This window comes from Canis aureus, chromosome 1 (assembly GCF_053574225.1).
Source record: "Canis aureus isolate CA01 chromosome 1, VMU_Caureus_v.1.0, whole genome shotgun sequence".
NCBI classification, from domain to species: Eukaryota; Metazoa; Chordata; class Mammalia; order Carnivora; family Canidae; genus Canis; species Canis aureus.
Genome location: NC_135611.1, coordinates 1,060,981 through 1,125,404, shown reverse-complemented (window position 1 = coordinate 1,125,404; position 64,424 = coordinate 1,060,981). Strand labels below are relative to the sequence as shown.

The window sequence follows — 64,424 nt, the reverse complement described above, 5'->3', positions numbered from 1 at the left end:
AGTACAGTGGAAAATCCATGGGATGAACCAGAGACACGGAAGAATGTTTCTAAAATCTGTCTTGATTCAAAGTCTAGACAACTCACAGGGCACATTAGTCCACATCCAAATTACAGAAAATGAAGGTTTCTGCTCGGAGGGAGGCCTCACCTCTGTTCCTCTTGCCCTGTTTCCAGGCCGCCTCATTGCGCAGCCTCTGCCCTCAGGGTCACACTGAGACTCCCGGGGCGCTGACCCATAGGCACTGCCGCCTCTGAGAAGGCCCCCACTGGAAGGCCCCCATGTGCAGTCCACGAGGCTTGGGTCTTTGCTCCCCAGGGCGGGTATGTACTGTTGTGGGAGCCAGAGGTCCACGATAAATAATAGGTGGGTCAAAAAATAGTGGGTAATGTCACATTAAAACATGAAAAAAAATCGTGAAAACTAAAATTATTTAAAAATTATGAAAATGTTGCAACTATTTTAGAGTAAAAAGAAGCAAAATGTTCCACACTCAAATCTGTGTACCACAATCCATACGCCAAAAGAACCCTTTTTTTCTTAGAAATTTTTAATAGGATTTTCCTTTCTTATTTGCATGGCAGAGGGGCAGAGGGGGAGAGAATCCCAGGCTGACCCTAACCCAGGGCTCCAGCCACCAACCCAAGGTCAGGACCTGAGTTGACCTGACCAGGCCACCCTAGTGCCCCTCAAGCTGGCAAAATGGATTTTTTAAAATTGTGGTAAAATAGACATAATGTCAAATGTTACTATTTTAATCATTTTTAAGTACTGGGTTCCTGAGCATCATGCCGTGGCCAGTGTCGCCTTCTGGAGCTGGACTCTGCCGCTGGCCTTTCTGGAGTCACGCCCGCGTGGTGGCACCTTCCCCTCAGCACCTGGCCTTCAGGTTGTCCCCGTCCGGGCCCCTCCCATCACGTTCTCGGGAAGGAATCGTCCCCATGTCACCCTGCAAACACACCTTCCAGCCCGTTGGCCCAGAAGTGGAGCTGCTGCCAGACGCTCTTCTGTTTCCCGTGTCCCGGGGAACCACGTCCCCTCCTCCTCAGGCTGCGGTGGCCCAGGCTCCTCATGGCTTCTGCTTCCTGATGACCGCAGACAGCCCCAGGATGCATCTGTGCCCCGCTGACCAGTAAGGTGGCCACTCACACATCTAGGAGAGGCATCTGCTTGAGCCCGATGCCCATTTTTATCGGGTTGTCTGCCATTCCTCAGTGCCCCGCCCCCTGCGCAGCCACCTCAGACAACTCTGTGTGCGACGTGGCAACAGTCTTTGCCTTCGTAGGTTATTGTGGAGACGGAGGAGACAGTGGAAGTCACCAGTGTTGGCTCCTCTTCCACAGATGGCAAGTGGGTGTCCCCGCTCTGGTGCTCTTCCCCTTGGCCTCGGTTGGCGGCCTTGCCTTCATCCCCCAGCTGCGTCCTGCAGGGGATTCAGAGGGTCCACAAGCCCCACAGGATGCACCGCCACCCCTCTGCCAGAGGCCACCCCGTCCTGGGCTCACCCCTCCTGGCCCAGTCCTATCTCGCAGCCTGGCTGCACAGATGTGATGCAATGCATCCTCGAAATGCAGGTTTCTGGGCTTGGGACGCCCCCAGGTTGCTGTGGCTGGAGAACCCGCTGGGGTGTGCTGTCTCACGGCCCAGACCCTGCACAACTGCATCCAGAGACCCCACCCCTGCCCCCCACCCCCGGCTCCACTTCTAGAATCTTCCTCTCTACCCAGTGGCCTCTCTCGTGTGCTGATTGTGTGAACTCTCACCTGTTTCTCACCAGTCCCAGCACAGTGTAGATACGGGTTCTGACCCCTGTCTTTTGTAGGGAGCCGCCCAGGCCTCGGACCGTGAGGGGAGTTTCTGAGGCTTGGTCTCCTGAGGGTTGGCCTGGGTCACAGCCATCAGATCCACCAGGAGGCGCATATGGGACCCCCTGACCTACAGCCACACTCTGGAGAGGGGGCCATCTATTTTCAGGGATGACGGATGACTCTTGTTCCTCCATTGCCTGTGGGGAAGCTCAACCCCAAAGACTCCTAGGCGTGGGCTGGACAGGCTCCCTGAGGCTCCCTGGGAGGAGGAGCTTGAGGGGGGCAAGCCGGCAGCCCCATGGACAGGAGCTCACAGGAAGGGGCCCCATGGACAGGAGCCCAGGCAGTGTGGGGCAGGAGTCCAGCAATCATGCGACCCCGCACCTGTGGCTGGGACCCACTGTTGCCTTCCCGAGTCCAGCCCCTTGGGCATGAGGCCACTGCCCCGCAGAGCAGGCCGGTCCTGCCTTCAGAACCACTGGGCCCGACCCACCCGGCCTTGCAGGTTTTCTAGCAGGTTCTCCCTGGGGCCTCATGGCCTACCCGCCAGCCTCCTCTTCTGAGAGACCAGAAGCTGATGGACAGGATTCCGCAAGCACGTCCTGGGACCCGAGCACAGCCCAAAGGCTTGCAGCCCTGCACACCCATGGGTACCTGTGCCTGTCCTCCTCGGCCCTCCCAGAGAAGCTGCCAGAGCTCAGGAGCAGTCATGTGGCCTCACTCCAAGGAAGCCATGACTTCAGCTTGTTGAAACAGTTCACGCCCTACATGGCCACCCTCACATATGCATCCGCTGCGTTGCCATTGATTCAGGGGGCTGAGCACAGCCCTCACCTGATGTTCCACGCTCTCTGCCCCCGGGGAGGAAGCCCCTTCAGGACTAGCTGCCCCTCCCTCAGCCCGTCCAGTGCCCAGCAACCTGCCTCCACCGATCCACCCACCGTGGACATTTGAGACACGTGGAGTCTGCCGTGCAGCTGCGATCACACAGCATGACCCCAAGGACTCCTCCTTGGGCTGAACACCATCCACCGTGCAGACCGACCACATCTGTTGGTCCGTTCGTTGTCTGTGGCAGACTTTTGTGCTCTTTCCACCTTTTATATTTTAATGTTTTATTTTTAAGTCATCTGTGTGCCGAATGTGGGGCTGGGCTCACACCAGGAGATGCAGTCCCACGTGCGGACAGAGCCTGCCAGGCATACAGCTCCACGTCTAACTGTTGTCAACGACGCTGAGTGAACATCTGAGTCACAGGCATGTGGTCATTTCCCGCAAATGTACCTAGAGGTGGAACTGAAGTTACACAGTAACTCTACGTTTGACATGTGTGGACTGTGAGTCTGCAGGTGGGTGGCAGGGCCATGGAGGAGCGCATCCATCTGCCACAGCCTTGCCGTCACCTGTCATTGTCTGGGATTCTGGCCTTGGGGTCGTGAGGTGAGGTCTCCCTGCAGTTTGATGTGCATTCTCCTGGTGTTGGGCATCTCAACACACACATCCCACAGCCCAGGCATCCAGGTGCTGCCTGCCACTCAGCAAGGCCCCTGGGACATGGGGGTGACCCAGACACACGCAGCCCTGCCACATGAACCCTGGTGTGGAGGGTCTAGTCAGGTAATCAGGGCCCTGGGGTGCCACAAAGCCGGCAGTGCTGAAGGCTCCCAGAGGGATGTGAGTCATGAGAGGCTCCTTCCAGATTTTTGGTAAAACCAAGAGGGGGACGTGAGAGCCAGTGGCGGTGGGCGAGGACTGAGTGTCAGGCTGACCATGGAAATGGCAGAGACTGAGAGAGATGAGGGACTCTGGCTGTCGGGGTGCTGCTGGGGCGGAGTGTGGCCTCCTCGGCCCCCTAGAGAGGCAACCCCACACCCAAAAGCCAAGGGAAGGCGGGAGGGCGGGAGGGCGGGTGCCCCGCCGGGTGTGGTGGTGTGTGGGGTCCAGGTCTCCTGGGTGCAGAGGTCTATGGGAGAGGAGGGGCTCTGGGCAAGGGGGGTGCGGCGCCACCATCGCTGGGCTGCCTGACCCCCGGCTCACAGCCACTGCTATGCACACAGGCCGGGGCACAGGAGAGGTCACACCGTGTGTCACCTGGGCGCTAAGAGCTCACTCCCTGGTCTCTGAGGCCTCGAACCCTCCCCTGCGCAGCCCGCAGCCGCCCCTCCCTCCCCGGTCCTGGAGGAGCTTCCTCACAGCCCTCCCTCCCTCCCGGGTCTCCTCCCTCCCCGGGCCGCCCGCCCCCACGCCACCGCGCCCTGCCCAGGAATTCCCTCCCGGGACCAGGCTGGTGAGCTGCTGCCCGCGTCCGGGCTCCCCAGTGTCCCCGCCGCAGCCGGAGCGTCTCCCCACGGACGGACGCGAGGCAGCCCTGCCGCCCGGATCCCCCGCCCACCCGGACCACCAGGACCGCCCGGACCAGGGGACCCACCTGGACTAGGGGAGCCACTGGACATGGACACGCGGGGACCCAAAGCCCCAGGCGGGGATGCGCTGCGGGACACGGTGAGTGCGGTCCCCTCGGGTGCCGCACCCCCTGAAGGTCTGGGGCGGGACGGGGTGGGCGCGGCTGGGGACACGAGCACGCCCCCACGGTAAGCCCTTCCCACCCACCCCTTCTCTAGCAGGAAGCTACATTCGAAGTCTGTTTCCCTTGTCTCCATGAAGAGTGTTACCTGTGGTACGTTCGTGGGTCTGCATTCTCCTGAGAACGGTTAAAAACCCCAAACCCCCTGAGGAACTGCTCTGGATTCCAGGCATCTCCATAGATCAGTGCAGATTCTAGGACACCCGCCTCTGCCCTGTGGTCTGCGATGGATGCAGTGACCGCTGTGAGCACCGAATCCGGGGCCCCAGGCCTCTGTTCCAAGCCATAAACCAAAAGGCACAGGTGGCTGATCTCACTACCGACCCTGGTATTTCTGTATGTTAGTTCAGGGTGTGCACGGTCCCCCCAGTGTGAGGTCAGTATGGGGTCTGCAGTGTCCCCCCAGGTGTGGGGTCAGTACACCGTCTACGGGGTCCCCCCAGAGTGGGGTCTGTTACGTGGTGGTGTTCTAGGTGCAGGCTCAGCCCACCCAGGACCCAAGTTACCGAGACGATCACCTATGTCCTCCGGGACCTTTGGTACATTTTCCGCTCACATCATCCAGAGTTGTTTTTGTGCAGCTGTGAGGCAGGGTCAGGCCTGCTGGGTGGTGATGTTCAGCTCCCTCATGCCCCATGCTCCTGAAAAGAGTTCCCTTTCCCTCTGAATTGAAAAGCTTTGGCATCTTGTCAAAAATCTAACTATATAAACAAATAATTAAGGACGGTTCTTTTCCATGATTGCCAAGTGCCCTACATCAAGAATAAATATTTTAAAAAGAAAAAAACAAACAAAAGGACCGCAATAGATCTAATTAAATTAAATTTCATCAAAAGACTAAAAAAAAGTAAATATTACATTCAGTTGTCTAATGGTTCATTTTTTTCAGGCAGAAAATCTATTTCAGGAACTTCAAGAACATTTTCAAGCTCTGATTGCAACGTTAAACCTCAGAAATATCCTTTTCTAGCTTATAACACATGCCATGATGCTTTTGAACTCTAAAATTATCATGCAATATCTTCTTGTATGCTAGTGACCTAGAATTTCCTGGTTCTACGTTTAGTACCCCGATGTACTAAGTACTGCTCACAGGGAACTATGTCCTATGTCCTTTGCAGGAGAGGGCACCATGTGTGACAGGGATAAACGTAAGGACACAGGCACAAGGCTGCCCCTGGGACGTTTCTACGAATAATCACCCTAAACAAATACATAGGAGCCCTATTTATCAGCCCTAGATAAATCTGGGTAGTGTGCTGAGGAACACTTATACCCTAGAAGCAACCAGAAACTTGCAAACAAGACATGGAATGTCTTCAACATAGGACACTGCATCTGGCTCTCCCAACCTTTGTTTTGTTTTGCAACTGTAGCAGCTCACTGTTTTCTTAAGATGTGAATTCAGGGTAGCCCAGGTGGCTCAGCAGTTTAGCGCCGCCTTCAGCCCAGGGCCTAATCCTGGAGACCCTGGGCCGAGTCCCACATCGGGCTCCCTGCATGGAGCCTGCTTCTCCCTCTGCCTGTGTCTCTGCCTCTCTCTCTCTCCTTCTCTGTGTCTCTCATGAATAAATAAATAAAATCTTAAAAAAAAAAAAAAAAAGATGTGAATTCAAGCAGAATTAAGGTAGAATGTTTGTTCTACTTTGAACAAATCCAGATAATGGTAACATCTGCCCTAAGACTTGGTGCACTAGAGCTCACTCTACACAGTTAAACTCACTCCTTAGAAATTATAGGCAAAGTATTTGCTTACGGGACCGTTTACTTCAAATTTTGATTCTGTAGATGGGTTTTCATAGGGAAAAAATATTCTTAAAACATGATAAAAATTAAACTGTAGGAAAGTTGGCTTTTTAAAAAAATATGTTTATTTATTCATGAGAGACAGAGAGAGGGGGCAGGCAGAGGGAGAAGCAGGCTCCATGCAGGGAGCCTGTCGTGGGACTTGATCCCGGGTCTCCAGGATCACGCTCTGGGCTGAAAGCAGCACTAAACCACTGAGCCACCCGGGCTGCCCGGAAAGTTGGTTTTAAACAAAATTAACTTCCATTATATGTACATATTCATTAGAATCTGGTTACAACAGATGAATCCTACACGGGGAGCCAAGCATTTAGAACCGAGCTCTCGGTTCCAAGGTTTAAGAGGCTACAAAAACTGTAGGGAGGGACGCCTGGATGGCTCAGCAGTTGAGTGCCTTCCTTTGGCTCAGGGCATGATCTTGGAATCCCATGATCAAGTCCCACGGGCTCCCTGCATGGAGCCTGCATCTCCCTCTGTGTCTCTGCCTCTCTCTCCCTGTGTCTCTCATGAATAAATAAATAAAATATTTAAAATAAAACCGTAGGGAATGGTTACTTTGCACCGTAAGGTACATACAGGCCGCCTGACTCTCATTTTAAAGGTTGCATTGCTGAGGCATCTTTCTCAGCAGGTGTGACCTGAAGTTGGTCTCCTGGGACTTTCGGGCCGGTGTTCTGACCTTGTGTACAATTCCCCTTAACGTTGCACTGGAAGAAATGGGAAGTCGCCTCGAGGATCTACAGAAGAATGTAAATGACCTCATGGTGCAAGCTGGGGTTGAGGATCCTGTTTCGGAACAAGGGGCAAGGGCGTCATTAGGAAACTAAAGGTTTGCCTTCCGCCTGTGTTTTGATTGCTTTAATCTTGAAAAGGGCAATCCCGTATTTGTTCACCATGGGGACTCCTGCCTCTGTGCTAGAGGGAAGCCTGCAGGGACAATAAAGGACTCTTACAAATGATCTCTTCTGAACAGACTAACTGGGACAATTATCATAATTCCTCAGGAAGCGCACACTTTAAATGACAAGCTCTATTATTTAAAAATTGGCTTTTATTAAAGGACTTTTCACCGCCACCCCTCAGGTTAGTCTTCAATCAAAACATGAGTCAGGATGAACTAGAGATTGGGGAGGGCAACTAGTAGTTTCCATCTGAAACCATATATTTCTATAATCCCTTAAAGAAGACGCATGTGCCTTAAGTGCTCAGCCCATTTCACCGTGGCTCCCGAGGGTCTGCTCTGACCCCGCAACGCAGACATTTCTTTCCCAGTGACATGTCCCACTTCATCTTGAAGATGCAAATACATGCTTGGCTTCAGCTCTCAGACTGGATTTGTGTCTACGTGACATATGGAGATGCACAACTTTATTTTATTAGGATACATCTGCATATTTTATTTCCAGAATATTCTGATTATGTAAGCATATTGTGATTGGACAATGAGGTGCCTTTGTTTTCCCATTTTGTTTTAGGATTGTTGCCCTAAGTCAGCCGGTAAATTATCCACACTCGTCCTGCTGAATCAGAGCCAGTTCGCCTTCAGTTTATAAACCCCTACGTCTGGTATCGGGTAGGAGCTGCTGCTTAGGAGCTGTGAACACTGCAAAGGGTGGACAGCTTCACCGTTCTGGCCTCATTCCTGGCAGGCCCTGAGGAATCAGCTGTCCCTCCTCCCCACCCCCAACCCTGCAGGGCTGATTCTGGGATGGGACAAGAGCCTGAGGGAAGAACATGGCAGCCCAAGATCCTTCATCACCCAGATCAAGCTGCTGTTTTAAGTTTAGTCAACAAGTTAAATGATCAAATAGACATGGAAACCCCACCATTTGATGTGCGTGGAGCCCGAGAGAAGACCAGACATCCAAGTTTGTTTAAATCAGTGGTATTGCCTTTTAAATGAAAAGAAGGACCTCAATAAATTGAGATGTTTGGGTAAATCTGTGTTTGTTGGTTGCACTCATCAGGGTTCACACAGGGACACTGCACACCCCCGAGCCCCGAGTTCCTGCTGTGAGAAGGGAGAGTCAGCTATGTCAAAATGTTGGAAACTACTGTTCTCCGTCGGTAGACCTGGCACTTTGTCACCTCCCCACTAACCAACACGGTGGCCCCTTTCCTGCAGTTAATCAAAGTAGAGAGGCAGCATATTGCGGCCGGCTGGTGTTGTCTCCTGGATACTTGGGGGGGTGAGTCACAGCAATGCAGTATTGATGCAGATGCAGAAGTAATGTTCAGTTGTCTCAAGAGTGCATGCTGTTTATCCCCGTCAGCTGTGGGTGCACACTGACTCCATGTGTGTAAGAAGAAAAGCATTTAGTATTTATGTTCTTCCACATATGGAATTTTTCCTGTCCATAAATGGACAGGGGAAATTTTGTATTTTTAGCGAAAGCTTTGGATTCCAGTTTATTTAACCATACATTAATTGGTATATGAAGAAACCATTACCTTTTTCAAAATTTTTTCTTACGGACCTTAAGACAGTAGACCAGCACTTGAAAATGTGATAAAATCAAACCTGTACTTTTAAAATAATAATTTGCATGAGTTCTGATTTTTATTTAAACATTCATTTTAATAAAATGAAAGATTATAAGAACAAACAATGCAATAAGAAAATAATTCAGAAGGTGATTGACAAAGATAGTTGTAAAATTTTCCAATGAACACCTGGTATTTATAAGCCATGGGACAAAGCCTAAGCTATATTAGGTCACTTTCTTTTTTTCCTGAATTAAGTTCTATATCGATTTTAAAACATCATAAATTGTCTTCTGAGATTGCTTTTTAAATAACTGCATTCCTTTTTTTAAAAAAAATATTTTATTTATTCATGAGAGACACAGAGAGGCAGAGACACAGACAGAGGGAGAAGCAGGCTCCATGCAGGGAGCCTGATGCGGGACTTGATCCCGGGACTCCAAGATCACGCCCTGGGCCAAAGGCAGGCGCCAAACCACTGAGCCACCCAGGGATCCCCAAATAACTGCTTTCCAAGTCAGCTTTTCCAGTCACAGAGTGTTTGGGAAGACTCGTTTTCATCTGTCTAGTTCAAACACATTCTGAGAATGATGTTCTCCAAACCCAAGAAAACAGCTTCTCCAGGCGCGCTTCGGCTTCTCTGGAGGTGGTCACCAACGAGAGAACAAGGACAAGACTTCGGCTTGTTTGCAGGTTATATAAACACAACCAAATAATTGTCCAATTCTCCCCTCTGAGCCAGAGTAAAATAAAGCTATGATCACCTAAAAGGGGTAATAGGCTCTCAATGTAAAAAATAACACTATTCCTGCATATCAGAGAAATCCTATTCTTCATACAAAAGTCAAAATCGCAGAATTTTCCAGTTTAGAATTAGCCGCTATACACATTTTTCTGTGCATACAATTTTATATATAGTTGATCATGTTGTTTATAATCTCAGATCCTGTTCTCTTTTCATACCATAAACATTTTTTCCATGTGAAAATTTCATTCACTTCTCACACTTGTTTTTATGGCTACCATTCTATCATATGGCTGTAATAATTTAAACTTTCCCATAACTACCCCTTGGACATTGAGGCAACTTCCCACTTTCTTGCTACTCTAAATGCTGCTGCAAGGAGCACTGTTACCATGAATTCTCTGCATATTTTTCCTTAAGGTCAGAAGTACAAGTGAAGGCCAAGTGCATTTAGTCAAAGGCATCTAAGGAAAGGAAGTGTTGTTTTATACTCCCTTGGTGGCACACATCTATCTTTTTCTTTTTTTAAATTTTACTTTATTGATTTATTCATGAGAGACACAGAGAGAGGCAGAGACACAGGCAGAGGGAGAAGCGGGCTCCCCACTGAGCAGGGAGCCCAACACGGGGTTCTGTCCCAGGACCCTGAGATCATGGTCTGAGCACTTAACTGTCTGAGCCACCCAGGTGCCCCTGCCATTATACTTTTAGCAGAAACTGAAGTGGATATTTGAAGGAAACTGAACAGGCTTGAGTCCTCATTAACAACATAGATCACAATTCAAAATCCAGAATTTTTAAGAAATTAAGTAGAAAAGAAAGCTTCTAGGCCCCTGAGTGGTGCAGTCAGTTAAGCATCCGATACTTGACTTCGACTCCAGTCTAGATCTCAGGGTCATAGGATGCTACCCCACATTGGACTCTGCACTCAGCACGGAATCTATTTGAGATTATCTTTCTCTCTCCCCCCACCCCCCAAACTCTTTCTCAAAATAAATAAATAAAATCTTTTTTAAAAGGAGGAAAAATGGGACGCCTGGGTGGCTCAGTGGTTGGGCATCGGCCTTCGGCTCGGGGAGTGATCCTGAAGTCCTGGGATTGAGTCCTACATTGGGCTTCCTGCATGGAGCCTGCTTCTCCCTCTACCTGTGTCTCTGCCTCTCTCTGTGTCTCTCATGAATAAATAAATAAAATCTTTAAAAATAAATAAATAAAAGGGGGAAAAAGAAAGCTTCTATTAGTTTTGTTTGTTTGTTTGTTTGTTTTGCTTCTATTAGGTATTAACTAAAATAAAAACATTGGGGTGCCCGGCTGGCTCAGTTGGTAGAGCATGTGACTTTGGAACTCAGGGACATGAGTTCAAGCCTCACATTGAGCATGAAGCCAACATAAAACATGAAATAAAAACATTTACTGTCAGAAAAAATACTTCTTTCTAAAGTAAGTTCCAAGCTGATCCCCTTTCATAGTCTGACATTTACTATCTCAAACCACAGACACCTACCTTTACAGATTATTTGGCATTTTATAATATCAACTGTTTTAACATCTTCTTAACATTTTTACAAAAGATTGCTATTTTCCAGTACCCTGTTACATATATATTAGAAGAAATCAGGGCCACCTGGGTGGCACAGTTGGTTGAGTGTTTGACTCTTGGTTTCAGCTCAAGTCATGATCTCAGGGGTGTGAGAGGGAGCCCCATGTCAGGCTCTGTGCTAAATCTGCTTGAGATTCTCCCCCCTCCCACTCTTGTTCTCTCTCTCTAAAGTAATAAATAAATCTTTATAAATAAATGCATAAATAAGAAAGAAAAAACCATAAAAAATAATTAATAAAAATAAATAAATAAAAATGATCCCATAGGGGAAAATTAATAGATGGATTTACATGTGCTTAAACACACTTATTAATATAAACTACATTAATATGAAACTTTAGTAGCAAGCAGTTTACTCATAGAGTACTTAAGTAAAATGTTGGAAATTCAATGTCAAATGCTATATTTATATACTTGTAATTTAAAGCTCATTTAACACAAAATTTGGGAACTTATGAAAACATCAAGTTTAATAATACAGGGCTAAATTTGCAAATTAGCAGTTCTGGATGCAATTGTGTGAAGTTTTAAATTCTCACATTTAATTTCCTTTCTTTACAACCATGGTCTCTTGCCTGATCTCTCACCAAAGACTTTTAACTCTCTTCCCAAATCCCCTTTTAGCTCCTCCAAGGGGACAGACAGATCTTCTCAGAACTAAAATTTGATCAGAACTAAAATTGTATACCTGGTTCTCAAGGCAAAGCCTCTCATTGTTACCCCACCCCCACCCCCATACCTAACCACATCACATGCTCCAGTTCTCAAACAGGCCCCGCTCTCTCCACCACCATGGGCCTCCTGCTGGTCACCATCTGGAATGCAATTACCTCTACACCCACTTAGTTCGCTTTTTAAATATCTGATCTCAGCTTGAAAATGATTTCCTAAGGGATTCTTTCCCTGAGTCTCCATCTGGGTCAGATCTACTTTTTATATGATCGTCTAGCACTCTACCTATTGACTGTCACAGTTGTAATTTCACTTTTACATGATCATTTGGCTATCTTCATGAGACAGCAAGCAACCAGATTGATTTTGCTCAGCCCTGGGCCCCAGGAGCTACTCAAACATTTTTTAACAATTTTTTGTACATGTAGATATGTGAGAGCTTAACCACTCTGCTGAACAAGAAAATCAGAGGCCAGATGGAGGATGTGGGCTTTAGCAGAGGCTGGGGAAGACTAGTGGGATGTTGCCCCACTACAGTGTGCAAAGCAATATAAATCTCATTAAGACGCTGTTGGTGTTCTTTGTATAGCTTTTGATGATAACTGTAAAAATGCTACAAAGGGTACTAAAACCAGATGTATTTTAAAAGTCATTAATAAAAATGATGCAGAAAAAGCTACTCAAAATGGCACCTATATAAAGGGAGTCCTCCCAAAGTTCCCCATTCTGATTTTTCAAGACATCCGGCTTTCCCAACTAGCACCTCAGCTTTCAGATAAGAAACCTAATGAGGCCATGAACATATCCTATATTTTAACTGAGCAACCTGAGGAACCAAACGCTGGGTGCAGTTTTTGTTAACATTAGTGAGTGGTATTTAGGATAATCATAGTTTTTTGTTGTTGTTGTTGTTGTTTTTTTTTTATGATAGTCACAGAGAGAGAGAGAGAGAGGCAGAGACATAGGCAGAGGGAGAAGCAGGCTCCATGCAGGGAGCCCGACATGGGATTCGATCCCAGGTCTCCAGGATCGCGCCCTGGGCCAAAGGCAGGTGCCAAACTGCTGCGCCACCCAGGGATCCCCAAGGATAGTCATAGTTTTGATTCTGTTAGTGCCCTGAGCTCCCCATCTCTTCTCTGCATGGGCTCAGAACAGTCAGGAAAAGGCAGTCTACCCTAGGGGCCCACACAGAACAACAATCTACTGCAAACACACAAGGTTGCCGGTTGTTTTTAATGCTTCAGATCTTTGTTTTGAATGTCTGAAAACTGTAAATAAATGACATCATGCCATAGTATCCTTCTGCACCTAGCTTCTCCATTCAGTAGTTTGAAATTCATCTATGTTGATGTATGTAGCTGTATGTCAGTCACTAACAGCTGTGTAATAATCCTTTGAATTGTTTCCCATTTGATTAATATTGTTTCCAAATAATGCTGCAATAAGCACTCTTGCGAATCTCTGTCCATTTCCTTAGGGTACTTGATTACTTACTGCATCCCTGAATATATTCCGTACCTTCGGCTAGTTGTTGCTTCTATGTCAGCTGCCATGACTAATTCTGGACTTTGCACAAAGACCACCCTGGGGAGGACAGGAAACAGAAATCGTTCAGTGGTATACTTTCTGTACTAGTTAATTTCAACTTGAATAAAGCAATAAAGTAACACAGTGCAGCAATGGGGCAAGGTTGGTAGCCCTGCAGATCTAGGTTTGAATTTATGTCCTCTGCTGTGAGGTATAACTCTGGGTAAACGAAGCTTTAGTTTCCTTCTCTGCAAACTATCTACCTAGCAGGTGGTTGGAAGAATTTGCAAAAATGGCTTGTCAATCACTTAGTTCTGGATGAAGTAGACAGTAGATACATAATAATAGGATATGAACCTGGAAGAGACCAAACCATTATAAAGTAAACCATATTGGAGTTACAAAGCACCAGTGAAAAGATAGTTATTAAAGTCAAATGAATAACTTATTACAATTTATAAACCCAACAAATTTACAGTAACTACAGAGTTAGTTTACAAATGTGGGGTGTAATATTTTTGCTTATTTTTCTGTTAACAGCTAATAAAGCTTTATCAAGAAGAGATATAATTCACATACTATACAATTCACTCAACACAATTCAATGGGTTTTGGTATATCCACAGATGTGTACAACCATCACCACATAGAACATTTTCATTATCTCAAGAAGAAATCCCATACCCATTAGCTATCACTCCATTCATCCCCCTCCCCCTAATCTTAAGCAATCACTATTCTATTGTCTCTATGAATTTGGTTATTCCAGACGTTTCATAAAAACGGACTCATACGATATGTAGTGCCTCACCTCATTCACTTACCATGTTTTCAAGGTTCACCAGGCTGTAGCCTACATCAGTACTTCATTTCTTATGAACAAATAATATCCCATTGTACGGATGCCACATTTTGTTTATCCATTCTGCAGTTGATGGACGTATGGGTGGTTTCCTCATTTTGGCTATTATGAATAATGCTGCCACTAAAGTTCCATCCAAGTTTGTGTGGACATACATGTTTAGTTATCTTAGGTATATACTTAGTACTGATATTTCTGGGTCAAAGGGTAATTCCCGATTTTATTTTATTTAAGATTTTATTTATTTATTCACAAGAGACACACAGAAAGAGGCAGAGACATAGACAGAGGGAGAAGCAGGCCCCATGCAGGAAGCCCGTTGTGGGACTCGATCCCGAGACTCTGGGATCACGCCCTGAGCCAAAGAGAGACACTCAACTGATGAGCCACCCAGGAGTCCCCCTATTTTATTTTTTGAGGAACTGTCAAACCATCTTCCAAAGGGTTGCCCATTCCACCTCTCCACCAGCAGTGTGAGGGTTCCAATTTCTCCACATCCTTGACAACACCTGTACTCATCTGATCTTGGAATCTATTCATACCTGTCTCAGTGAGTGTGAAATGGCATCTGCAGGTTTTGATCCGCATTTCCTTTCATGTGATCCTTGGCTGTTTGTCCTACCTTGGAGAAATGTCAGGAGTAGAATATTGAATGTCTATTATATGCCAGGCACTTGGGGTCATGATGATTTTTCCATTAGCCTCTCATTTGATGTGGCATTACACTCCCTATTTTGTAAATGGGAAAATTAAGGCTGGACCAATAAAGCTGAGGATTTGCATTTGAGTTTGAAATCCACTTCAAGCACACCTCATTTGTATTTGCTGGCTTGTATTTGTGTCTCAACCACAGTCAAACCACAGTCAATCTGGCCATGGCAGTGAGTGCTTTCACACCAAGAAGAGCCCACCAGGCACTATTCTGACACACATGGGACAGAGACTACCAACCCCCCCCCCCCCCCACCTGGAATGGAGTTCCAGGAGGCCACTTGCCACAGTAATTGGCAGAGCCCGGCCTTGAAAGCAGACGGGCCCCACGCTCCACTTTCAGTCTGTGTGCACAAGATGTGCCTGGGAAGATCCCAACCAACCACCTACCCACATGCTGCTGGGGTAGGAGAAACAAAAAACTGCATGTACCAGGAGCTGTGGTTGCTACAGAAAATACAGACTGCTTGAGGACAGTAGATACGAGCTCAGGAGGAATAGAAACAACTCTTACTCTATATTTAAGAGGAAAACTCTGGGGCACCTGGCTGGCTCAGTTGGTTCAGCATCTGCCTTTGGCCCAGGTCATGATCCTGGGGTCCTGGGATCCAGTCCCGCATCAGGCCCCCTGCACGGTGGGGACTCTGCTTCTCTGTCTCCCTCTGCCCTTTCCCCTGCTTGTGCTCATTCTGTCAAATAAATAATCTTAAAAGAAAAAACCCTCCAAGAATCATTATTTTATTGCACTGTTTTTATAGCAAGAAGAATAAAAGACATTTTCCCCCAAGCGTATATTCTTTCAGAACTCAACCTTTGGATTGTGTTGTGTTGCATTGCACCCCCAGTAAGTTCCCATGTCAGGAGTTCGGATCCCCAGGACAACATGCACCCACCCCCCCTTTTTTAACAACATGCCCTTATTTGGAGATGGGTCATCACAGATGTAATCAGTTAAGATAAGGTCATGCTCCTGTGTGGTGGTCTTCTCCAGTGACCAGCGTCCTTAGAAGAGGAAATTTGGACAGACACACATGCAGCGAGAAGGCCATGTGAAGGTTGTGAAGGGGCAAAGATTCAAGCCACAGGATGCCAAAGATCGGCAGAAATTAGCAGAATCTAGGAGAGGGGCAGGGAACAGATCCATCACAGCCCCAAGGAACCAGCCCTGACCTGACCACACCCGGACCCGAGGCTCTGGCCTTCAGATTGGCAAGGCAACTCATTTCCATTGTCACCCAGTCTGTGCCACTTTGTTCTGGCAGCCCTGGAGAACTCACATGGATTCCTACTGCCACATGGGTAAAACATGGTGAATTCTACTCCAGTGCTAAAGATGACGATTAGTCTCCAACTGCCCAAACCAGTTATCTGTACGGCAAGGTTCATAAGAAATAAGCAATTATGACTTTCCATCACTGTGTACTTTATTCGTGTCAGCTAGGTATTTACAAATATTTGCTAATATAAAAATACAATGGCCAGACAGGCAAAGAGTTGATGCCATGCAACCCTTACTACAAAGACCCTCCAAGTCCTTGAGCTTTGAATTCACTTCCAAACGCTTTCTCTAAGGCTTTAAATAGTTTCAAATATTTCCATGTGAAAACAATTCTGCACCACTTCTGTGCACGGAGACTGGGCTGAGCTCAGTATCTGTATTTCGTGGAGTAGTCCTTTGGAGACACAACCAGGCCGCGGCCTTTCCGGGCGCCCCGGTACACAGTCTCGATGATGTCTATCATTTCCTGTTTGTCTTCCATGGCCCAGTTGATCTTGTTGTTGTTACCAGTACCCAGGTCAATCATGATGTGCTTGTTCCTGCAAAGAGGACATGGGGGGGAGGGGTCAGTGCTCACAAAAATCCTTCTAAAAACAGTTCCATAAAAAAAAAAATGCCATTTCCTACCATCTCAGGCTCTTGTTAAACATCAGTGAAGACAAGAACACAGTCAAGAGGATCCACCATGATTTAGAAGATGGAAATAATGTAAACACTATCTTAACACAGCCATGCTTGGTGCAAGCTCCTGCTGTATACTCTGTGACTCCCTCAGGACCCATGTCCTCTGGGGAGCTGAAAGGTCAGAGGGCACAGTTCTAGTCACTTGGACAGTAATAGCATTTTCTGGGGCAGAGGGGTGGCAGAGTGGGGATTTACTTCAAAACACATGATATTTTTTTTTTAATTTTTATTTATTTATGATAGTCACACACAGAGAGAGAGAGAGAGAGAGAGAGAGAGAGAGAGGCAGAGACACAGGCAGAGGCAGAAGCAGGCTCCATGCACCGGGAGCCCGACGTGGGATTCGATCCCGGGTCTCCAGGATCGCGCCCTGGGCCAAAGGCAGGCGCCAAACCGCTGGCCACCCAGGGATCCCAACACATGAGATTTTCATGGCACTCTTGGGAGCTCTGGGCGTATACTTTACTAAAGGCCCCAGTGGCCTCAGAATTTTTAAAAAGCCCTAATTGTGAAATTAGTATATTTTGCATTCCTACAATCAGGGAAGTAGACGATATTTTACGAATTTGTTTTTTAAAAGGATACTTTAAAAAAATGATCTTGTATGTGCACTTGACAAAGAGAGTAATCTTTCCTGTCCTTGGTGCACTGTTTTCCCCAGGTCTGCTGAACATTAATTTGTTTTCACTAATTTAACTTTTCACTTGAACAAGAATGAAGCGCTCTGTCCTGCAGTCTCTGCTTTGGACACCTTTCAACCAGAGCAAGCATCCAAAAAGGCAAATTTGATGCTTCTCTACTGCGAACACTCACTTGCAGGGTAACACTGCGCACCCGCACTCGGGCCCAGGGATCTGGGGGCGGGGACCCTGCTCCTTCTTACCACCAGTGTGCCAGCCATTCTGTGTCCCTACGGGACACCAAACACCTGACTGTTCATGCCCACACTAGCCCCTAGGAATGCATGTGCTCTTTCTAAACTTACTTAGTACTTGTGTCTCTATAAATACCTATCCTCTGGCCCTTCTGTGTCCTTTTGCTAGTCTACTCAGCTGTGGCCAACCCATGAAGCTCAGTGATGGCAGGAACCCTGCTGTATCTGACTTGATGTCCTGGTGGAGACCACAAAACCTGGCAAGACTCAATATATGCATTGGTGAAAAAATCAACAGCAGTACTGATGTGCCTCATCTTAGAATTCTGGGTCACGGGAAGAGCAGAAGGAGGGTCCGTATTCTCTTCTGAGGCAGTGTTCTGGTTCGGCTGCCACAGGCAGCAGGAGGCTGGACCCAAGACAGCCTCATAAGTCGCACCTGATGGCCTGGGGAGAGTTTTGAGCAGCACGAGAAAAGGCCTAGGCTGCCATGAAGAGCTGTCAGTAGAAACACGATCTGAAGAGCGCGGGTGCCTAGGGCAGCAAGGAACACAAGGCTGGGATAGAGGAAGGGCCTCGATACTTGGTGGCTGGACATCAGTGACCCTGTCCTGTGGTTCTGGAGAAGCAGAAGTCACAAGGATGCACTTGGATGGTCAACGAAGGAACTATCAAGCCAAGTCCTGCAGGGGCTGCCTGGTTTCTCCCCACTGCGGACAGCAAAGCGAGGAACACGGGTGTAAGACCCACGAATGCCCCTCAGCAGATACCAGATCCAGGAATGACCTTCTGCGGAAGCCCCAGGAAGCTCTGTGGCCGGAATGCTCAGTCCCAATGAAGAACAATGTGCCCCACCGTCTTTGCAGATGCCCGGGGCAGGGACTTGGGCTGCAGGGACGGACAGTGCAGGCAACAAACCCCAGGGGCTACGGCTGAAGCAGGGTGGGAAGCCGCCCCATGGCACATGCCTTTCCTAGAAGAGGCTGGGAAGCCCCGGCTGAACTGTCCCAGGGCCCCTGAGAAATCAGAGCTGCTTCCTCTGCTGCCCTACTGGGTGCTGCCCTACTGGGTGCTGGGGAGCCGAGGTCACGCAGGATGGGTGTCCAGGAGCCCAAGAGGCCTCAGCCTTACTGATTTTGCTTAGGGGAAGGATGTGCATCTGTGGACCCGGAGCGCACACTATGGCAGACAAAACCCTACACTCAACCCTGAGAAGTTCCTGCCCTCATCCCTGGGATGGTGATGTGATGAGATGCCAATGCTCAGCAACATTACAGACACATAGGGTCGGGCAGGTGACCCCGAAGGTTACAGATCCACTGACTTTAAAATAAGGGGATGATCCTGGATTATCTGGGTGAGATAATTGCCGGCATAGCAGAAGCAGAACAGGGTAGCGCAGAGACAGTGCAAGCCCCGAGATGGAAGGGGCTCAGGAACAGGGGGCCCCAGCACGCAGCCAGCGAGGACACAGTGGCTTCACACCCACAGCCACAGGAAGTGGACACGGCCACAACCCCACAAGCAGTGGCTTCTTCCCCGATTGATGGCCGGCTAAGGGCCCAGCGCATGACTGGCCTCCTGAGACCCTGGGAGGGGAGCCGCAGAGCCCCAACTCTGACCCACAACGCTGGGCTCCTACTACCTGTGCTGTTTTCAGCTGCTACAGTTGTGCTAACTTGTCACATGAGTACAGGCTGAGATACACCCTATACGGTCCTCACCAGCTGGGGAGCTCTACTTTCCCTTTACATCTAATGCTTAATGTCACTATTTGTCAACTTATGTAGTAACAATAAATAGAAACTGGGACGCCTGGGTGGCTCAGTGGTTGAGTGTCTGCCTTTAGCTCAGGGCATGATCCTGAAGTCCTGGGATCAAGTTCCGCATAGGGCTCCCTGCATGGAGCCTGCTTCTCCCTCTGCCTGTGTCTCTGCCTGTCTCCCATGAATAAATAAATAAAATCTAAAACAACAACAACAACAAAAACAAAAAAACAAAAAACCCAGAAAATTTGACAAATAAAAACAATGTCAAATGGTGATTTCTTTCCGATTAAAATCTCCACAACACAACTTTTTTGACTAATGATGTTGCTCAACTTTATTATGTAAGTACCATCAAATGTAAAGATATCGTGATTACATCAAGCTTCACACCAACAATATTTAAGTGAAACGATGATTTTAAGAGAACATACCTGAAGAAAAACATGACAGTACACGGATCGTACAACTCATACATTTTGTTGAAGTCAGGCACTTCTGTAATATCCACAAGATAAATAACTGCAAAATTTTTAACCTAAAAGTAAGAGATTGAAAAAAAACCTATAAAATGTCAATTTTTTATTTTGTAAAAGCACATTTAAAAACAAACAAGACTCTGTGTATAAGAGGATAATTTTCAAATCAATTCCCCAGCCTTTTTTCCCAGTAGAGCTAACATGCAGGAAGACAACCCAGCTGGTTCATGGTCCTGACACTGGGCTGTCTATACCTGGTCTAACATTTCCAGGATAGCAGGTTATGGGAATCCTGCAGAAAATGTCCACAGCTACATTATTCATGTTGACCTAGTGATAATCTGTATGAACTTTTCCAAATACTTCACTGCACACAATCAATAACTGCCCTTAGAATTCAGCCCTACGATTCCCCCATTTAGGTTCAAGCACTTGCAGATACTAATATGCTAGTACCCCAAATAATACTGCACAGAACACATGTTCTTTAACTTTTTTCACTAATTAATTGCTATAAATATATGTTTAGTAAGTTCTTTCCCACTTTTCCTGGTGTATATATATGCTCACATATGTAAATGTTTATACTGTTTTAATAAAATGTGATCATACCACATACTTTATATCCTGCTTTAATTACAAACATGCTCTTGTATAAATTACATACTTTCCCCAAACTTTTTCTTTCTTGTGGGCACCAAAGCAAGGCTTTTTTTTTTTTTTAATTTTTTTTTTATTTATGATAGTCATACAGAGAGAGAGAAAGAGGCAGAGACATAGGCAGAGGGAGAAGCAGGCTCCATGCACAGGAGCCTGACGTGGGACTCGATCCCGGGTCTCCAGGATCGCGCCCTGGGCCAAAGGCAGGCGCCAAACCGCTGCACCACCCAGGGATCCCCAAAGCAAAGCTTATTGATCAATAGTACAAAGCTCCCAAAAAGGGAGGGGATCCGAGAGGGCTGCCCCCCAAACAGAATTTTTATGGCTATATAATGCTTCATCAAATGGTTATGTCACTATTTTGTCATTCTTCCATTATTATCTGATTTTTCATGAAAACAATTCAGATTTTTCATTAATACCAATTATTCACCTGTGAACATTCTTACCCTTAAATTTGTGTACGTATTTCATTATTTCCAAAGATAAATTCCTATAACAGAACCTGTACCACAAGAAGGTGGCATTTAAGGGCCTCTATAAACTCCATTTTAAGGCCTTCCAGGAAGCTCACGCCACCCATAGGTTACAGATTGAGCTGCGCCACCCACAGGAAGAGACATAGCGGAGCCCTAAGCCCAAAACTCAGAATGTGGCCCTACTGGGAAGAGGCTCCTTGCAGCCACCACCAGTGAGAAGACTGGCCATTCGGATGGTGTCCTTTAGAGAACCGGCTACGCATGACCTGTGGGGAGCAGGAAAGCCACGGACGACCCAAGCACGGAGGATGTGCCAAGGCATTGTCCCTACAGGATTTCAGAGGCAGCGTGGCCCTGTGGACACCTTGGTGTGGGGCTCCTGGCCCCCAGAACGTGAGATAATAGACTTCTGTTGTTTTCTCTGCCCAGTTGTGGGGCTTTGTTACTGCAGCCCCAAGAAACGTGTACAACAGTAATTCTAAAATTCTGAATATAATTTGCAGATGAAGTAACATGGTATCTGGGACCTGTTTAAAGACTGCAGTATAACGATATCAGGGCTCAGGTGACACAAGACTGACAAGTATCGGTCACTGCTGGACCTGCGCGGTGGGTTGAGGGGTGGGCTTACCCACCCCTCCTCTCTGCTTTCAGGAACATTAAAAAGTATTTAACATAGAAACCTAAGCCACCATCACCAAGGAAAGTTCACCCCCCAGCTCCCGTCAGAAGCCTCAGAACCTCACATGTTGGCTCCTGTGTGGATGCTGATGCCCCCACGTGCCCCATCGTCCAGAAAGCCTTTATATGGCTGATCCAATCTCTGTGAACACATTCCCAAAACCCTGGATTCCTGTGCCAACAGTGAGCACCTCCTTTATTTTCATGGTTAGCTAGTAAACTGTATTCTGGTTTTATTTAAAATAAGACAAACTGTACCACAGAGGTTAAGCCTGTGTGACAGTCACTGTTCAGATACACAGATGGTCTGGCAGCAGAAGCAAACCATCACGTTAGGTTCACTTCCCCCAAACATGAACATGCTCCTACCTCACTGTAGACTGAGCGCTAGCTACTCTGTGCAAGGCCCTTCTCACCCATGACTTACAGTTCTTCCAAATTGGGACATTACTCCAGTTTTGTGCACAATGAAATCAAGGCTCAGAAAGACAAAGCGCCTCTAAGCTGCAAGGGAAGCAAGTGGCAAAGCTGAGACTCACCGTGTCTGGCTCCGAAGGCCAAACTCTGGATGGATCCCCTACCTGAGCCTTGAACAAACTGGCGTGCCCAAAGGGGACAGGAGGCCTGGGAGGGTGGGGAGTGTGCCAGCCGGGAGAGCCGCGTGTGCACGAGAGGACAAGGCAGGGACAGAGGCAGTGCCCGGGAAGGGGGTTAGACAGAGGTGGAACGTGAGCCTGGGGACCTTCTAGGCCACAGTTCAGGTGATGAAGCTGTTTACAAGTAAGGAGGGCTTGGAAACTTGAGGAAACGAAGGAGCACCTGTAGAGACAGTCTTACAAGGCATGCTGGTGTGCTGGTGTGGCTGTACTCTGGGCACCACTGCCTACATCCAACAGGGGCTGGGCCGTAGCCACTGCAGAGCCAAGGGCAGGTAAGGGGTGGCCAAGGAGATGCACTCACAAACCGAGACCGGGGACCTGTCCAGGGAGGTAGGTGGTCAAGGCAGGTGAAGTCCACGTGCATCCATGACTCTGGCTACTGGAAGGTCATCCACCAGTGACTGTGCCAGACAGCGCAGGGCTGAGGTGCGACCAGCACAAGGCACTAAAGAGGGACCGGCCCCACTAGGAGGGGGCCATGAAGAAAGGATGTCACTGAGGGACGGTGCAGAGGCAGGGCCTCCCCTGGCCACCCCCAATTCCCTCTTTTCCTGGTGAAACAGGAGAAGGCAGCTGAGCAGCATACAGGCCCAAAGAGCCTCCGTGCAAAGTGTTATTTCACTCCACAGCCGCCCCCAGATAGCAGCACTCTCCTCTGCGGAGCGGTCCTGGAAAAGTGACCCTGCCAGTTCTCATCCTGCCTACACTAGAATTTCACTAAGCAGAGACACTTTCTTTTATTGCTTTCTACGTATAAAACAAAGATACTATGGTTTAAAATAAAAGATTTTTAAAAAGATTTTACTTATTTATTCACGAGAGAGACCGAGAGAGGCAGAGACGCAGGCAGAGGGAGAAGCAGGGTCCCAGCAGGAAGCCCAATGCAGGACTCGATCCCAGGACTCCAGGATCATGCCCTGATGCACCACTGACTGAGGCACCCAGGAGCCCCTAAATGTTGTTTTTTTAGTGAAACTTTAAGAGCGGGACCTCTTTCCTTTAGCCTCCAATGATGAGTAAGAAAACTGTAGTTTATTCAGAGTAAAATAAACAGGGGTGTCTGGGTGGCGCAGTCAGGTGGAGTGTCCAACTCTTGGTTTCAGCGCAGGCTGTGATCTCAGGTCGTCCCAGGGTCGTGGGATCAAGTCTCTGCTGGGGTCTCCCTCTGCCCCCCCTCCTGCTCCTCCCACCACTCACTCACATGCTCTCTCTCTCAAAAAAAAAAAAAAAAAAAAAAAAAAAAAAAAAAAAGAAGAAAAAAGTACAATAAACCACCAAGTGACACCCACTACTTGTTTCCTTCCCATCCATATGAATCACATCATGGTTCTGCAGGCAAATTTGAGGCTGGGCACCATGAGTTCGCTGTACCGGACTCACACACAGCACCGGTAAATATGTTTACTGAATGAATCTTAACAACAAACTTGTATTTCGAAAGGCAAGAAACATAATGTCACTAAAAATGTGTTTCTGGACAGTGTGAGCTTAGTGACGTCATCCTGAGTTTGGAGTTCAAGCAGACCAGCCTTCAGGCATGGTCTGGTGCCTTCCTGGGAGGCTCTCAAGCTCCTGCAGCTCAAGTCCTTGCAAAGGGAGGGGTGGCCATCAGGAGCGTGGCCAGGTGATGGCCGTCCCGCGGCTCTGGGGCCTTCCTCCAACTCTGGGCCGCCCGACAGTGTCCTTCCTCTGAACAGCCTCCGTCTGCCAAAGCTTCTCCTAACATGGGCTACATGGCTTCTCATCTCAAGCCCTTCCACAACAGTCTCATCTATTTCACCCGTGTCACACCTGGTAGGGAATCTGTGATCCACTACAATCCTGTGTATTTTTTATAAAACTGAAATGAAACTAGGGGTCTACTCTATTTTCTCTATTTAAAAAAGATTCACTTTGAAAATAGAGAAACAGAATGGAAAAACCACTGCCATGTGCCCAGCCCCATATTTTTAAGTGAACTCTAACCCCAATGCGTGATCTTGATCAAGGCCCCAAGATCAAGAGCGCCCGCTCCACTGACTGAGCCGGCCAGGTGCTCCAGCCCAGTATTTTTTAAACAAGTTACAGAACTTAAAAATATACAACAATCAAATAAAATCAATAGGAGTGTCTTGTAGTGAAAAGTCCTTCCCTTTCCCCAGGCCCACACACTCACGTGTGAGGAAGTCATGTTTGCCCTCCTTTCTCCAGCTGACATCATTAGCAAATGCCCACAGTATTTAGAAAATCATTTTTCTACATGATTTCTAAAATAATTTTTTAGCAGCCAAATAATACACTATCGGGTGAAGCAGACATTCCCGATTCAAATCCCAACTGTCCATTTCGCAGCCTGAACAAGTGACCTGGTGTACCTGCCTCAGGGATGTGAAGGCCACACGGGGGTTACCTGCTCATGATCTAGAGATTACGGTCGTCACGCTGCTGTCCTATCACCGACCCTTTCACTGCTTCCAGCTCTGCTGAGAAATCACAGCAAATGTCCCGTGGAGCAGAAGAGTCCTCTTTAGGACTGGAGAGCTGGGCTACTGAGTTCTAAGGCCTTTCATGCGATGCCCAATTGCTTCCAGAAGTGTGTCAGTCTACACTTGTGTCAGTATTAACCCTCTCGGCACCACTGCAGTAAATTCCTTCCCTCTGACGTATGAGAAACGGCAGCATGCTACTTCAACGTGTGTATCTCTGAAGCTTACTTAACCACTAGGATCTCTTTTTTTTTAGGTTCTTTGCCTCTCTACCCATGGGAGTCCTCTTTTTTTTTTTTTTTTTTTTAAAGATTTATTTATTTATTCAGAGAGAGAGAGAGAGAGAGAGAGAGAGAGAGGCAGAGACACAGGCAGAGGGAGAAGCAGGCTCCATGAAGGGAGCCCAACGTGGGACTCAATCCCAGGTCTCCAAGATCATGCCCTGGGCCGAAGGTGGCGCTAAACCACTGAGCCACCCGGGCTGCCCGCCTACACGTTTTATAAGCACACCTCCTTTTCCTTCAACAAGTCACTGACCAAGCTGTGCAGCCGTCCTTCATCATATGCCACTAAATCTGTTTCCAAGTCGACAGGACTCACGCAAATCACTAAGGCAAGAAGGGCAGCACAAGGCCACCGGTCCAACCTTTCCCACAGAGCTCCTCCAGCTAAGAACCCACCCAGGAAGCTGGGGAGCATGTTCTGGACTGTCAATTGGCACAATGTATTTTAGTTCCAAAGAGTCCATTTTTAGGTAATTCACGTCGAAGCCTCAAAAATACTGCGCAATGACTTTATTTTCCCAAGCTGTCTGCCTGATTAGCAACTTCTGTAACGTGAATGACGAGGTCACTGATAACAGTGGCTAATGACTCCTGCCTGTGTTACCTGCCACGTGACAGGAAGTGGTCCAGAAGCCTGTTATGCTAATTCTATCCTCACGACTATCAATGGGTTAGGCACTACTACCCCTTTCTTGCAGACAGTAAAGTGAGGCACAGAGACAAGTTATGTAGGATCACACGGGGAGCACGTAGCAGACACCAGCACTCCATGCTGCCCCTCATAGCCTGCTGCTAGCTCCAAGGTCACTGCACCCAGAAACACAAAGCCATAGCAAACATACGCAAGTTCCTGGCGCGTATGAGATACCTCATTTGACTGCACGTCACCTCCAGAAAGATTCAATTTACTTTATGCAACTTAAGAATGATCCCTTAAAATCATTTCCAAAAAGTTCCATGTCTATTTGTCTCATATACAATTTTCTTGAATGTATGATCCTGAATCAATGATGTCACCGAGGTTTTGCAGATCTTAAACTATTTGCATGGGTTTTTTTTTTTAACATGCAAAAATTAAAAGTCCCATTTATTCTTCCCCATCGTGGGGTTTAAGTTAACAGCGAGCTGTGACAAACTGTTCCTGCAAAATGGTAAGACAGCTCAGAGGTACACAGCCTCTCCCTGAGGCTGTGCATAAAATCAGGTTTTAAATAGGAAACTTTGTTATTACCACTCTACCAAGCTCCAGACATCTGTAAAATCATTAAGCTTACCTCCCATGTTTTCAGGGCAGCTCAAAACTAATACAGCATGAGGTGGTGGCCTCATGATGGCTGGCACCATCAAAGCATCAAGTCAACACACCACATTCCCGGAGAAACAATCTAATCAAGTCCAGCCTAAACGGTGGAACTTTTACTCACTTTAAAACAGCTGGGGTATCCAAACAGGGCTCGAGACAGGATGAGGAAGATCCCCCACTATCTGCCATTTCTGCAGAGGGAGATTTTTAGATAGTTAAGTTGTTCTTTATACTAAAACTTTAAATTTCAAAAATTCCTGTTGAGCTCAAGAAGGACTTCCAGAATTATAAACTCATGTTTTGCCTTTACACAGAAGAAAATAAAACAATTATCTTGTGATGAGTTTCAAGTTTGCATTTCTAATAACTGTACTATATAATATTAAAAGTTTATTAAAACAGAAATCCAAATTTTTGGACCAAAGAAAAAGTACCTTAAAGATAAAACAAAGACAAATACTCAAAGTGAGCCCAACTAAACTGTTCTTATCAGTAGGTTCGATCCCAGAGTGCGTTCCTCAGTGATCCCGCAGTCCAGCCTACAGCTGACACACAGGGATGGGAAAAGAACAAACAACTTGCTGAAAGTCCCTAAGAGCTCAGGTTAACACAAAATCTGTCTCCCAAAGAAGAGCGTCTTGCTGGGTTTTGCCTGGGTATGAAGAGCCAAATGAGCCTCCCGTCTCTAACCATCCTGACCCTGCACCGAGGGCAGCAGGAGCTGGTCACCACCTGGTGTTTATGCCCCCACATGCCCCGCACAATTCAGAACACACACCCTACGTTATTTCAAGGTCAACAGAGCAGCAATGGTGTTTCTCAGGAAAGTGCTTGGAGGTGGTTCTTCACCGACCACAGCAGTGTCTGTCTGCTTTTGACGCGACAAACTGGCGCCGCAGCTCTCCCGAGCTCCCCAGGCACCTCCTCAGGCTCCCCAAGAAGAGAAAGGGAACGGCCAGTCTCCCAGCACCCTTACTCTGCCAAGTGGTTTTTGGAAGCCACTTCAGAATTCCCAGGGCAGCTTTTGGGCAGAGCTGTGTGTGGACCTCACCCCAGACCTGCAGAACGAGAACCTCGGAGATGCACCTGAGCAAGTCTTCCAAGCGATCCTCACGTGACTGACCGGAAAGACGGCCTCCACAGTTCCACGGTTCCCAGTGCTACCACCCGGCCTTGCTTGGCTTCTCCCGCCACACAGGAGATCAGAAAAAGTAGCAGTGGAAGGTCAGATAGTTGTTAGTGAACTAACCTCAATGTGGGGTCCTGCTCTGACCCCCGAGACTTCGCCTTTCCCAGACACATCTGTCCCTACACCTGTTACCATGTACTGAGCTATCTTAAGCCCTTCTTCCTCTGAAAGAAATCATGGCTTTAATGTTTCCATTACTCTTGACCTCTCCTTATTTACAGAATATCAGTAAGTAATCTATGAATTGGCTACAACTACACATCCAAATGAAAGTTCTCCTGAAATGAGCCCACAGAGCCCACAGGAGAGCACCAGGTGCTGCTGGTTCTGGAACTGCCAACAGAGCCTCCGACAAGCCAGGGTGCCAGCATGGTGACCCAGACTGGGTCCAACCAGGCAAGTCTCCCAGAGCACGTCTGAGCTAGGAGTGCACTTAGGGCACAAAGACCGGAATGGAGAACAGGCTTTCCTTCCCCTGACAGGCACGACTGCCTCCCACACACAGGGAGCAAAGCACCAAAAACTGGCAATCCTGTGCAGCTACCTGGCTAAAACGGCGTTCCACGAAGTCCCTAGGTGTGCTGCTCCCAGCTCCGTGGAGGTGGCACCATGAACCCCTTCAAAACCTGGAGACCAGGGACACACTGCTCCCACGGAAGGACCGCAGCCTCGGGGCACAGGGTCAGGCCCCCTGAGCCCGCTGCACCCTACCCTCTGAGGCCTGGAGCCTCCACGCGGGGGTCAGGCCCTTGGACCCTGCTGCGCCTCTGCAGCCTGGAGGAAGAGGAGGACCTGCACGCGGTCACCTCACTCCAACCCTGCAGCCACCTAGCAAACGGGGCAAACCAAAGACCACAGCTTCCTAGGCTGACGCTGGGCGGGGGGCTGTGTTACCTTCTCCGCGATGCTGTACAGCACCTCGTCCATCTTCATACACGTGGGGTCCCAGTCGTGTCCAAAGCGGATGACGACCACGCGGTCCTCCTCCGACAGGATGGCCTGATCCACCTGCCAGCCGTTGTGCAGGTGTGGGAGCATGTACGACATCTCGGGGCGGCTCCGGGTACACCTGCGGGCACACCTGCGGGAACTGTGCGCACCGGCTCCTTGTGGCCGACTGCGGGCAAGGGCTGCACGTCGCACCCGCCCGCGCCCCTGGGTCCCACAGCAGACCTCACCCCCCCGACCCCTGGAAGAGGGACGGCACTGAGGGGACGCCCTGCAGACCCAGTCCCCGGTGCGGAGGCCCCGGGGTCGCCCCCATCCGTGCCCCTCGGTCCCGCCGCGGGGAGGGCCTGGGACCCCCGCAGACCTTGCCCCCGCCCCCGCCCCCGGCCCCGGCCCCTGTCAAGCTCTACCCCTGGAAGGAGAACGGGGCCGCGAGGACGCCCCGCAGACGCCAGCCCCTGCCTCCCTCGCCCCCGCTCCCCGCTCCGTCCGCCCGCACCTCAGCGGACCGCAGCCTCCCGCGCGGCAGCCCTTCCCGGCGGGGACGCGAGCCGGTCGGTGCGTGCGCGTGGCCGCCGACGTGAGCGTGGGCGTGTGCGTGCGCGTGGCCGCCGACGCAAGCGTGAGCGTGCGCGTGCGCGTGGCCGCCGACGTGAGCGTGAGCGTGCGCGTGCGCGTGCGCGTGGCCGCCGACGAGGGGCCGCGCGCCCGGCGCCGGGAGGGCGGGACACCGAGCCGGGGCTCCCGTGTGCGCCCGGGCGGTGCGGCCGGTGGCCCCCGGACCCCGCGGGGTCGGTCTCCTGAGGTGTCGCCGCGGTCACGGGGGGCCCGGCTTTGCCGCCTGATTCTCAGCCCCAGTCAGGCCCCTCGGAGCGACCCAGCTTCTCCGCGGCGCCCCCGTGCCCTGGGGGTGTGACGAGGGCAGCCGGCCGAGCGGAGCTGCGAGGTGCGGTTCGGGTCCCGGCAGGGAGCAGCGCTGGGAGCCGGGGGACGGGGCCGGCACACGGGCAGGCCGAGGACCGTGACGGGGCTGGAGAAGGCCCGTCCTGCTCACCGCACAGCCGTCCCCGGGGCGGTCCGGGCAGACTAGGCCCCGCTGTGCCGTCGCCGCGTCAGCAGAAGAGCAGCTAAGGTGTGGGTCACCGTGTGAAACACGCACGGCCCTTGTCGCCCGTCGCCCCATCCACCTCCGGGCGCGTCCTTTTGTCAAGAAGCTGACGGAGGATCCCCACGTCCTGTGGGATCCTCGCGCTGCAGCCCCGGGGGGTCGTAGAGGCGCCACTGCGGTCTCCGTTGGGGCAGCTCCCGCCCTGCTGGGGGAAGGCCCGAGCGCGGTCGGCTGTCGTCCCCACTCCCCGCGGTCCCTGAGCCCTGGCGACCGCGGACTCCTGCCCGCCTCCCTGCCCCCGCCTGCTCCGGGCAGGGCAGTTCGTGCGAGCGGAGACCGACCGGGACATCGCCCGGGACTGCCTCTCCAGGCCGCGCTGTCGCGGGCGTCAGGATCCGGTCCTCGGTGCTGGGTACCACTTCATCAGACGCATGTGTGCATTTATTTATTTTTATTTTTATTTTTTATACATTTATTTTTTGTTGGTGTTCAATTTGTCGACATATAGAATAACACCCCGTGCCCGTCCCGTCAGGTGCCCCCTCAGGGCCCGTCACCCAGTGTGTGCGTTTTATTTATCCATCGTCTGACATTTGGCTGTTTCCACTTTCTGGCCGTCATGCATATGCTGCTGTGAACATCTGAATTTGTGTTTGTGTGGACTTAGGTTTTCGCTTCCCTAAGAGTATGAGTGGAAAGCCGGGGTCACACGATAACCGTGTTTAACGTTTTATGGAATACGAACTGTTTTCAAGAATGGCTGCAGCTTTATTGTATTTATTCAAGAGAGCACGTGTATGGCCCCAAGTCGTAGGGTAGGGGAGCGGCGGAGGGGTGGGGCGGGGAGGCGGGGCAGGGGCAGCAGGCTTCCCACCGAGCAGGCCCTGCGGGGACTCCATCCCCAGGGCCCAGAGACCGCGACCTGAGCTTAGCCAAAAGGCGGAAGGCGGACGTTGACCTACTGAGCCACCCAGATGCCTCGCGGCTACACCTTCTAACATTCCCAACAGCAAAGCGTGAGAGGTTTGATCCCTCCACATCTTTGCCTACACTTGTTATTTGTGTATTTTTTATTACAGCCTTGTGGTAGATGTGCCCTGATACTGTGATTTTGACTTGCATTTCCGTGATGGTTAACAATATACAGAGCATCCTCTCACATACTTATCCTCCACTTGGAGAAATATCTGTACATATCCTTTGCCCATTTAAAAAAAGTTGTCTTTATTATTGAGTTTTAAGAGTTTCATTAGATATATGATTTTAAAATATTTCTTCCCATTCTGTTGACCACACTTCTTATTGGCATCATTTGCAGCCCAAAAGTTTTAAATTTTCATTATGTCCAGTTCATCATTTCCTTTTGTTGCTGTGTTGTTGTATGTTTCGGTGTCATATCTAAGAAACCATTACCTCATTCAATGTTGTGAATGTTTACTCCTGCTTTCTTCTAAGAATTTTTAACTTCTTTTTTTTTTTAAACAACCTTTTTTTTTTTTTTTTTTTCTAAGTAAGCTTTAGGCCCAGTGTGGGACTTGAACTCATGAGTTGCATGCTCCACAGACTGAGCCAGCCAGGCACCTCCATTAACTTTCACATTTGGGTCCTTGATCACTGTGAGTGAACTTCTGTGTATGTGGGTGCTAGGTGTCCACCATCATTCTCTGCATATTTAGACATCCACTTGTTCTGACGCCGTTTATTGGGAATATTTTTCTTTCCCTATCAGAGTGTCCTGGCACCCTTGATGGAAATCAGTTGATTTTGTTTTTTGTTTGTTTGTTTTGGTTTGGTTTGGTTCCGTTTGTTTTTGTTTTGTTTTGTTTTTTTAAATCAGTTGATTTTGAATGTAAGGATTTATTTCTGGATTCTCAGTTCTATCCCACTGATATGTATGTAGGTATGTATGTAGCCTAATGTAGGTACCACGCTTTCTTGATACAGCTTTGTGTAGGTCTTGAAATTAGGAAGTATGAGCCCTCCACCTTTATTCCTTTTCATGATTGGTTTGGCTATTCTGGGTCCCTTGTATTTGCATATGAACTTTAGGATTAGCTTGTCAATTTCTGCAAAAAAGGCAGCTGGGATTTTGACAGGGACTGTGTTGACTCTTCACCAATTTAGGGAGTACTGTGCTGCCATCTTAATGTTGAGTCATCAGTGGGTGAAGGATGTCTTTCCATTTGCTTAGGTCTTTATTTCTATGACTTTTATATTTTCCAGTGTTCACGTCTTGTGTTTTTTTTAGGGAGGGAAGTTAAATTAATTCCTAAATATTTTATTCTTTTTTGATGATATTTAAATGGAATTGTTGACGTGCCTGGATGGCTCAGTAGATTAAGCCTCTGACTCTTGATTTTGGCTCAGGTCATGATCTCAGGATCCTCGGATGGAGCACCACATTGGGCTTTGTGCTCAGCAGGGAATGTGCTTGAGGATTCTCTCCTCCTCCTCTGTTCCTCTTCTGTCTCTCTAAAATAAATAAATAAATCTTAAACATAAATAAATAAATGGAATTGTTGTTTTAAATATTTTTAGATTATTTGTAACTAGTGTATAGAAATACGGTTGATCTTTGGATACTGATCTTGCATTCTGCAATCTTGCTGAATCATTCATTACTTGGAATAGTTTTTTAGTTGGATACTTAGGATTTTCTATATACAAGATCATGTCATCTGCAAATAGGGACAGTTTTACTACTTTTATAGTCTGGATGCTTTTCATTGTGTTTTTGCCTACCTGCTCTGTTGAATAGAAGTGGCAAGAGAGACTTGTTCCTCATCTTAGAGGGAAAGCATTCAGATTTTATTTGTTTTATTTATTTATTTTAATAATGAATTAATTTTTTATTGGTGTTCAATTTGCCAACATACAGAATAACACCCAGTGCTCATCCCGTCAAGTGCCCCCCTCAGTGCCCGTCACCCATTCACCCCCACCCCCTGCCCTCCGCCCCTTCCACCACCCCTAGTTCGTTTCCCAGAGTTAGGAGTCTTTATATTCTGTCTCCCTTTCTGATATTTCCTACCCATTTCTTCTCCCTTCCCTTCTATACCCTTTCACTATTTTTTATATTCCCCAAATGAATGAGAACATATAAGTTTGTCCTTCTCCGATTGACTTACTTCACTCAGCATAATACCCTCCAGTTCCATCCACGTTGAAGCAAATGGGGGGTATTTGTCAGGGAGCAGGTGTCCCTGTGTGTCCTTATGAAAGGATACAGGTATCCAGTGTTCCTTCCTTCAGAGCACTGGCTTGAGTTAGGTTGAGGAAGAGAGCAATTTGACTGAATTAATGAAAAATCAATGGAGACTTTTTAAAAAAGAAAGGTAAGAAAGAAAAATGACTGGAGAGCCGTATAGTGCCCCCAGAAGAATTTGCATTTTTTAAATTATTTTTTAGCGGGGGAGGGGCAGAGGGAGAGAGAGAACCTTAAGCAGGCTCCTCATCTAGTGCAGAACCTGATGTGGGGCTCGATCCCATAGCCAGAGGTCATGACAAGAGCCAAAATCAAGAATCCGACCCTTAAGAATCCTCCAGTTACCTCCGGAATCTGCATTTTTATTTACTTTTTATTTTTTTAAAGATTTTGTTTATTTATTCATGAGAGAGAGAGAGGCAGAGGGAGAAGCAGGCTCCTCGCAGGGAGCCTGACGTGGGACTTGATCCCCCATCTCCAGGATCAGGCCCTGGGCCGCAAGTGGCGCTAAACCACTGAGCCACCTGGGCTGCCCTGGAATTTGCATTTTTAAAAGAAAAAAATTATTTGAGTCAGATGTAAGACAATGTTAAGGTGAGACTTTGCTTTCAAATTCCAGCAGAGGCCCCATACTGAAAATAAATGATTTAAAATGCTTACATGTGGGGCCCTGGGTGTCTCAATCAATTAAGTGACCAACTCTTGATCCACAGGTGAACAGAGAGGAGTCTCATGTGCTAATAAGCTTAGAACAAAGCAGGTCATGAAGGCTACATAAGGGTTGATTCCATGAACTTAAGTGCAGAAATATGCCAAACCAAACCACATATTGTTTAGGCTAATTTTGCCTCTTTTACCTCGTGGTATACTTCATTTTATTGCACTTTACAGATCCTGCATATTTTAGAAGTTGAAGGTTTGTGGCAACTCTACCAGCACCATTTTTCCAACAGCATTTACTCACTTCCTATCTCTCATATTTTGGTAATTCTCGCAATATTCCAAACCTTTTTCATTATTATTATAAGTTATAATTATATAATTATTATAAAAACTTATTTGTTGTGATGATATGTGACTAGTGATCTTTGATGTTACTCGTGTCGTTGTTTGGGGCACCGCGATTTTTGCTCCTCCTAGAAGCAGTAACCTGGGGTTAACCAGACCAATGTCCACTGTGGGCTACTGAGCACAGCTGCACCCTTTCCCCAGACTTTTCATTTCCTGTGGCTCTCCTCTTTGGGGAGGTGGATGTGAGGGTTTCCCTCCTGCCCCCTATTGTGGCTGCCTCTCAAAGTCTTCCCTTGCTGCGTACTTGATGTCTCAGTGATTGTGTTTGCTGAGCATCAGGCTGACCACCTTGGGTTTGGTTCTGATGGAAGATGGTGGACTGATAAATGTGTTGTTTTCTGATTGCTCTGCCTCCTGGCCATTCCCCCCCACCCCCTTGTGCCTCCCTGGTCCCTGAGAACCACCATATTGAGATTAGGCCAGTTAATAACCCACAATGGCCTCTAAGCATTCAGCTGAAAGGAAGAGTCACAACTCTCACTTTAAATCAAAAGTTAGAAAGGGGAGCGCCAGGGGGGCTCTGTCAGTGCAGCATCTGCCTTCAGCTCAGGTCATGATCCTGGGGTCCTGGGATCAGGTCCTGGGATCGAATCCCACGTCAGGCTCCCTGCTCAGTGGGGAGTCTGCTTCTCCTTCTCCCTCTGCTGCTACTTATGCTCTTTCTCTCTCTGTCAAATAAATACATAAAATCTTTTTAAAAAATTAATTTAAAAAACAGACATGATTGAGCTTAGTAGGGAAGGCATGTTGAAAGCTGAGCTACGCTGAAAGCTAGGCCTCTTGTGTCAAACAGCCTAGTAGTGAAAGCAAAGGAAAGTTCTTGAAGGAAATTAAAAAGGTCTATTCCAGTGAACACACAAATAATAAGAAAGCAAAACAGCCTTGTTGCTGATGTGGAGAAAGTTTGGTCTGGATAGAAAATGATGTTCCCTTAGACCAAAGCCGAATCCAGACCAAGGCCCTGACTCTTCAGTTCTATGAAGGCTGCGGGAGGTGAGGGAGCCACAGGAGAAAATTGTGAAGCTAGCAGAGGTGGGTTTCTGAGTTTTAAGGAAAGAAGTCCTCTCTATAGCATACAAGTGTAAGATGAAGCAGCAAGTGCTGGTGTAGAAGCCACAGAGAGTTATCCAGAAGATCTAGCTAAGATAATTAACAAAGGTGACTATGGACCAACAGATTTTCAATATACATGAAGCAGTCTTCCCTTGGAAGCAGATGCCATCTAGGACTTTTGTAGAGAAGAGAAGTCATTGCCTGGGTCAAAGCTTCAAAGGACAGGCTGACTGCTGACCCTCTTGTGAGGGGATTAAGTACCTGCTGACTTTAAGTTGAAGCCAGTGCTCACTGACTATTCTGAAAATCCTAGGGCCCTTAACTATTAGGCTAAATCTACTGGGCCTCTGCCCTAGAAATGCAACAACAAAGCCTGGATGACAGCACATCTTTTTACATCATTGTTTGCTGAGTATTTTATTTTATTTTTATTTTTTTTTTAATTTTTTTAAATTTATTTATGGTAGTCAGAGAGAGAGAGAGAGAGGGGGGCAGAGACACAGGCAGAGGGAGAAGCAGGCTCCATGCACTGGGAGCCCGACGTGGGATTCGATCCCGGGTCTCCAGGATTGCGCCCTGGGCCAAAGGCAGGCGCCAAACCGCTGCGCCACCCAGGGATCCCTGTTTGCTGAGTATTTTAAACCCACTGTTGAAACCTACCACTCACCAAACCAAACAAAACCAAGCAAAAAAACAAAACAAAAAACTCCCTTTAAAATATTGCTGATCATTGACAATACCGGTCACCCAAGAGCTTGGATGGATGTGTGCGATGAGATCAGAGTTATTTTCACGATGCTAACAGAGCATCCATTCTGTGGGCCATGGATCAAGGAGTAGTTTCAACTTTCAGTATAAAATATGCTTTGGGGATATCTGGGTGGCGCAGTGGTTTAGCGCCTGCCTTTGGCCCAGGGCGCGATCCTGGAGACCCGGGTTCAAATCCCACGTCGGGCTCCCGGTGCATGGAGCCTGCTTCTCCCTCTGCCTGTGTCTCTGCCTCTCTCTCTCACTGTGTGCCTATCATAAATAAATTTAAAAAATTTAAAAAATATATTAAAATAAAATAAAATAAAATAAATAAAATATGCTTTGTAAAAAAAATAATAATAAATAAATAAAATAAAATAAAATAAAATATGCTTTGTGAGGCTGTATCTGCCATAGATAGTGATTCTTCTGATGGATGTGGGCAAAGGAAATTGAAAACCTTCTGGAAAGGATTCAGTATTCTAAATATTTTATTTATTTATTTTAGATAGAGTGAGAGAACATGAGCTGGGGGAAGAGCAGAGGGGCTTAATCTTAATTAAGGGAGGGGTGGTGGTTTTGTAGGATGGAGCCCCTACCCTCTGGGATCTGATGCTGTTGTTGGGTACATAGAATCAGAATTGAGTTGAATTCTCAGACACCCTACTGGAATCCTGGGAATTGCTTCAAGTTGTGGGTGGGGGATCCTCCCTTGTTGGAAGCCAGGTGCTCAGAACCCTAAAAGAGCAACGGAGATGCATATTGGTGGTTCTTTTAAAGCCTATTTTTGACAGCAGGAACTGTGCTTGTCTTACTGCAGGCCATGGGGGAACGGGACTTACCTGGTGTTTTGGTGTCTGGATTGGAAGGGCCTTACGGTATATGTGAAGATCATGTTGGAGATCTGCAGAAACATTTTAATCTCATTATCATGCAAGAATTTTTGGAAAATAAGACACAATTCAGCTCTTATCTCTGGGGAGGAAAGCTGGCTATTGACCAGGAGCTCCTGTGGAGCCTGCCATCGTTGAAGATAATTGCCTCACCAGGAGCAGGTCTAGATCACCTGGACCTGAAGCTTGTTGCCAACTTTAGTGTGAAGGTTGCCAATTCACCACAGGTTGTGTCCAGCCCCATGGCAGACATGGGCATGGCCTTGCTCCTGGTGGCGGCTCGCAGGGTGGTGGAAGTTAAGCAGCCCTTGGACTTGCTGGTTTTCCAAAGAGAGCAGATGACAGGCACTCATGACAGAGGCAGTAACATAATTTTATCTTCAAGCTACAAGTCTTTTCTGGGCCTGATTTCTTCACACTGTCTCCGGGACTCTGCTGCACTTGGCGATTGGAGCCACTGTGCACAGTGTATGAGGCCAGAGCCCAGCTCCTGGCACATGTTGGCCACCACCCAGTCCCCCTGGTCCCCACCCAGGCCATAGCATCTCTATAGACGTGCCCTTGGGGTCATTCACAGGTCAGTGAGCACGCATCCCTGGAGCGAAGGGCGGGATCCGACCCCCGCACCCCCTGGACATATGGGCGTGCCCCCAGCAGAGGCAGAGCTGCTGCAGTTCTACACGCCCCATCCTCCTGCTGGAGCTGTGGTGTGGAGGCCCTCCAGGAAGGAGGCAGGAGCCAGGCTTTGTGGTTTTGGTTGCGGGTTCACGCACACACATGCTGACACCAACACATTTTAGCCAAAAGTCCTTCCTTAATGTAAAAGAAGTTGGTATCTTGAAGCTTTCTGCCAGGATGCTCTAGTTTTGTTACAAGGAAACTGCCACTTGGTCCTCGCAGAAACCTTTGTTTGCGGTCAGAGGTCAGCACTGGGTCCGGGGCCGCAGCAGGGTGCGGGGTTTCTGTGTGGAGTCCCCACTGCTCACCTGCACCTTGTGGGTTTCAGGTCATGCGCTGACCACTGTACCAGGTACAGAGCGTCTCTACAAACTGGATGGACCGAGAAGTAAGGGGGGCCACTCTGGGAATCGTTGGCATGGGCAGCATTGGCTATAAGATCGCTCAGAGGGCTGAGGCTTTTGAAATGAAGATTCTGTGTCACAACTAGAGTTGAAGGTAAACGTCAGAAAACGGGCCTGCCATGAGCCAAGCAGACTTAGGCCATCACTGCCTTCAGCTTAGCTTGGATGTAGTAGCCTCCATTCTCCATAGACCTCCCCTGCTCTTCCTCTCCAAAAAACAAGACTGATGGTCAGGAAAGAGATTGTGATTACCTAAGAGTGTGGCAGCAACTTTGTATTATTGAAAAAATTCACCGGAGAAGAGATTTTAACTCACAATTGTATTTTTTTAATTTCTAAAGTGATTTGTTTCAAGGGAGAAGCTGTCCACACTCTGGCCCTTGTGTCAGAGGGACCAGACATGTGTCTGGTTCCTTTAATACTGAAGTGCATATGGGCCCTGGGGACGGTGGGGGGTGCTTCCCTGAATGTGCATATTCTGCCCTCAGCCCAGCACCCGGCTTTGGGATTCCAAGTCACTTCATGGATGCCACGGGCTCATATCCATCTAAGAGGTGCTCGCAACTGCCCGGGCGCATCCAGCCAACGATGGCCATGCTTGACAAGCTTGCAGCGGCCTCCCACTGCCGTGGAACACCTTCCAGCTGGCCAGAGCCTGGCGGAGGTCCTGCTGAGGGCCGTGCCCAACTCAGTCTGCACCATGGGTGGTGAAGAGACTGGGGTGCAATGATGACTCTCCTGGTGATGACCGTGCACATGGGGACCAGGGTTCTTCTAGGACAAAGTCTCTTCTCCGGGCCATCACCAGACCCCAACCTGTGATATTTCACATTTAGTATCCGTATGGCAGTGGCTACTGCCTGGGAGGCTGTGACCTCCAGGAGTAACCAGCTGCGTGGGGTGCCCGGAGCAGGACCAGGGCCCTTGCTTTGTTTGATAAGCAGCATCCCCAGGCGTCTGCAGGGTGTCTGCCCACATTTGTCTGTGGTCACAAAAGGACCTGCTCGTATTCCTGCTTGCAGTGGGACCCACATCCTTTCAGGAATGTTCTGTCGTCCTTGAGCATATGTGGGTGTATGGCTGGGCTTGGTCCAGGCCCCTGAGGTCCAGGAAGAAGCTGCTGCTCGAGGGGCCTCAAGGGAGACCCCTCAGAACCAGGCCTCCCCTGAGAACCCAGGGGTGCCATGGGTCTGCACGGCAGGGTCCCAGACTCACGTTGATAGGGGTCCTCAGAAACTCCTTCCCGGGCCTGCGGTACGGATTTCTAACTAGAGAACATGGTTTTTCTTCCTCGTTCCCTCTGTAGGAAAATAGAGGAGGAAGCTGTCGGGGCCACTTACTGTGAGAGTCTAGATAACCTGCTACAGTGATTGGACTTCGTGCTGTTGGCCATGAACCTGACACCCCAGACCCAGGGGCTGATTGGGTGGAGGGAGCTGTGTGGGATGAAGCTCACTGCCATCCTCATCAACATCGGCAGTGGTACCTGGTCCGTGGTGCGTCTGGGGCCGCCTGGCTGGGGAGTCATGAGGGAGAAAACCCCCTGGTGGTCCTGACCCCCCTCACCCACCTTTCTCCGGCACAGCCGCGGTGTCCTGGGAGTCCACGTAGAAGGCTGGGGTACTGAGTTCCCAGGACTTTACTTTCCATGTAGAAATATTTCTGATTTTTGTTTTCACATCATTCTGAAACTCAAATCAACAACAAAAAGGATGAGAATAGTACCATATGGAGTCTTCACACCCCTGTCTGGGCATGTTGGAGTAGAGCCATTACACTTTGATTTTCTGGGTACAATTTAGTAAAATTTATGGGGATGAATTCTTATGAGCCTTCACTTTAAAAAATAAATAGCTTAGTGTTAGTTTGGTTATTCGACATTTCATGCCTTGTGTTTACATACAAGAGGCAGTGGACCCTGTGGTGGTCCCAAATGTTGTGGGTTGGTGCGGCATTTATAAAGAATAGAGCATCGGCACTGATGTCGGACATTCAGGCCAGTGACCTCTGTGGGCTGGGGGCCAGAGGACACGGGACACCTAGGGCTCCCAAGAGCCGCTCCTGTCTCTTCTGTAGAACAAGGAAGACCATGCTTGCCACCTGAGATGGTGATTTGTAAGAAACATAGTAGGTTATTCTGCTGTGGTCTTCATGCACAGTTTCTGGCTCCTGCTGTCCAAACCCTCAAAATCTCTGAAGCGTTGAGTGATAAAGGTGCCATTTGTTTAAAAAAGGTGCCTTCTGGAACCCACTCGATCAAGGGCAGGGGCTGCTGCCAGGAGGCCCAACCATGGGGCCCACACCTGACCTCTGGGGAGATGAGAGGGCCTGGCGTTTCAATCAGCCAGTGGCCGATGATTTCATGAATTGTGGCCAAGCAAAGAAGCCTCCATAATAACCCAAAATGCCTGGGTTCAGAAGCTTCTGAATCAGTGAAGACCCAGGGACTAGGGAGAATGGCAGCTGTCAGCAGAAGGCATGCAGGCTCCATGCCCTGTCCCCAAATCTCTCCCTGTGCGCCTCTTCATTGGGCTGTGGGTTCTCACCCTCTCTCAGATCCCTTAACAAAGAGGTAAATGTGAGTGTCTCCCTGAGTTCTGTGAGCCACTGCCACAAATTAACGGAGCCTAAGGAGGAAGTCACTGGAATCTCCAACTGGTGGCTACTTGGCCAGAAATACAAGTAACAGCCTGGGACATCTGACCAGTGTCTGAGGTCAGGGGTGGGGGCAGCGTGAGAGGCCTGAGCCCTTCACCTGTGGGATTGGATGCTATTTCCAAGGTAGACAGCATCAGAATTGGGCTGAATTCTCAGACACAGGTGCTGGTGTCCCAGAATCGCTCCGTCTTGCGGGAGGGCCCACTGCCCCACGTTGGCATGCACAGGGCTGGGCTAACTTGCTCCAGAGTTCTCTGAAAATTCAGACCCTCTAGGTGAGCAGGAAGGAGCAAGTAGTTTCAGTAACATCAGAGGCTGGTGGACGTGCTTGAGATTCTGGGAAAACAGCTGGGAAAGGGCGTGGACTAGGCTTTTCCAGCAGCCTCCCCTGCTGCTCCCGCTGCCCAGAGGAAAAGAGCTCCATGCCGAAGGAAAGGGTTTTCTTCTCAGTTTCTGCTCAAATGTGCTCGGCTCTTCTGAATCTGAAAGGACAGTTGAGAATTCTGCTTGTGGCTTAGTGTCCATCGTGCATACGCAGCTGTCAGGGTGGCATCCCTACCCCAAAGAACAAATGCTCATGCCAGGAGGTAGTGACGCAACATGGGCCCAGGCCACAGGGTCTGGGCTGATTTGCTAGGAGTTATGTGACCTGCCGTCAGGCCTCAGTTCCTCGTGAGTAAAATGAGGACTGGCTGCCCAGTGTTTGGAGGATCTAGTGGGAGAGTGTGTGTGCAGGCCTAGTGCACTGCCTGGCACGTGTCAGCCCCACATCCAACAACGAAGAGACACAAAGAAGCTTGTGGCCTCTGTCAGATGTTTGGCGAGATCAGGATGTGTTTGCAACAGCAGCTGCTAAGAGCAGAGCACCCTTCCTGGGGACCGCCCAACTGTACTCATGCAGGGGCCTTTTCTCTCTGATCAGGTCTGTTAGTCTATCAGGATGCCCTGATGGAAGCTCTTCAGAATGGTGTCATCAAAAGGGCAGCACTGCATGTGATGCACCCGGAGCCCCTGCCCAGGTAGGGAAGCGGGACAGAATCTGCATCTCTCCCAATACATGGGGGGGTGCTCCTGCAGCAATCCCCGCCTCTGGCTTTGGCAGACCCGCAGGGTCTTGGTCACAGAGATTTGTGAGCAGGCATCCAGTGACCTGTCCAGTTCTGCAGCTGGACAGGGAGCTCCGGGCTCTTGGGCTGCAACCCCCATGGGTGGAGACCGCATAGGATAGTCCTCCTCTTGGACAGTGACCCTGGTTTGCCCCCCGGAGCATCAGAGCGCCTATGATTCTCCTTTTCCACAAACCTTGTGTATTGTCAACCACCGCATCTCATCGTACATCCCTCCAAGGTTAAGCGTCTTCATGTCCCTCATTCACAGTCTACAGTACATTTCCAGACACCTTGTTGTTAGTATTGCTGCCAGCACTTTAGGTTATTTTTTTTTTTAAGATTTTATTTATTTATTCATGAGAGACAGAGAGAGACAGAGAAGCAAAGACACAGGCAGAGGGAGATGCAGGCTCCCTGCGGGGAGCCCAATGTGAGACTTGATCCCAGAACCCTGGGGTCATGCCCTGAGCTGAAGGCAGATGCTCAACCTTGGAGGTGTCTAATCCACCCAAGCATCCCTGGGGGACTAGATATCAACTACAGCAACGTTAGAGGTGCTAGCACCACCTTCTCAGCACAGCTGCCCTTGCCTGTTCACCAGAGAGTATGGACATGACTCAGTTTTTCCTGGGTTCTGAATTGGGGACAAAGCCGGTCACCCTGTCTCAGCTCAGAGCCTCATGGGAGGATGGTTTCCAGCGTGTGCTGTGCTGTAGCAGGGCTGGCGTTACCCTGGCTCCCTGTCGGGTAGACTGTCTTCACTCTGATCCCTCCCAGGTCAGGTGCCCCAGAGGACTTCCACAGGTTTGGGGTCTCTAAGATTCCCAAAGGGTGGAGGGTGATCACTGTGAGTCTACTTTGGCCTCTGTCTTCAAACAATCCAGGGGCCCTGCTGGGTCAGGTCACTGCCCTTTCCCTGTGCTGGTTCCCAGTGTTTCTATCACTGAGCCTGCCTCATGTCCTTCTTTTCCAGGGCTGATGGCCATCCTCTGCCTTCTTCGGGGAAGAGAACACCCCCTAATGTAATTCCAGTTAATAAATCTTTCCCTTCTAAATGCCACACCCATTAAAGGCACATTCAGCCTGTCCCACGATGCCTAGACTAGCACCCAGATCCCCATGTGCCATCGTGTGCCAATGGCCTGGATTTGGTTAGGATTCTTCTGTGATGGGATCCCTGGGTGGCGCAGCGGTTTGGCGCCTGCCTTTGGCCCAGGGCGCGATCCTGGAGACCCGGGGTCGAGTCCCACGTCGGTCTCCCGGTGCATGGAGCCTGCTTCTCCCTCTGCCTGTGTCTCTGCCTCTCTCTCTCTCTCTCTGTGACTATCATAAATAAATAAAAATAAAAATAAATATTAAAAAAAAAAAAAAGGATTCTCTGTGACACCCGAAAATGCTGCCCCCACCCTGCCCTGGGGTCAAGATGAGTGGGGGTCATACCTAGGCATAGTTAAGGGATACTGTGTAAGGCCAGCGACGCCTCCCCCTTCTCAGCATGAGGATATCCAACCAGAATGTGAAGTCAGAGACACCAAAGCGTGCTGAATAGTTTTCAACCACTGATCTGCATACCAGAGGCCTTGGTCCTGACACCTCACAGGAAGCGCGATGCACCAAGCCAGATGACAGATGATGGACAGTCTGGTGGAAAGCATCCTGACTTCTCCCCACGGCCTTCCCGTTCCTAATGGGGTGCTACTTCAGCGACCTTGTGAGGGCTGATTCAGTGCCAAGACATAGGGCACATTTAGTGGGGAAAAAATTCTTATTTTGTGTATTTACTGGAGCCCGTTGTATAGATTGGTTTAATATTCTTTTGGCCGAAGGGCGCCCCGTTGGCTGGGTCAGATGTCGGGGTCCTGCGTGCAGCCCATGTTGTAGTGGGGATCACGTAAATAAGCTTTAAAAACCGTTTACTATTCTTTTGGCTGAAAAAAGTCTTGAGCGCAGTCGTAGTACCGTCCACTGCGAGCTTGCTGGGCGCCTGGCTTCCCCTCCCACCCCGCCTCCGGGCAGCCTCGAGCGTTGCCGCGTCCCGGGCAGTGCGACCCTCGGCGACCGCGTCCGCGCGCCACGTGCCCGCGGGGCCCGGCCGTGCGGGTGGGAGGGGCGCGAGGCGACAGGCCGGCGGCCCCGGGCACCGGGCGGCCTCCTTCGGGAGCGCGCGGCCGCTGCAGAGGCGCCGAGGCCTCACTGACCGCAGGGGCCCTGGGCCGCCCGCACCTCCGAGGACACGGCCCCGCTCCGCGCACCCGCCGCCCCGCGTGCCCCGCCCCGCGTGCCCGCCCCAGGTTACAGTTGGCCGCCGCCTGCGCCTCGGCCCGCCCCCCGCCGCCCCGCCCCACGTCCGCCCGCGCCGCCGCTCCCGCCGCTCCCGCCGCAGCCATGTGGGCCGTAAGGGCGCGTCCGTGGGGCCTTCGCGGCGGGCTCCTGGCGCCGCCCTGGGGTCCGCGCGCGGCTCTCCTCCCGGGGGGTGCCCGAGGCCTGCATGGCTCTCCGGTCCCCTGCGGCAAGAACCTGCTCAAGAAATTTGCCTCGAAAACTAAGTAATGCGCACCTGGGCTGGGCGGGGCGCTGCGCGCGGGGTCCGGGCTGGGTCCGCGCGCCCGGCGGGCGCAGGTGCGGGGCGCGTGTCCTCGGGGGCGGCGTGTCTGCGGGCGGGCCGGGGGCTCCTGGTCGGCGGCCGGGGGCCGGGGTCCGGGTGGCTGCAGACGGGGCGGAGCCTCGCTCCCGGCTGAACGCTGCTGGGCCTCCCCTCCCCCTGCTCCGGGTGTTTCCGAGCGTCCCCCTGGCGCCCAGGTGACACCGCGCGAGGTCCGCGGTCTAGTCCGCGTCAGGGACACAGGAGTCTGGTTCCTCGCCGGGGTGCAGCGGACGCACCGGGGGCAGATCTGAGAGCGTTCCGGGCCCGGGCGCCGTCCCTGTGGCCTCAGGGCCGGTGTCCAGACGTGACAGCAAGATGCGTTGCTCTTCTGACCCAAGGTCATCCTGTGCTAGACCCGGCTCTGTGGTGCAGACTCGCTTTCAGATTCCCCGCGCAGCCGGGGGGAGCAGAGGCCCTGCGGGAACGTCGGTATCCACGCCTCGGTGCCTGGTTCCTGCTTCCATAGCTTTGTTGTTTCCTTTTTATTTAAATTCAGTTTGCCCACAGACAGTGTCACACCTCGTGCTCATCCCGTCACGTGCCCTCCTTCATGCCCGTCCCCCAGCCGCCCTGCCCCCCAGCTACCCCAGTCCCCCATCACCCTATTCCCCGGTTCCCCATCACCCCGTGCCCCCTTCCCCTGATCACCCACACCCCATCACCCTGTCCCCCAGTACCCCTGTCCCCTGGTCCCCCTGTCCCATCACCCCATCCCCTGGTTCCTCCATCACCCTGTCCCCAGTTACCCTGTCCTCCTGTCCCCTGATCACCCATACCCCATCACCCTGTTCCCCAGGCACCCCATCCCCCCATCCCCCAGGTACCTCATCCTCCCCCCCCTCCCCCCTCTCCAGGAACCTTCAGTGTGTTTCCTGGAGTCATGGTTTGTTTTTCTTTCTAATTTTTCCTTCGTTTCAATGTAAAATCCTTTTTCTGCCCCTGGATCCCATGCAGGGACCACGTTACATTCATCATCTCTTCAGGCTCCTCTTGCCCAGCGGTTTCGCAGACTTTCTGATGGTCTTGATGGTTAGATGTTTTCTAATGCTCCTCTGTTGGGATGTGTGGGACTCTTGTTCTTCCCATGGTTATGCTGGCATTATGGGCGCTTGGGGAAGGGCCATGTCCATCTGTGTGCACAGTGCACACTGCCAGTGTGGTTTGTCACCTTTGGCCTGATGACTGAATGAAGTCACATGTGCCAGGTTTACCGCTGGCGAGTTACCCACACCCATTCCATCCCATCCTCTTTAGGGACTTCCCTTGCTCTTGAATGTTTGCAGTTCTGTGTGAGAGGCAAATAACGTCATCCTACACTAACTTAGATCAGTGTGGTCTTACAGGTGTTAACCTAATAGAACTTTATCTCACTCAGATTGTTTTAGCTTTGACCCTTGTGAGCTCTTTTTTTTTTTTTTTTTTTGTAAAGATCTTATTTATTCATGAGAGATACAGAGAAAGGCAGAGGGAGAAGCAGGCTCCCTATAGGGAGCCCGATTCGGGACTCGATCTCAGGACCCTGGGATCACACCCTGAGCTGAAGGCAGACACTCAACCACTGAGCCAGCCACCCAGGTATCCCATGAGCTCTTTTCTTTTTTTTTTTTTTTTATGATTTTATATATTTATTCATGAGAGACAGAGAGGCAGAGACACAGGCAGAGGGAGAAGCAGGCCCCACGCAAGGATCCCGATGCAGGACTCAGTCCTGGGTCTCCAGGATCATGACCTGGGCTGAAGGCAATGCCAAACCACTGAGCCACCGGGGCTGCCCTCCCATGAGCTCTTTATTTAGCTCCTATCTCTCTTTGATGTACTTGTTGTTATGGGATTTTGTGGTGGCTTTTAAGTTTAAGAACTTTTTTCAAGCTTTATTTATTTGAGAGAGAAAACAGGAGCAGAAGGAGGGGAAGAGGGAGAAGCAGGTTCCCATCCCAGGACCCTGAGGTCATGACCTGAGCCAAAGGCAGCCACTTAACCGACTGAGCCACCCAGGTGCCCCTAAAAAACATGTTTTTCTTTTTGTTTTAGCACTTCTTTCTCAGGCTGGAGTCAGCCATTTCTCCTGGAAGCTCTGTTATTGCAGGACACCATCAGAGATGATGCCCTGAGACCCAGGGTGTCTGTCCCTTAGGCCTTTCAGCTGACAAAGCAGAAAATAGGTTTCCGTGAACCCCTGCATGCACATGTTCTGTACTTGAGCACTGCAGGGACCCTTGAGTCCATACTGATGTCCAGCTGTAGTCCATCTCCACATGGCTCGTCCAGCTAGCATTCCTTGCTTATCTGTAATCTGCTGAAGCGGTGAGGCCTGCCTCCCCCACTACCACCCAGTTTCCCGGTCCCGTCCAGCACGTGCATGGACCCAGGTATGGTGCTTGCGTGCAGTTTGGTAGGCATTCTTTTAAGATTCTCTTTCTGTACCTTCGGGATTGGAAGTAGACCTTAAGGAAACATTAGGAGGTTGAATTAAAACTGTTTTTTATCTCCCCTGCAACCTGTGTTGTTGATCAGAATTCTAAATTTCTTCACTCCCTGGTAACACCATCCCTGTGCCCAGGTTTGGCTCCCTAGGAAGGATTGTGCTATTGCACTATTGAGTTGCTGTGTGATTTCATTTTCTTTCATTTGCTGTCAGCATCATAGATCTATTTTCTCTCCACAGAAAGAAGTTTTGGTATGAAGGCCCTTCGTTGGGTTCTCACTTGGTAAGTGTAGAGCAGCATCGAGAGCTGCTTTACCCTCTGGGCAGGAGTCATGGCAGTCCTTCCATTTCCACGTTCGAGCACAAAAGGTCTGCAGGGGCAGGACTAGACACACTGGGGTGTGAGTTGTCACTACTTAAAGATTTTATTTTACAGGGAGAGCGAGTGAGCGAGCGGGGGAGGGGCAGAGGGAGAGAGAATCCCATGCAGACTCCCCGCTGAGCACAAGCCTGACTGGGGCTCTATCCCACGACCCCGAGACCATGACCTGAGCTGAAACCAAGAGTTGGACACTCCACCTCCCAAGCCCCCAGGCGCCCCTTGACTTAAAAACAAATTATTGTGAAGGTTTCTGGAATGTCTGCGTTATCAAACACTAGTGTCAGAATGTCCATCTGGTCTTTAGCGTGTGTGTGTGTGTGTGTGTGTGTGTGTGTGTGAGAGAGAGAGAGAGAGACACACATGTATACACGTGAATAAACTGAAATTTTACGTCATGAGTGGTTCTTGTTAGAGAAAGTACATTGTATGTTAACAACCACTGAATTGTTTAAGAGGGAGAACTTTATGGTACGTGGGATTGTTTCAACGAGATTTCTGGATGGAAAAACATCTACTAACACACTTGTTGTGGGGGGAGGCTAGGTGAAACCTCAAGGACCTTGGTCTATGAGTTGTGTCTTAGTGAAAGCTGAAGTGGCTCAGTCACATTGGCCTTTTTCTTGGTGCTTCTGCATGGAGATGTACAAGCCGTCCCGGTTGGACTTCCTAACGAAGACCACTGCAAAGAAACCCAGGAGGGACGACCATGTGCGCCTGCGGGCACTGAACGGCCTCCTCTACAAAGCACTGATGGACCTGCTGTGCACCCCTGAAGTGAGCCAGGAGATCTGCGACCTGGACGTGCAGCTCTCCAAGGTAGGGTCGGGGCCAGAGTGGGAAGAACAGGGTGAGACCGGCAGGCAGTGTCCTTTGACACCGCAGCCCAGTGTAAGGGAAGGGCCCACGTCTGTCACAAAGCCTCTGGGTTCAGAAGCCACGTGAAGCGTGATCATTTAAGTAGTAAAGATGGGGTATGTGTGTGGCATGCGGTGTGCAGGCGCCCAGTGGGCTTGCGGGATGGATGCACCTACATCTCTGTTGCCCTAGAGTGAGTTGAGCCAGGGGGATGTGAGGTGGGCTAGAGGTGGCAGGTTGGGCATTTTGGCACGCACCTTGGGATTGGGGTCAGGGATGTTGAGGGTTCGGATTTGGGACCCAGCTCCATCTCCTATGAGAGGGTGGCAGGAGATGGTAGCCTGTGGCGGGGGTGGGGGGCTGCTGACCAGCTAGAGCTCCTGAGCTCTTGTTGGTCTCTTGGTGTTGTCTGCGTGCGAGAAAGCCCTGGAGGCTGATGCTGACCGGAGTCTGGGGCTGGGCCCCAGGTCTCTCTGACTGCAGACTTCTCAGCCTGCCGTGTGTACTGGAAGACCACAGTCTCCGCCAAGCAGAGCGCACACACAGAGGCCGTCCTGCGGGGGAGTGCTGCCCACATGAGGTGACGGTGCTGTGCTCTCTGCCTACTTGCTTCTGCGTGCACCATGAATCTCCCACTTGCTGCATCAAGTATTTTTGCTTTTAAGGAAAATCTTGGAAGCACATTCTTAAATTTCAAAATGTGATTTACGGTTTCCTGCAAGACCTGATCTAGAGCAGTGGTTCTCAGAGTGCGGTCCCAGACTTCTGGGGACTCCTGACGCCCAGATGCCCCCGTGCTCTTTGAGTGTCATGCCACAGGCTTACAGGAGAACGCAGTGATATTTTATTTAGGATTTATTTAGGATTATCCTTGAATAAACCTTTTATTTGGGATTATCCTTGAATAAGTGGAAGTTGCTAATTTTATTAAATCCAATGCTTCTGTGTGGCGGGGAGTGAGCATAAACTAACCTGTGCTGGTGTGGGATGGTGGTCTCGGGAAGGTGTGCAGTTGAGCGTGAGCAGAGGCAGTCACTTGCTCACTGGAGAGAACCAGTCAACTAGTGTGGTTTTCCAGATTCAGGAGTTTGACATTTTTCTCTAAAATGAGCAAAGTGAACCTGCCACTCTGACGGAGAACAGTGAACTCTACTTGTTGCCAGTGTAAAATTCAAGCTTTTTTTAAAGATTTGTTTGTTTATTTGAGGGGGAGGAGCAGAGGAAGAAGCAGACTCTGCTGCGCAGGGAGCCCGAGGTGGCTTGACCTCAACCCTGAGATCATGACCTGAGCCAAAATCAGGAGTCGGACCTTAACCAACTGAGCCACACAGATGCCCCAAAATTCAAACTTTCAAATGAAAATTGACTTTAGAAAACTTATGTCTACTACCGTGAGTTGGATAGTGTTCTGACACTTAGACTCTGGTAACGCTAATAAGTGCAGTGTTGTGTAGTATGTACCACCCTCTGAAAATCTGGGTAGCCTGGGGAATCCGTGTTTTCTAAACGAGTTGTCCGTGAGGCCACAGAATCACGAATAGGGAAAGAACAGTTCACAGTGCCTGGTTTCAGGTTCCACGGCGCAGCTAACTAAGCCATTGTTGGTTGACCTGTGGAGTACTCCTCTTCCAGTTAGGGGTCACTGTGAGGCCAGATTTTCTTGTATTTCAGCCAAAATAACAGAACAGCTTGAGTACAGATGGAGAGATGAGAATCCAGCGAAGCTAGGCACTGAAGAAATTTGTAACTGTGTAAAGAACACCACCCTTCTTAATTTTTCTGAAAGTAGTTATATTTCATTAAAAATATCCATGTGGGGATCCCTGGGTGGTGCAGCGGTTTAGTGCCTGCCTTTGGCCCAGGGCGTGATCCTGGAGACCCGGGATCAAATCCCACGTCAGGCTCCCGGTGCATGGAGCCTGCTTCTCCCTCTGCCTATGTCTCTGCCTCTCTCTCTCTCTCTCTGTGACTATCATAAATAAATAAAAATTAAAAAAAAAAGATTAAAAATATCCATGTGAGCATTTAGAGGGTTTGTTATTTGAAATGAATTAACATATTTTTCAAATTCTTGTTTTTAATTTATAGCATGGTAGATATGGACAAGATACAACCCACGTTAACAAAAGCTCCTTGCATCCTCAGTGATTTTTAACAGTATAAAGACCGGACATTTTGAGAACTGTGGAGCTGGGTGATAGTGAAGGAGTTACTCCAGGGGCACCTGGGTAACTCAGGGGGTGAAGCCTCTGCCTTCAGCTCAGGTCACCATCCCGCGGTCCTGGGCTCCCTGCTCAGAGGGGAGTCTGCTTCTCCCTCTTCCCCTCCCTCTGCTCATGCTCTCTTTCTCTTTCAAATAAATAAATAAAATCTTAAAAAAAAAAAGAGAGAAGTTAGTCCGTTTCCTCCCCAGTCCGAGGAAATGCAGAAACCCAACCCACAGCACTCTCAGAATGGGGTTCTCTCCTCTCTCTCCCTTCCCTGCTCTGTCACTCTCACCAATCCCTCTTCCCTCTCACCAATCCCTCATCCATCTCCACCACGTTTTGGAGATGGGGATGAGTCCTGTGAGGAACTAATGTTTGCATGTCCCATACCGTCTGCTTCAGTTCTCCTGACATCCGTCCCCGGAGGCCCTAGGAGTCTCTTAAATTGTGTATCAAAGAGTGTTCAGTTTATTCTATTTTTTTCTTGTTAACAGAAACAAGAAAAAGATTTCTAACAAATGTTGGCAATAGTGGTATTGTTTTCTTTTTTTTTTTTCTTTAAAGATTTTATTTATTTATTCATGAGAGACACACAGAGAGAGAGGCAGAGACACAGGCAGAGGGAGAAGCAGGCTCCATGCAGGGAGCCCGACACGGGACTCCATCCCGGGTCTCCAGGATCAGGCCCTGGGCTGAAGGCGGTGCTAAACTGCTGAGCCACCTGGGCTGCCCGCAGTATTGTTTTCTGATTAATTTTTAGGTAATCAGGAAATCCAGCTGAACAGACTATCCCTTTCCTAGCTTCTGCGCTCATCCTGCTCACCTGAGGTTTAGTGTGGAGGCTTTCTTGTACCTGTGTGTCACTGTGCAGAGAGGCTGTCCCAGCAGTGTCTTCCCTGGAGGCTAATGCAGCTGATTTCACCTCAATGTGCATGCTGGAGCCACTGCAGATGATGACGTATGTGTGGCTCTGGGTGCTTGAGGACCTCCATGCACGTCTGTGGCCTTGCTGCCAGTGAATGTCTGCTGAGTGGAGGAATGGGGTCGGGACAGGCTCTTCGTGCCCAGACCTCGCAGCCCATGGCCACCACCATGCCCAGGAGGCTCTGAGCTAAGACCGGGTTATTCATAAGGATCTCAAGAGTTTCATTTAGGCAATTAGAAATAGTCGTGATAATGGGCAGTTGGCTAAGGATGAGTTTCCTGCACTGACATCCTTGTGTTTGTGTAAGGTGATGAGTAAATCTCATGTTTTATCTCTCCTTGAGATGATTGTATTTGTTTCTGCAACCGTCACGTACAATGTCTCTCTCCAGGCACCTTCTGATGGCCCAACAGATCCTAAGGAACGTGCCGCCAATAGTGTTCATTCAGGACAGAGGCAGTTTGGCTCTGGCGGAGGTAAGGCTTTAAATAACTCACTTCTCTGACAGGAGCTTACTACAGGGGTAAGATCTTACATGTAATTTTCACATATTCGAATGCTGATGTGTGTAGTTAAAAGAAGTAATCCTTTGATCAGTTCATGTGGGAAGTGAGGCTCCCAGGCACCCGTCCTAGCCAGATTCCCTAGAGGTAACCACTTTTTCTGGCTTTTTAAAAAAATGTTTACCACTAAATCTCTAGATAGGAAACCAAATCTTGGTTTCTCAACTTACAAACTGTCTTCCTCTTCGGATTCAACCTAAGTTATGTTACACTAAAGGTTACGTCCTGTTAATTGTAAGTTAATTATAAAGGTTACAAATTGTAAGTTTATATATATTTTTCTGTGTCGTAGTTACTTGGTGGTTATTAAGGTGTGTTATGCTTTTCTTTTTTTTAGGAAATAGGTTTTGCTTTCATTGGCTAGATAGAAAAATATGCAACATTTATGCAATAATTAATTAGGAAACTAACTTTTACTATGACACAAAGTAAATAAGGCCATTTTAAATCTTTTGTTTGAAAACATTGCATGCTTTTCTGCCATGGAAAAAGCTTATTAGCGACACCTAATAAACCGCTGGGTGGCTCAGCAATTGGGTGTCTGCCTTTGGCTCAGGGTGTAATCCCTAGATCGGGAATTGGGTCCCCACGGGGAGCCTGCTTCTCCCTCTGCCTGTGTCTCTCATGAGTAAATAAATAGAATCAAAAAAAAAAAAAAAAAAAGGGAAAAAGCTTATTAAAGCAGACTTAATTATTAGTAACAACATTGTTTGAAATAAAATACAGAGTGCTCTTTCAGGTTATTGAACAGAGACACTGCTCATGCACTAGAAAGCAGTCCAAGTTCAGGTCAAAGGATCTTTTGATTAGTGAATTTAATGAATTTTATTTAGTGAGCTTATAGCTTCAGTTTTCAGTGCACAGAAGGCTCTTCACTCTATGCTTTTTTAATTAAGTCAGTTTCAGTTCAGTTCTCAGAAACCAAGGTAGATAAAAAACTGACTTCCTTATAGGTCAGGGATAATGCCAATGTATAACTTGCACATTTTGTTTTATTTATTTATTTTTTAATATTTTATGTAAATTTAGTTTGCCAACATATAGTATAACAGTGCTCATCTCGTCATGTATATTACACTTTAAAAAGTTTAGAAAAACACCTAGCCGGTAGCATTTATGGTATTATTATAGTTAGGGAGCTGTTGGTCACCACAGGACTATATAGTATTTTTTTCTTTACTTTTGCTTCTTTATTTCTTTTCTTTTCTTTTTAAGATTTTGTTAATTTATTCATGAGAGAGACACAGAGAGAGGCAGAGACACAGGCAGAGGGAGAAGCAGGCTCCATGCAGAGAGCCCGATGTTGGACTCAATCCTGGGACCCCAGGATCACAACCTGAACCAAAGGCCAACGCTCAACCGCTGAGCCACCCAGATGCCCCATTTTTATTTATTTTAAATGTTTATTTATTTGTTTGAGAGAAAGTGCAGGTGCATGTGAGCAGGGGTGGGGGGGTGGGGGCAGAGGGGCAGAGGGAGAGAGAATCTCCAGCAGACCCCCTGCCCCAGGGCTCAATCCCATGATCCGGAGGTCATGACCAAGCTACACCAGGAGTCAGATGCTCAGGCACCCCAGGACTAGATAGTACGTAATCCACAGAGGAAAACAAATCTAAATAGACATTTTCAGTTTTTGTTGGTGGTTATTTAAGCGATACTGAAAACATTATATGAATAATAACCTTGATGGATACGTGGTTTTTGTGGCTAGAAAGGGAAACAAAGGGGTAGAGTGAGCAGCACCACTTGATTTAGAGCATCAAGTAGAATTCAGGCTATGGAGTGTGCTGGGAAGATGCATGGAGGAACTCACCCACACACAGTGGGTCGAGCTGGTAGGAGGATGTATCACTGCGCTGTGGGAGAGCCCTCTACTCACATTACACCATGACTTGTCCCTCTAGGGGGCAGGAGGTCCTACCTGGCCTGTGGCCCCCTTTTTAGAAGAAGTCTTTGGAGGAGGGAAGTGCAGGCAGTGCTCAGAGCATCGCAGGCAGGTGTGTCTGCAGAGATCCTGCTGCTGGGTGTTTGCTGTGGAGGCCACTTGGGCCTGTCCAGCCTGTGTCCTCCCATGTCCTTCCTGGGCTTCTGCTTGCCTCCTTGTTCTTAGGTTTCTGTGTCCCTGTAGCTGGGAGCAAGCAGAGGCTGAACCAGAGGGGGCTCTGGGGCAGGTGATTTGCGGAGGGCACGGCTGTGACCTGCTGCTCTTCCTAAGTCCAGGCAGTGTTTTTTGAAGTAAGGGCTAAAGCCAGCCAGTAGTAAAGCAGTTTGGACATACACACGCATGTGAAATTGAGGATTACGGATGAAACTGTGTCTCTGCCTGTCAGCTTATTTTTGTATTTCTGTATCTTGTGTTGGTTGTGCCACATTGAAAAATCATTGATAAAAGTAGTGATAGCGGCCAGCAGTGCTTTCAACACCTTGCTTTGCATTCCCAGAATCATCTCCATGGCTCTGAGCATTTGAAAGAAGAGCAGTAATGAGCTCTGCCCAAACTGAACCCCCAGTAGCTTTTAGCCATGTTGGTGTCCATGCCTGTAAACACGCAGCAGAGCTCAGGAAAACAACCGTGGAAACCAGAGAGATGCCAGTGTGCACACTCCCCCAAGAGGTTTCCATTAGAGTCCTGGCCACAGCCAGTGTGCCAGAATCCCACTGTGGGAACCTCCTGTGTGGGGGGCTGAGCAGCACCCCCTGCGCACTCTTCACCCTGTGTCCTGCCACCCAAAGTTCCTGTGGCAGGGCCTGTGGAAACGAGAGTGTTCGGTAGGGACGTGCATGGAGTGCTGGCGGCAGGGCTTCCTGTGTCAGCTGAGAACAGTGGACATGCGCCCCTCACCGCTCAGCTGACATGGAGCTGAGGAAAGGCCATGTTCCTGTGACTCTGTTTAAAAGTCAGACAGTGTGACAGACCTTTGCTGATGGAAGTCACAGTGGCAGCTGTCTCTGAGGAAGGCAGAGGGTGGGAGGGACGTGAAAGGGCTTCTGGGGTTCATTACCTCGACGTCGGGACGGCTGTTGGTGCAGTGCATCTATGACATGTCACCGAGCTGCACACTTGATTTGTGCACATCTCTTGTGTGTTGTAACATTTCAATCAAAGAGTTTTTAAAATATTGATTTTTTTTTCATGATTGTAAAGGAGAAAATGTAAACTTTCAAAGAAAATACATCAACTTGGTACCAGTGTTGTGATTTGTTACACATTTGTCTGTCCCCTGGCTGACCATCAGACGAGTTCACCTAAGCACATGGGCTGCTTGGTCTCCATAGTCAGGCCTGAGTCCTCCCAGACAGTGGGGTCCGAGCAGCCCCGTCTCTCACTCAGAAGTCAGCTTAGAGCCGCTGCCATCCCTGTGCGGGTTCTCTGGGCTCAGAGTTGGCCGGGAGTTACCCTGCGGCCTTGTGTGTGTGTCAGGGTTTGGTTGCATTTACATTGCGTTCTTGGTTAGGGCTTCACAGATGAGCCTCTGAGGCCTGGGCTGCTGGCAGTGCCCTCCGTCCTCACCCTCCTCCCACCAGCTCCAAAGTAGTTTCCCCAGGTTAGAATTCAGGAGTTTCACATGAATACAAGCAGACACCTGGCTGCTTATGCCTGGCACAGATTTTGAGGTTCACCTTGTTTCGTGTGTAGGTGGTTCCTTCTTGCTGAATGACCCGATTATCCTCCCATGGATGTTAGTTTCTGTTTCTGATTTTTGGCTACTATGAGTAAAGCTGCTCTCAATGGCAGTGCACACACCTTTGTGTGAGTGTGTTCCTTTTATTTCTTGCAGGTCAGCATGTAGGAGTGGCCAGTAGGTGTTCTAGTTCTTGGGAAACTGCTGGTCAGAGTTACCAGGCTGTGTGACCATCTGCTCCCGCCTGATGCTGGAGGCCCTGCTGCATGTGCTGAGGCCGTTCTGGTGGTTCACTGTGGTGACTGATTCTGCTGAGCATCTTCCCAAGCACGTGTTGGCTGTTCTTGTGAAGTCTGTTCAAGTCTTATGCCCATTCTTGTAAGGTTTGCTGAGTGTGGGGTGTGCGAATGGTCATGTGTCCAGCATAGGCCCCCTTGGCAGGTACAAGCGGATGTGTTCTCTGAGCTCACTCGGGAGATGTCCACTCAGTGCTTGTTTTGTGGCATCATCAGTCCTGTTTTCTGGGGACTGACTTTTCTCCTGGTTCTTCTGTTTTTACACTGGTGGTTTTTACTGGCGTGCCATTGGTTTGTGGTGATGCTTTGTGTTGCTGTGCGACAGCAGGCCACGGGCCTGGGCTGTCTTGGGCTTGCCCTGCAGCAGGGTAGGGTCTCAGGAGCATGTCCTGGGCCCGCCAGTGGGTGGGTAAAGGTGTGAGCCGTGCTCGGTGTCCACAGAGAGGCTCTGGTGGTGCCCTCACAGAGGAGAACCCTCGTGCCTAGGTTATTAGGCTCCTCAGCCAACATGGAGCTGGGTTTGTGTGCTGGACCCGATGTGACTTTATCGCTATGTCAGGAGGCTTTCTTTTCCCAAATACAAATTCTGTGGCAAAATTGAAGTATTTTACACACATCATTAGGACTTACTTATGTAAACTAACATTTACTGGGTTTTTTCATAAGTTTGCCTGACGTTTACAAGTTTCAGGCATAGTTTTAAAAAATCATCTGTTATCAGAGAAAATGTGATTGTAAGTAGCAGGTTTGAAAGCACAGACTAGCAGACAGTGTCACTCCTGGATGGTGTCAGCAGAGGGACTATTTAAGCAGGTACGGTGAGGTTCACCGTGAGCCGGGCTCTGATGCCGGTGGTAGATAGGTGTGGCTTGCTGAATTACCCTGTCCATGCTCTTCAGGTTGACCGGTTACTGGCCAGTGCTGATTTTGGAGCCCCGGACAAGAAAGAAGACTCTGTGCAAGACGATGTCAGGTACATGAGGACCTGATTTTTATTCTCTTTTTTTAAAAAATATTTTATTTATTTATTCTTGAGAGACACAGAGAGAGAAAGAGGCAGAGACACAGGCAGAGGGAGAAGCAGGCTCCATGCAGGGAGCCTGACGTGGGACTCGATCCCAGGACTCCAGGATCATGCCTTGGGCTGAAGGCGGCGCTAAACCCCTGAGCCACCTAATTTTGATTCTTTGGGCAGATGTCCAGATGTGGAGTTGCTGGTTGCCGTGGCGGTAGCATCGTCTTGCATCCTCTGCGGCTGTGTGGGCCCTGCCCTGGGGCCCAGACCTGCAGCAGCCTGTGGCGGGTCCCACGGCCAGCCCTGCAGCAGTTCCTAGCACCTCCACAAGGTGGTTGGGAGGGCCTCCATGGCCCCCACAGAAGTGCTGGGGCCCATGGCTCCTCAAGGGGGGCAAGTGTCTCTCTCCACCCTCTTCGTCCGCACTGCAGTTTTCTTGAATGCATACTATACCCTGTTCTGGCATGAGGGTACTTACATGAGCAGAACAGATGAGCCTTTGGAGCTCAAAGGCATTTTGCTGGGAGAGGCCAGTGGTGAGCAAAGGGTGCCACGGATGACTATAGACACCCTTTCTGGTTGGGGGTTTGGGAGGCGGATGGGTGGGGGTGGTGTTGTGGTTTCCAGTTGGACAGGCTCTGTGTGAGAAAGAGATTGGGGCCTTGAGGGTACTTGTGGAGGGGCTGCGTTCCAGTGGGGAGGAGCTCCAGCAGGTGCTCAGACCGGTGCGTTAATGTCGTGGGTACAGTTGTGGGGCCATGGTCACCAGCCCGAGGGCTATGGAGCTGGAGCCCCAGGCAGTGGGGAGCCCAGCCCAGGGGTGTGAGAGCCTCAGAGCTGAGCAGGAAAGGGTTAGAAGCCAGAGTTGGGTTTTGGAAGGGTTGCACCAGGTTTGCTCTTCCCTTTGGTTTCCCAGGTAACCCGAGGGCTAGATCTGAAAGGCCCCCCGAAATTCTGTGTCACTGGCTGGCCTAGCACATGGCCATGTTTAGGGAAATAGATGGAAACATAAGGGCTATGTTGGGCTGTGCTGCCCCACGTAGCAGTTGTGGGCTGGGGGGGAGGGGTGCCAGTACCAAAGCCCCTTCCCAGTGTTGTCTTCCCAGCTTCCCCTAGACTTGGAGCAGCACACAAGCACATGGAGGTGGGGCTGGGGAGTGCTGTCCTACGGCTTCGCTCGAGCTTCACCTGACGCCTTTTCTCCCTCCAGGAGTCCCAGGGCCCTGGACACTCCTACACAGCAAGGCACTCTGGCCTCCACTACGTGCTCAAGTCTGTGCGGCATTGATCACGAGGCGCTCAACAAACAAATCATGGAGTACAAGAAGCAGAGAGGGCAAGGCTGTAGGACCGTGAGCCCTGAGGTGTCGCAGCTGACAGCTGGTCTGGCATCACAGACGAGAGCAGGAAAGGTGGTGGCTGTGCCCTGTGCAGACGGTGACCTCTCCCCCAGGAACCACCTGTCGGGGGCGGGGAGCACTAAGCCCCACCCTGACCTCGGTGGGGCTTGGGGTGTGGACAGCAGCTCCGAGGAACAGAGCAGGGGGGCAGTGAGGGGCCAAGGCAGGAAGGGTGGAGGTGACCAAGTGGCGGGGAGGGGGTGAGGTTCCGGCTCTGCCGGCAGAACCATGGGCTCCACATTTACTGCACAGCCTGGCAACGTGGGTGGACTCATAGCTCTAGCCTGGGTGAGACGCCTGTGGAAATTCTTTAGGTGGATGGCACCAGTTGGCCCACTTAGAGGCTCATGGGGCACTTGCACACCATCTAGAACATGCACAGCTGCCTGCTGCATTGTTCCCAGTTAGGAAGGCAGAGTGTCGCCATGTTTGCACGTTTCAGCTCATGCCGGAAAAGCCGTCCTCAGGGTCTCCATAAGAACGGCCCTGAGTCCGCTTTCCCCCAGGGCAGGACGGCCATGGTGTGCCTTGTTGGACGAGTACCGTTGGAAGGAAGTATAATAAATCTTTAAGTCTGACCTCGAGAAATGTCATTCTGGGCATGGGGCTCCTCCCTTTCCCAAGTATCATCAGTGTCAAGATGCTGAAAACAGCATCAGCGGAGTTTCCATGGTCACACGTGCACCAGTGAGACACAGCAAGGAAGCTTGTGACGTGGCCTTTAGGGGAGGACAGCTTCCACATGTGCGAACAGTCAGCTCTGCGGTGCTGGTATGCCCCCCGTGCACCTGCCAGTGTAGCCCCTGTGGAAGGGGCACCTCCAGGATGCGGGAGACTGCCATAGGAGCTCCAAGCATGTTGCTGTCTGGGGGCACGTGTGTGGTCCTTGCTGACCCGGAGACCTGGAAGGTGCGGGTAACTGGAGTGTTTCCCGAGGAGCGCACGTGCTGACCAGAGGAGGAACATCCAGACCAAGGCTGCACGTATCTGAAAATACCTGTGTGTTGGTTCTAATCAGGAATCTAGTGAGGCAGGATGGCAGACCTGGAGAGGACAGTCCTGTGTTCAGTGTCCCCAGGAGGCAGGGCCGCTTGGGGAAGCACCAGGCTTGGTCAGGAGGCAGAGGAACAGGAGAGGGGTGGGTGGGCAAGGCTGGTGCTGCGACTTCTGTGGGCTCTGGACTGTAGGAGCATGGGCCCTGGAGACACAGGCAGAGGAGATGCTGACGAGTGGGGTGTGGGCTCTGGTCGGTGGGCTTGCGTATTAATGCAGGGCCATGGTTTGCCGTGTTGAAGAGTTAGCCCGGGCAGGGGGGCAGTCTCCCAGGCCAGCAAGGCCCCCAAGATGGTAAAACATCGTAAACACAGAACATCCGGAACCCTCTGCACCAAGCAGCCTGCTCAGTGGCTGCCAGGTCTGGGTTTACGCTGCAGAAGGTGCCCAGACCCCAAATGCAGCACAGTGGGCACGGCTTGTGGGTTGTGAGGCCCAACAACCGTGAGCGCCCGTTGGTGTTCCCCGTGGCCTGAGAAATCTGAGGCAAAGCAGGACACAGAGCCAGAGAGGAGACTGACTGAGAGCCGCTTGTCCCTGAGCTTGTGGCAGAAAATCAGGGTTTCAAGACCAAAGACACAGGGAGAAGGCAAGATGCAGGTTTCTTGTATTTGAAGAGAACCCAGGATGGTCCATGTCCTGACCCAGTGGGGCAGACGCGGCAACCTTGTGCTGCACGGAAGCGCTTTCCAGCCCTGTGGCTGCTCTGGGTTCTTTTTTTTTTTTTTAAGATTTTTTATTTATTTATTCATAGAGATGCAGAGAGAGAGAGAGAGAGAGGCAGAGACACAGGCAGAGGGAGAAGCAGGCTCCATGCAGAGAGCCTGACATGGGACTCTATCCAGGGTCTCCAGGATCATGCCCTGGGCTGCAGGCAGTGCTAAACTGCTCCGCCACTGGGGCTGCCCTGCTCTGGGTTCTGTAGGCTGATCTGTCCTCCGCTCAGCGCCATCCAGCTGTCAGAGAAGTGTGTCCACCTCAGGGGGTCCTAGTGTGGCTCTGCTGTGTGGACACCTAGGGAGCCTGGCAGGTGTTCTGTGTCTTCTAACATGCAAGGGGACGAGGGGAACAGCTGAATCGGTGTCTACTGGAGACTGCATGGCTTACCTCCTGAGGATGTGCGAGCTGGACGACCCTCTGCAGCACAGCCCCCGACGTGGCTGGGGTTTCATGTCCTCCTGGCATGCAGGATGGTAGGCCAAAGTCTGTCTTCCTGAAAGCCGTGCCTGTCAGAATCCAGCGTGCCTGCAGTTAACACCCCTCTGGAATCCCGAGCAGTCACTGAGCGTCCTAGCCCCAGGTTTACCTCGCAGAAGGTGAGCACACACCTGTGTGGCTTTTCAGTGTTGATTTGATCACAGGTCTAGATTTGGACACCTGGATGGGAAGCCGAGGATGAGCAGATTTTGTGCTGAGATGGGAAGCTCAGAATGACAGTGAGGCGCAGACCTTGCAAACGTGCATGCAGATGGCCCAGCAGTGGCTGCAAGTGCAGTAGGCAAGCCTCCAGCGGGCTTCCAGGGCTCCGAAGCCCCCGGGAGGAGGTGGCATAGGCCTCCCTCAGAGGCACCGTGGAGGAGAGCCACACGCTCATGAACTGTTAATGCAGCGGTCAGGCCTGACAACCTTTCCGTTGACTTCTCAGGTTCCCAGGTTCTTGCTGTGTTCCTCAGGCCTGCACATGTCTGATCGACGCCTTGTCTTGCTGGGTGTTCACTGGGTGTTGGCTACTGTGCTTCTTGCTGGGCTGAAACCAACACTCACATGCCCTCCCAAGAGTGGTCGTGTTGAAGGGGAGCTGGGCCTCTGCCACCTGCATTGGGAGGAGCTCTGCTCCGCTGCAGTCGGGGTCAGCTCCAGACTGGCCAGGACCAGCCAACTTGCAATGAGTCCTGCTTTCCTATGTCTCCAGGTAGTTTCCCTTTTAGTCTGTGCAACCCTGCCAGTTCTGTGTGGTTCATGCCTCCCTGCCACTGAGCCTTGGTTTCTGAGACTTTGAATCTGGGTAAGACAAGCACTGGGGTCTTGCTTTTCCCTCCTAGAACAGGAACCATGCAGATTGGCCTGTGTCCAAGATTCTGGCAAAGCAGGATGTCAGGAGTTCTATTCTGTCTGCAGGGCACAGAGGTCAAATGGAGATCCCACTACATCCCCTTGGGCATGGGTGCGCCAGGCTCCCCGGAACTGGAAGTGTAAAAGCAGCAGCTTCTTCCCTAGCACCTGGCCAGGATGACCACACAGGCAGCCAGAGTGTAGTGCACAGTCTGCAGTGTTTGCCTTTCCTTCTCTCTGCGGTGCACAGGGTGCCAGACAGTGTTAGAGAACCGACTTCCTCTGTCCGCTCAGAGCTGAGGTGACACAGTTGTCATAGAGACGCCACTAGATCAGAACCCCAGGTTTGCAGTGACTGAAGGCACAAAACATTGTTGCTAGATCTGGGTTAAGCTTCCAAGCATTCTAGAATGCATGTCCCTGTAGCACCATTTTCTATGTATTTTCAAATTCACTTAGGATAGCACCGCTCAATAGGAACCACGAGATTAGGTACAGCCTTGTTTAGTAAGCTGTTCTGGGAAGAATATGTGTACAAGAAACTCTCAGATGTCCTGTAAATCCTCTTGACTCAGCCCCAAACATAAACTTCCCCTATGTGCTGGCATGGCAGACAGCTTGTACACTGGTTCTGGACGTGCTGGGTGCAGGCTGTAGACATGAACCAGCACATCAGAGTGGCCAACAGGATGGTGGCATCCACATTGTGTGGGCTGGACCTTCTGCTGGGATTCTGTTTTGAATTCCTGATGTTGGTCCCTGCTCAGGCCCATGGCTTGTAAATTGGCACATGGCTACATTCCTGCACCACACATCATTAGGATCAGGAAGGTTTGTGAGGAGTCAGTGGCTGCCATCCCACTCCCATGCTCATCTGTGTCTTCAAAGCAGGTTTTATTAGAGTATATTAATCTTGGTCACAAAGCCAAGAATAATTGCATGTATTTTAGTTACCAGGAGAAAAGCAGGGAAGAACCATCCAGAAATGTCATTGAGAAATGACAAGGTCTGTGGCAGATTCTTGTCTGAATTCTATGGATGCAAACCAACAGAGCCTGAAAGTGTGTACATACAGCCTCAGAGCACTATATTAAAGTATGTGTGTGAATGCCCGTGTGTGCGATTGTGTTTGTACATGTGCAAGTCTGAGTGCACATGTGAAGTGTGTGTTTGTGTGTGTGTGTGTGAGTGCATGTGTGTGTGTGCCTGTTCACAAGCTATTAGGCTATAAGGTTTTTTTTTTTTTTTAAAGATTTTATTTATTCACAAGAGACACAGCGGGAGAGAGAGGCAGAGACAGGCAGAGGGAGAAGCAGGCTCCATGGAAGGGAGCCAGATGTGGGACTCGATCCCGGGTCTCCCAAGATCATAACCCTGGGCTGAAGGTGGCACTAAACTGCTGAGCAACCTGGGCTGTCCAACTATAGGGTCTTTTTAAAAAATATTAGAGGGGAAAAAAAATATTAAGAGGGATGTCTGGGTGGTTCCACGGTTGAGCACCTGCCTTTAGCCCAGGGTGTGATCCGGGGTCCTGGGATCTAGTCCCGCATCAAGCTCCCCACAGGGAGTCTGCTTCTCTCTCTGCCTGTGTCTCTGCCTATCTGTGTCTCTCATGAATAAATAAAATCTTTAAAAAAATAAAAAAAATATTAGAGCACCCACGAGCAGTGGGGAGGGGTAGAGGGAGAGGGAGAAACAAGCTCTCTGCTGAGCAGGGAGCCTGATATGGGGCTGTATCCCAGGACCCTGGGATCATGTCCTGAGCCAAAGAAAGACACCTAACTGACCGAGCCACCCGGGGTTCCCCAGGCTATGATGTCTTAAGGCACAACATTCATAACCAAGCCATCTGGGCATTGCCACTGACCCTTTTGTTGTTTTGGTTCCATTTTGAGAAGTCTCAACCATCAAGGTTAGGGAGGAGGCAGGATTTGAAGATCAGGCCCTATATAGTTTCAAAGCTGTGCTTTTTTGGGTAGAAACACAATGGAGACTTCTGACCCTTTTCTGTAATGAAATAATGTTGAAAATGTTCTGATGCACAGCAATGTCTAGACACCACCCCCACCCCGGAATCTGTGGTAACAGGTTGGGTCTGGAGTCTACCCTTGCCCCTCCTCTTACAGGGGCCCTGGTCTCTGTGCCTATGTGATAAAATGGAGGGCATGAGGGTGTCAGAATCGAGAGAGGGCTTGGGGGAGAGATTTTTCTGACCCTTGGCATAGAGACTGCCTGCAAAAAGAAAAAAACAACTACCTCTGGGAAAGAGAAGAATCTGATTTCCAGAGTTACTATATGGTTAGATTCAAAAGTCCAGTTTGCAACAAAGTCACAAGGCACACAAAAACAGGAAAGTGTGGCCCATTTAAAGGAAAAAAAGATACCATCCCTGAGAAAGACCTGATGGCAGTTCTACTAGACAAAGACTTTAAAGCAACTGTCTTGCTCCTCAACTAATGAAAGAAGTGGAGCAAATCAACAAAACAACCTTTGAACAAAATGGAGCTATCACAAAGAGAAAGCAAAAAGAAACTGAAGAGATTCTGGAGCTCAAAAGTACAGTAATTGAAATGAAATACTCATTATAGGAATTCAGAGGCAAGTTCTCAGCACAAGGAAAGAAACAGTAGATTGTAACCTAAGACAAAGTTGAATTTGAGGAACAGAGAGAAAAAAAAAAGTTAATGGGACCTGGGACACCTGGGTGCCTCAGTCAGTTAAGCATCTGCCTTCAGCTCAGGTCATGAACGCAGGGTCCTGGGATCAAGGCCCATATTGGGCTCCCTGCTCAGTGGGGAGTCTGCTCCTCCCTCTCCCTCTGCCCCTATCCCTGCTTGTGCTCCCAATCAAATAAATAAAATCTAAGGGAAAAAATGTTAATGGGACCTAAGGGGCCTGTGGGATTCCACTAAGCAGGCCAACCTGTGCATTGTAGGTGTCCTAGAAGGAGGAGAAAGAGGTAGAGCAAGTGTTTGAAGAAATAATGACTGAACATTTCCCAAGTTTGAGGAGGCACCAGGAAACTGAATGAACTCCAAGTTAAGATGAACTCAGAGACCCACACTAAGAAACACAAAGGCCAAACACAATCTTGAAGCAGCAAGAGAGAAGTAAATCAATACATGTCAGGGATCCCAAATAAGGGTAACAGATTTCCATCAGAAACTGGAGGTCAGGAGGCAGTGGGTTGATATCTGCAAAGTGCTAAAAGGAAAACGTTCAACCAAGAATTCTGTATTCTGCAAAATGTCCTTCAAAAGTGAGGGAGAAATTAAGACATTCTTAAATAAGAGCTGAGGGAGGGCTTTACCGCTAGACATGCCCTTCCAAGAAATGCTTGAAGGAGCCCTGCAGGGTGAAATGAAGAACAGTAGACCGTAACTTGAAGCTGTGTGTAGAAATAAAGATCTCAGTAAAGAAAAATGCATGGCCAGTTATAAAAACTAGTACTCTAACAATTTGTAACTCTACATTTTGTTTTCTACATAATTTAAGAGACTAGTGCA

The 64,424-nt window shown here is 49.5% G+C and overlaps 3 protein-coding genes and 1 long non-coding RNA gene across 12 annotated transcripts; 2 read left to right on the top strand and 2 right to left on the bottom strand.

Moving 5' to 3' along the window:
* The first annotated feature begins 3,804 nt into the window (after window positions 1–3,804).
* On the top strand, window positions 3,805–7,811 carry HSBP1L1 (heat shock factor binding protein 1 like 1). Its single transcript, XM_077872185.1, has 4 exons — window positions 3,805–4,310; window positions 5,282–5,341; window positions 6,900–7,027; window positions 7,674–7,811. The coding sequence occupies exons 1-3, from the start codon at window positions 4,260–4,262 to the stop codon at window positions 7,023–7,025; spliced, it is 237 nt and encodes a 78-aa protein (XP_077728311.1). The 5' UTR covers window positions 3,805–4,259; the 3' UTR covers window positions 7,026–7,027; window positions 7,674–7,811.
* An 8,387-nt stretch (window positions 7,812–16,198) lies between these two features.
* TXNL4A (thioredoxin like 4A) lies at window positions 16,199–29,166 on the bottom strand. Of its 4 annotated transcripts, none has more exons than XM_077871081.1 (4): window positions 29,049–29,166; window positions 28,496–28,682; window positions 19,837–19,940; window positions 16,199–16,617 (listed from the first exon to the last, which is right to left on the bottom strand). In XM_077871081.1, the coding sequence occupies exons 2-4, from the start codon at window positions 28,646–28,648 to the stop codon at window positions 16,446–16,448; spliced, it is 429 nt and encodes a 142-aa protein (XP_077727207.1). In that variant the 5' UTR covers window positions 28,649–28,682; window positions 29,049–29,166; the 3' UTR covers window positions 16,199–16,445. The 4 variants fall into 4 exon arrangements, with proteins under 4 accessions (XP_077727207.1, XP_077727365.1, XP_077727284.1 ...); XM_077871239.1 differs by having other exon boundaries at window positions 28,496–28,670; window positions 29,049–29,144; XM_077871158.1 differs by having other exon boundaries at window positions 28,496–28,691; window positions 29,049–29,132.
* A 101-nt stretch (window positions 29,167–29,267) lies between these two features.
* On the top strand, window positions 29,268–58,391 carry RBFA (ribosome binding factor A). 4 transcript variants are annotated; one of them, XM_077870754.1, is made up of 7 exons: window positions 29,268–29,495; window positions 46,788–46,830; window positions 47,569–47,745; window positions 48,252–48,364; window positions 51,308–51,392; window positions 56,298–56,371; window positions 57,624–58,391. In XM_077870754.1, the coding sequence occupies exons 3-7, from the start codon at window positions 47,569–47,571 to the stop codon at window positions 58,015–58,017; spliced, it is 843 nt and encodes a 280-aa protein (XP_077726880.1). In that variant the 5' UTR covers window positions 29,268–29,495; window positions 46,788–46,830; the 3' UTR covers window positions 58,018–58,391. The 4 variants fall into 4 exon arrangements, with proteins under 4 accessions (XP_077726880.1, XP_077726720.1, XP_077726800.1 ...); XM_077870594.1 differs by lacking the exon at window positions 29,268–29,495 and adding an exon at window positions 43,841–44,024; XM_077870674.1 differs by lacking the exon at window positions 29,268–29,495 and adding an exon at window positions 43,841–44,097.
* Window positions 36,210–44,172, bottom strand: LOC144297147 (uncharacterized). 3 transcript variants are annotated; one of them, XR_013364258.1, is made up of 4 exons: window positions 44,036–44,172; window positions 39,282–39,396; window positions 36,579–36,640; window positions 36,210–36,474 (listed from the first exon to the last, which is right to left on the bottom strand). It is a non-coding gene; the product is annotated as an uncharacterized LOC144297147 (long non-coding RNA). The 3 variants fall into 3 exon arrangements; XR_013364283.1 differs by lacking the exon at window positions 44,036–44,172 and adding an exon at window positions 40,467–43,529; XR_013364252.1 differs by lacking the exon at window positions 44,036–44,172 and having other exon boundaries at window positions 39,282–43,518.
* Window positions 58,392–64,424: the final 6,033 nt, after the last annotated feature.

What these genes read in the sequence shown, in the direction of transcription:
- HSBP1L1 (XM_077872185.1), top strand. Translation starts at nt 4,260, where the DNA reads ATGGACACGCGGGGACCCAAAGCCCCAGGCGGGGATGCGCTGCGGGAC. An exon ending in GGGATGCGCTGCGGGACACG is followed by an intron (nt 4,311 to 5,281) that starts GTGAGTGCGGTC and finishes CATTTTTTTCAG; the next exon opens with GCAGAAAATCTATTTCAGGA. An exon ending in CTCTGATTGCAACGTTAAAC is followed by an intron (nt 5,342 to 6,899) that starts CTCAGAAATATC and finishes ATTCCCCTTAAC; the next exon opens with GTTGCACTGGAAGAAATGGG.
- RBFA (XM_077870594.1), top strand. Translation starts at nt 43,864, where the DNA reads ATGTGGGCCGTAAGGGCGCGTCCGTGGGGCCTTCGCGGCGGGCTCCTG. An exon ending in AAATTTGCCTCGAAAACTAA is followed by an intron (nt 44,025 to 46,787) that starts GTAATGCGCACC and finishes TTCTCTCCACAG; the next exon opens with AAAGAAGTTTTGGTATGAAG. An exon ending in CTTCGTTGGGTTCTCACTTG is followed by an intron (nt 46,831 to 47,568) that starts GTAAGTGTAGAG and finishes TTCTGCATGGAG; the next exon opens with ATGTACAAGCCGTCCCGGTT.
- TXNL4A (XM_077871081.1), bottom strand. Translation starts at nt 28,648, where the DNA reads ATGTCGTACATGCTCCCACACCTGCACAACGGCTGGCAGGTGGATCAG. An exon ending in TGTACAGCATCGCGGAGAAG is followed by an intron (nt 19,941 to 28,495) that starts GTAACACAGCCC and finishes TCTTACTTTTAG; the next exon opens with GTTAAAAATTTTGCAGTTAT. An exon ending in ACTGTCATGTTTTTCTTCAG is followed by an intron (nt 16,618 to 19,836) that starts GTATGTTCTCTT and finishes TCCTCTTTGCAG; the next exon opens with GAACAAGCACATCATGATTG.